We start from the raw sequence: 68,982 nt of genomic DNA on the forward strand, positions 1-68,982 counted from the left end.
GAGATGTGAGTCACGAGACTTAGCTAGACTATATGCAAATTCTGGCTCAGCAACACCACTGCTGTATATAGAAACATTTTAAAACAATTCAAACAATACGAGGCAGACAATACACCAGACGACAGTCACTCTTTATAGTTTCTAAAACAGAAAGTACACTCTTGCACAGCATTTTTGATACGGTACAGTCATAGCACATCACAATGTCACTTAACAATTTAGTTTAACAGATAAAATGAATGAATGAGTAACAACATTACATTAATACAAATAACAATCTAATCACGCAGTGCTGCTATAGAAATATCCCTTATAAAAGTTGACCAAAATATTTTTGTATTTTAAAACTCATATCACTCCATTAAATCACACTGCGTTTATAATCCTACCATTAGAACCAATGAATCTTCTAAATGTCTCAAGTGAAGCTGGACACTAATGTTCTTCAGGAGCATCTGAAAGAGAATCATAATCTAGAGCTGGTAATAACACCTGTAATAACATGTTTATAGACTGTATATAACTAACTAACTAGTGTAACATCCTTATCATGTTTTAAAGTAGTTGCAAGGTTTCTTATTAGTGCCTTAGTTACATGTGTAATAGCCTTATTACTAACCGTATAATATTGTTTCTGGCACCTTTTGTAATTCACTTATAAATGCATTGTTCATTTTTTATGCCAAATCCTGTAACTAACGTGTTGCTGTAAATTTATAGTGCAACAAGAAAATCTTCACTTCTTTCAGATGAAATCTCTCCATTCTTCACATGCCCTGTACATTAAACAGACACAGCCATAGAGACATTGAAGCTAAAACATGCAAATACAATGCCTGCCATGCATTGAGAGAGCACAAGGCAAGACTTCAGCTCAGTCCGCTAAAACCTGCATTCTCCTTTTACCAGCAGACCACTGAGCTGAATTATAAAGACGATGGCTGGATGGGAACTGCTAACCATACGGTTCGAAGTCTTACCACTCAACTGAAGAGCAAGCTCTATAGTTAAGAGGTAAGTACTGGTCTTATGCTGATGTCAGTATTATTACCTGATCAGCTGTTATTCATTACACAATAAAAGCAGCACTTTCGACAAGCTGTAAATGAATCTGCTGTGCAAAAAACAAAACAACAACAAAAACGAACTCTGCAAAACCCACAGAGACGACGTAATCTCTTCTCTATTTGAACCTCTTCTCAGTCAAAGCAATCGAGTACGAGGCATTCTGATGAAACAGAAACTCCTTTCTTATACCTCTGGGTTACTGATCTTTAAAAGAGCCAAACCTGACACCTGCCTGTTTAGAAGGAGCTTAGAATGAATTATCAATGCTGCCTGGATGAAATACTAATTAAATTGACCCCAGCAAGAATGCCTGTTCTACCTAAGATGCATTTATTCAAAGTAATTGTCTCTCACAATGAATTGACATCCATATATGCTGGTCTGTGCATAAAGATTCAAGAAATCTACAGCCTGACGTTTGATGTTAGAGTAGCTTTGTTCACTGAAATGATAATCTTGCTGCTCATACTTATTATTCCAATTAATCACTTCTGGATTCCTAGTATGAAGCACGTTTAGGAGCGTATTTGGACACCTGTCTGTCATTCCTGATTCCAAAAAATCATGTCGCTCTGTGACCTTTGAACTGCATCAGCTCCACCTGATTCTGTTTTTTGTTAGCTAAAAAAATTATTATATGGATTTGAAACTGCCATTTGCCCAATCTGATAACAGAAAGCTTTAATTAAAGGTCTACAGGCACATATTGATTTAAAAATGTATACAGCAGCTGCCTTGATGTATTTGTTATGTATCACCATAAAGATTCACTGGTACTTGAAAATCAATGTGGGCTATTCCAAGCTGCATATTCTCTTTACATGGTGCACCTCACAATAACTCACTGAATTTGATCCCAAATGGCTAATACAGAGCTATACTTGTACAAAGTGGGCTGTACAGAGAGTGGCACATTTGCAGGCAGTTTCAGTGAATTCTTCCCAGGAGACACACTGATTCATTCCTTCCCTGGAGCTCGCAATCTTTCACAGCACTTGGATTGTCTGACCTCCAAGGAATAGGATTCACTTGCCCTCTCAAAGGAGAATGTATTTCAGATCTGGGCAGGGTCTGGATCTCCCTTGGGCTTCCAATGGAGCGAAAGTTAGTCACCTGGGACACAGTTTTGTTTTTGGTTTGTGATGACTGACGGATGATAAAGACCCCCTTAGACTAGTGATAAACGCATGCCTTAGCTTACAGAGGTTTTGACATTCCACTTCACAGTAAGGCTGTAAAGCTGGATCAGCCTGTGCCATCGCTGAACTAATGCTATCCATTCACCTCCAATGACGTGGCAGCGCACGCTTCAGTTTAGTCATGATTAATGGCCACTATGTGTGCAGTGAATGTAAGAAATCTACAACATTGACGGTCTGTCTGTAAGTGAAGGTGCTTTGTACTGAGATGAGTATTGAGGAGAATGGGGGCTTCGAGGCTATACTGCCTCACCAGCATAAACTGTCGGGCTCAAAAACTAACCCTAAGGGATTGCTGCGTGTCCACTGTCGTGCTTTCTCTATTTGCCCGTCCGCTTCAGTGGGACGCTACAGTCATGGGGAGAGCGTTTTGTGAGTACTCTCTGGAAAAATTAGACTGCTGAGTAGACTCTGGGGCCAGCCTGAGACTCACGCTACCATCAGTCATGCTGTTATTAACCCGAAACTGCTCCTGGGCTGGCTGGATGGCCACCATGAACTGTCTCTTGAAGGTCTGGCTCAGCACGATGTACAGGAAGGGGTTGATGCAGCTGTTGGCATAGCCCATGCTGATGGCGATGTTGTAGGCATAGATGAAGGCCATGGTGGGCCTCTGCACACCTAGATGGACCAGCTGCAAGATGTAGTAGGGCGCCCAGCAGATGAAGAATGCCAGGCAGATAGCAACAGCCGTGCGGGTGACCTTTTTGGTGCGCACCCGAAGGCTTCTTTGGGGGAGAGGGGCAACCGTGGTGGACATGTGCTGGAGGATCTTGAAGTACACCACACAGATGATTATGAGCGGGAAGGTGAAGGCCAGCAGGAACTGGTAGAGGGTGTACCAGTAGGTGTCGATGGCAGGATTGGGCAGGAGGAGGGCACATCCAACAGACCCATCTTTGAGGGACATCAAACCTGCATACATCCAGACAGGGATGATGGTCAGCAAGGACAGGAGCCACACCAGGCAGATGACCATGGTTGCAATGCAAGGCGTCCGAATGTAGGTGGATTTGATGGGGTGGACCGTGGCTAAGTAGCGGTCCATGGTCATGGCGGTGAGGATGTAGGTGCTGACAATCTGGCTGTTGGTGTCCAGTGCTGTGATGATGGTGCACATGATGGAGCCGAAGCACCAGGAGCCATTGCCCAGGAGCTGGTGGATCAGGAAGGGCATGCCCAAGAGGAACAGGAGGTCCACGATGGAGAGGTTTAAGATGAAAATGTCTGGCACCGTTTGCTTCGCTCGGAACTTGGTCTTCTTGAAAATGATGTAGATGATGATGCAGTTCCCAATGATACCCAGAAAGCAGATGATTCCGAAGATGCTCGGCATGATCACGTTGGTGTAGTGCAGAGGCCTCTCTGCAGCAGCTGAAAACATAATAATAATACAAATAATGACACAGAAGAATGTGGCTGTGAGTGAGTACCACATCAAAGCACTGGCTCTGCTTTTAAAATGAATTACTGTTTCTTCCTTCATGCATGTCTCTCATGCAATATAATGAAGCTTCACAGCCACTGAAGTTCTACCAAACAGCAAAACAGGTATATAACCTGGCTATATATTATGTTTATTAGTTCCTTTATTAGGTAGTTGTTTTTTCTGATTGTATCAAATCTGAAAACCTCTCAAACCATGAAGATGACTCACACAGCAATTAAACTGAGGGAACACAAAGCCACTTTGTGGCTTGGAATTTGGTTTCAGGAGATTAGGTTTCAGGGCACTGCATGGCACACCAGGGGAGAGACTTGGGGTTTGATACAGCAAAGTTGTCTCAGACTAGGTCTCCTGGTCTCCTGGAACCAAGTTTTAAGTCACTGTTCCTGAAAAAGTGGCTTCATGTTCCCTTAGCTTTAGTCTCAGGTTATGATTGGCCAGCCAAATACAGCACATAATATGAAGTTTAAAGATCTCACTCACAAACCGATTATAGAGCTGCTTATAATTCTGATGAATCTTCTGATATTGGATAGATTTTGATAGCTCATTGAGAACATGGTGTATTTAATTTATCTTGTATTTGCTCGTGTGCTGTGCCTGGTTACATTTGAAAGAACAGAATCCATGAATAAATTACTGGGAAAATGGATGTATACTTATTAGTGTCTGTGAATTTGACTATAAGATGTCTTATAATCTAACAATGTTTTAATTTGAGCAAGCGACTATGCCTCGTGTGTAGCTATGGGCGACAATTACTCAAATCAACGCTGTCCTGTCATGTCACCGTGCCATGTTTACAACGCAGCGCATTGAAGCTTGTCGTGGTTTCAACATGTGTCCAGACCATTGAATTGCTTTAAAAATGTATTTACATTAATCATTGATTACTGGACACAAATAGTTTAAAACAGTTGTAAAAAGGAAACCTGTTAAAACTATGTTCATTGCATGATATTTCCTGCCGATGCAGTTTTTCAGAACCAATCAATGACAATAAGAAAGCGTTTCTGACAATTTGAAAACTCCTCTGCGCATGATTGAATAGGCTTATGTTTGTATTAAGGATGATTAAATAGTACCTATTTTGGCAAAGAAGAGACAACAGTTCATTTGCTCAGAAAAGGAATACGATTGAATCGTACTACATCTTGATCCGTGTCTCATCCTGTACTGTTGACTCAAAAAAAGTAGCTATCTAATTCAGATTGTCAGAGAAGCTTTCTCGTCATCACTGATTGCACCGGAAAATTGCGTAGATTGAAAATAATGGAATAGATCGGGCATTTCATCATGCAATTAACACGTATTCAACAGATTCCTTTCGGTTTGAAGTGATATCTGTCAGCGTACAACATGTTAAAGAGGACTTTTGGAAATACAACTATACATAAAAACTTAAAAGGGTTTCCCTACCTGGGTTACTATTTACCATACTTAATAACTATTTCAAAAGGAAATGCCTGTTGGTGAAATCAAACAAAACTCAAAAAAGCTGTAAAAGGTGGGGATGCTTCTGGATTATGCGGTGGGCTTCATTTACTGCACACATTCAAGACAGGATATTTAACACAGTTCATCACTTTAATAGTAATGGTAGAAAGTGGCTGGGGAAAAAAATCCTAGTATCTATTAATCACGATACACTAATGATCCAAGCAGAAACTGCCATTGAAAAAATACACAGAACAAATACCATGTCACATTAAGTGGTAAGAAATTAAATATAGCGAATTGCTGCTGTAATGTAATAACTATACTTGTGTAGAAATTAAATTACAAAGACAATAAGATCATTTATTCACAAGAAAAAGGTTTTGAAAGTAAAAGATTCCCCTCCGAATATCACCACGAGTCGCCGCATTCACTTTCAATATGATATTCAAACATTGCCAAAGTGAAAATAAACACGCTAGACAGAGATTCCCCGTAGCTTAGAAGTTGGAAGTTATTCACAATATGTCCATACTGTCCCAGTTTAAGGACTGGTCACATTACTCATACTGCATATTGTGATTTAAAACTCTTTCGCTCCCGGGTGTATGCGTGATAGCGTTTCTGGTTAGTGTGTACCTCTCACATCACTTCACGGCTAAAGGAAGGCGGAGGGCAGTTTATTTTAGGAGCAGTAGGTACGTCTGTCTTTTAAATCAATCCCCCCCTCTCTCTTTAGACACCAAACAAACAGCCGCAGGAGCTGTTCCGAGTGCCGTGGTGCTGAAATAAAATCAGGGTTCTTAGTCCACCCGAGACCTGAAAAAATATGCATTCTTTCCACAGGTGCTTGGCGGCACACGTGCGGTACTGCTATAGCACTAGCATACAGCCTCGCCGGTCCCTCACTTACCCGTGTAGTTTGCAGAAGAATCGTTTCTCGAAGCAGCAACAAGCGATAAGTTGTCGGATGCCATCACGTCTTGGGAGAAATGTTTCTAATGTATGTTATCAATTGCAGAAATAGTTCGTCTTGGTAAAAAACAAAAAATCAAAACAAAACAAAAAAAACACATTGAGTTCTTGCGTAATTAAACTCACATTACGCTTGTTGTGTTTAGTTTTAAAAGGGCTACTATGATAGACGTCTACGCTTCTAACAAAACACTTGTAGCGCAATACGTTATAGACATACCTATTGAGTGAGCCTCGCCGCACAGACAGCTGAAGGTATGGAGAAGCGGGTGTACTCATTCAAATGATTGCATTTTATTCCTCTGTCATAATTCTCTGGCGATGCTGAAGAGCCGCTTTCCTCGAATCGAATTCCACTTCATCTGATACAGCGTGCGCTGCTTGCAGCCCTTCCTCTGTGACACGGTTCATTTGTATTCATTGATGGTTTTGGGAGGAGGGGAGGGGTCGCAGGATGTAAATTTGAAACCTCGTAAATGACTATTAAAGGTTTTTAAGTGGGGTTAAATGAGCCCTCGGCTTGTCTGGTGTTTATCCTGGAAGGTGATGTTTGCATGTAAGAGCGTCAGAGACGATATAATGGGGATTCATTTGAACTGTGTCACTGCTGGTCTAATACACATCTTAAAGAGACGTAGATTCAAAGGGAACTTGAATTGCTTATTTGCATTTCCCTTGACATTATCATGATATTATTAACCTGCGTGGTTCGGAGTTCTGTTGCACCCATAAAGAGAGAGAGAGAGAGCGAGAGAGAGAGAGAGAGAGAGAGAGAGAGAGAGAGAGAGAGAGAGAGAGAGAGAGAGAGAGAGAGAGAGAGAGAGATTGAAAAACAATATCAGATCCGCAAAAACCACTCGACTTAATAGTAAAAAGCAAAACAAAAAAAAAAAAAACAAACATAAAAATACAAAGGAAAAAGTGAACAATGCATATTACATTTGAAGTTACTGACTGTTTACCATTGCTTGTACAGCAGCGGGGTCACGACAATGTCACAGGCAGTGGTGTAGCCGAGGGTACACGCAGGTGAGCGATGTGTACTGAACAAATGTAATGCATAGACTTTTTGTACTGTTGCAAAAGCCGTCCCCCCTCCCCCCTCCCCCTGCAGATATAGCCTTTGCAATGCATCATCAGCCAGGATGGAAAACATGAATTGCATGAATTAAGTGTGGACGAGAGCGCACCGATACCATTGCAACGTGAAAGCTGCTGCTTTGGTGTTGGAATTGCGCACCAATGTCCACTAGATGGCAGTATATACCAGAGCACGCTGAAGAGTTGGAGAGGCGTATACAGTTCTGCCAGCGCACACCACGTGCTGTTTATCGGTAATGCGATATGTTGTATTGTGATATTTTGTAACAACTGTAGGACGTCTACTAAGAATAATAATAATAATAATAATAATAATAATAATAATAATAATAATAATAATAATAACTCTGAGCAACTTCATTGTGAACACAGCTGTATTAAACAGACAGCGCAAGGGTCAGCAATCAGCATCCTTTAAAACAAGGTTTAAGACAACCTGAATTGCTCTGCTTTTAAACCTAGGATCCGTGTCGCTAAAGAATACCGAAGCGGTGTAAAAATATATATCGCTGGAATCAATCTGGTTCTGTACAGCGGCTTTACACACATTCTTGCCTGCAGGTGGCAGCACTCCGTTTTAGAATGTTAAAATCATGAAATACTCCAGAGCAGTGACGTCAGGTGGAATGCAGAATACCTTAGGCCATTAGTATATTACTCTTTTTAGAAGAAAAGAAAAAATTGTATCGAACTGGACTGTATAAAATAAAATAAAAAAATTTAAAAAGCCCTAGTTTTGGTTTACATTATTTTCTCAGACCATGATATTACTGAATTGGCTTGTTTATACTGGCTGTCACTGACCTAGTCCTGAAATTCAAAACTTGATATAGCTGCTCTAAGGATTGTTAGCACGCTGTTTGCCTGTAGATAAATACAGGTTAGCTACATCAACGAGATGCATCTTGTTTTAAAAAAAATAATAAATAAAAAGCGTTAATTAGAAAACGGTCAAATTTCTACCGTGATGATCCGTGGCTTAACCCATTAACAAGCTGTATTTACGTTATTTGATTCATCACATTTAGACTTAACATTTAACACTTAAAAAAAAAAAAATTAATATAAGAGGTAGATGGCGTTAAAAATGCTCCAGAAAATGACAACGTCGCTTAATTACGTCACTACACTTTCACACAATATATCAGGGTGTGGCTTTTTGGGAGGGGGCGTGTTTATAATGCTGTAATGTAATACCGAAACGTTAAAGGAGGCGTGTCCTGTTGGTCGAAAAGTGTAAATAAAGGGCGGGTCACCACAGAAGCGGGCGTGGTTATGTAATAACGGGGCGGGGGCTTTTTTTTATTCCCGCAGATCTGCAGTCAAGTTTCGCGAGATCTTATCCCAGGGAAGAGAGACGCTGTTGTCAGTTTCTGGTGGAAAGCGGAAATAAACATAGAATTTTAGTTTTTTTTTGTTTGTTTTTTTTAAATAAATAAGTAAATACTAATATATCAAATACATTTCTGTTTTTTTTGTTTTTTTTTCCTGGAACAGTAAGTACGTTTGACCACCCACTGAGTTGAGTTCACCCAGAAAGGCCGAGGGTGAGTTTTGATTAAAAAATTTAAAAAATTAAAAAAGTGCTTTCACTATTTTTACCATCAGAGGCCTGGCTGAGATACAGAGCATTGGCTACAGAGCAGTATCGCGATATATATATATATATATATATATATATATATATATATATATATATATATATATATATATATATATATGGTGTGTATTGTGTGTGTGTATATATATATATATATATATATATATATATATATATATATATATATATATATATATATATGATATATATATATATATATGGTGTGTGTGGTGTTATTATATTATATATATATATATATGTATGAGTAAACTGGCAATGCATATGGGAGAAGTAAGAGATTGGTGAAAGGTAAAATAAGGAACTAGCTCGTCTTGTCGTGTAGTGAATTCGCAGCAGAATCGCGTACTGGAAGCGTCGTTCAGACAGTTCATTTTACGCAGCTGGTGTTGAAGAAGTATAATATTTTGGTTGACACATTGGCCATTGACGCACACATTAATGTAACGTACACGTTATCATCCACAGTGGGTCTGTGGTGTTTGTTTAGCTACTCGGTTAGGACAACAAGCTGTCAGTATTGGACCAGTCAAGGCTCTTAAAAAAATAAACAAACAAAACAGCTGCTACTGCTGGTCGAGTCGTGCCATCGTGTGATGGGCTGGCAGTGTAGAAAAACATCACGAAGCGATTGGGAGCCAGCTTTCCTCAGCGCTAGGCATCCGGTCACATTTAAAGCTTTACTATAGATAGCTTTACTATCTGCGATATTATATATATATATATCTATATCATATATATATATATATATATATATATATATATATATATATATATATATACACGGCTAAGACAAACTGACTAGTACCGGCTTTGCTGGGACCTGACATTTTGCCCCACCTGTTATATAAACATGCATTTTGTTGGCAGCGAGGGTTTGGAAAATATATTCTCATGGGACTGTATTGTGAAGGTACTGCTCGTCGAAATACACAAATAAATGTTTAAAAAAAGACTTGCGTTTTCAGATGGTTATTTATTTATTTATTTATTTCAAGTGGTGTTTAGGGTTTATACGTCCAGAAAAGCAAAAAGGCTACTTCAGTTTGAAGTAACTGACGCAAGCTTGATGGTCTTCCGATCACCGAATGGCGGGCTGCGGTAGAACCGATCCAGAATTCCCTCGGGGAGTGTTAAAGGGTACTGTGTATGAAGGTGGTACATGTGCGTTTTGTTTCTCTTTGTGGATTGTGTTTTGAAAGCTGAAGTTACAGAAGCAGCAGGCTCTGATATCTCTGGTTTACAATACAATTATTTGCTTCCACGGCGCAGTATGCCAATAGCCTTCTATGTGTTTTAACCACCTGGTTTCCATTGCCTCTTTGTTTACGCTCCCGAGCACTTGTTTAGCAGTTGTAGGGGACACAGACTTTCTGAAATGCCATAGAGAAAACAAAAGCCGACCACACATGAAACCTGCAGTGTGCCTGTGTAAGTAAGCTGAAGCCTGGATCCAGTCTAAATTGCAGTGCCTAATTAAGTCAAGCCACAATGACACTGCCTTCTTGAAAGAACCGTCCACAAATTATTCCTTGCTATGGTCCAGCCCCTTGAGAACCGCAGGAGACGTTTGCAAGTGACATGTCCAATAAAGCCGTGTCACTTTTATTAAGGGGTTCGGATACAATATATTGAGTCAACAGTAGCCTCGTATCTTTTTTCTATTTTTTATTTTAGTATTTGGGTACTGTTAGATTTTAATTCAAGATATTTTTTTATGAGAAATTGTTATAGCTGCAATGCAATCATCGTGTACTTTGTTGCGCTACTCTGTCTGCCTCAGTATTGCAAGTGCACTTGCGTTATGGACAGAGATGTTTCGTTTTGCCTTTGGTTTGGACACGGTAGCTGTGGACTGGACGGGCAAGAGGGGATCACAAGGTACTCGATAGGGATTGGTTTCCTAAATAATCGCTAGTCTGCTCCTTGTCTTATTGGATGGCTGTGACTGCGCCGTGCCCTAATTGGCTGGATGAGAATTCCCCTGTTACTCATTGGTTGTCTTTCCAGTGCCTGCCCCCGAAGCGGCTGTACGAGACAGAGCCGAGTCGTGATTGGTTCAGTGAGCTGTCACGCGGATCGTTTCCTTCCTCTTTTGGGACGCGACTGTAATTTTCAGTGTTGCTCGGGGCGCGGCTCCACCAAACACTAAAACAAAAACCAGTAGATTGATAGTTAGTTAATTATTAATAACCAGGGCTTATAAAGAGAACTTCTTCTTTTGTTTTCGTTTACAGGGACAGCGATCTGTATGCGAGTGAAGTAAACGCGGAGCTGCGAGTCCCAGCCGGGAGGAGAGACTCGGAGTGATATATCGTTCCCAGGACAGCACAGGCTGGCTGCTTTTTAATTTAACCCATCAGCAGAACCCCGATACCACGCCGACAACAGACAGTATCGGCCCGGCACTGGAAGGACAGCCACTATATAATATAACCAGCATGGAAGCCGTTGCCAAGTACGATTTTAAAGCCACTGCGGACGATGAACTGAGTTTTAAACGTGGGGACGTGCTGAAGGTATTTGGTGTTTTTTTCTGTTTTCATATTTGATGAAATTAACATCCCGTATCTCTTTTTTTAATGAATATCTTTCTTGCAGTTGAATTGTGTACGATTATTATTATTATTATTATTATTATTGTGTGTGTGAAGCATGTTTGTGTTGTGTTACCCTGAATCACACAGATCTGGGGAGAGGGAGTCTCGCTTTACGATTTATATTCAGCTGCCCTTACCCTTTTTTGTACGCTTTGGTGACAGGGGGTAATTGGTGTTCCTGTGAATCCACTTTAAATTGAAGAATGGAGTGTTAAGATATTGTAATTGTATTGATATTGTAAGACTTCTAGTTTTGATGGTCGCTTTTTAAATTTTTCATTTCAGCCTCATCTTTCATTGTGTAGACACGTTCGCACAGCCATGGTGTGCAGTTCCTTCAATATCACAGAAACACCAGCAATATTTAACACCTACACTGTTCTTAATGAGCGGTCGCCAGTACGTTAACACATACAGACCAGTATTTGATTTCAGACAAACCATACTATTCTCCACACCTATTTTAATTCCCCTCTTGTGTATGTGTTGGCTGTTTTATATTGTTGCAACAATTTCAAATTGAAATACTAAAAAGAAGTTGGTGTTTTGAAATTAAGTTTCTTCTAGTATTTTCTAAATTCAGCACTGTGGTGGAACAACGTGTAAAAAGTTAGTTATTTTGTTATACATTTGGCCCCTTCAGTTCAGATTGTGTCATTTGTTTAATAATAATAGTAATAAAAATAATAATAATAATAATAATAATAATAATAATAATAATAAATAATAATAAAATAATAATAAATAAATGCATAAATAAAACTACCTAGAAGCTGTCGATTCTTATTCAGAACACCCCTGAATTCTATCCCAAGTTGAAGTGTTTATGATTCAGTGCTGGTTGGGCGATTACAGCGAGATCAAATTCCACTGGGTGTATTATTCTTATCCATGACTTTATGGACGTTGATTGATAAAGAAAGCTGGGTTGCCTTATGTTTTAGCCAGCTCCAGCAGTCCCGAGAGAGCTTTTCAAACACACCTGGAAAACCAGAGTCCTAGATTGTATTAATATAATCAATATGTAAAGCTTTACTCTCTAAACGTCTGTCAGAATACCACCATTTATACAGTCCTCCCTGTACAACCTTGCCTGCTGTTACACCAGACGAACTGCTTCTTCTAAAAGAGGGGAGCTGGTGATTGAACATTAGACCAAGTTGGGATGTTTTGATAAGGCATGTGCCTGTGTGTAGGGGCACTTAACAGTTAAGAGCAAGTCAGCCTGGTAATTATTAAAAGGTCTTATCTTGATTTTAAATAAACTGGTTGGGAGTTACATCGCACTGGGGCAAAGTCACTTAAAGGGTTCCATCCACATACTGTGAGGCGGACACAAAGAAATGGGGGTTGCTTCAGCAGGGTGTTGTAGCAAGGGAATTTGAACGAGCACAAACTATTGATCTGTATTAGTGTCCACGAGCCACAGTAGAAAAGAGCTACAGTCTGTGATGGGTTTTAACAGCTGTTTTAGAATACAAGACCCTCCCTTCCCCCACTAGGTTTTCCACATTATCTAGGGCTCTTTTGTAATCTGAAACTGATTGGATTGTTATTGACAAGGTTTTATTGAGAGGACCTGTGTCTTATAATATGTGTAACCGATAGAAAATATTGTGCTCACAGAGTTGATTTGATCATTTTATCATTGATTTAAAAAAAATATATATGTATATTGTTATAGCTCTGTTGTGTGTACCATGAGTTATAATGACTTTCTGCACATTGCATTCTATTTGATATACCCATAAAAAACAGACAGGCAACCTGACTTGTCAAATGCAGAATCCCTGGGTACTGGGCACACAGATGTAGGCTTTTGAGCCTAGCGTGACTTCAGAGACACCTTAAAGCTGTAGGGTGTGTCCTGTGTTGAGCTGCTGCCATCAGTGCAGTGTTGTCTGGGAGGTTGTTTAGCTTGTGGTGACTGGAAGTGAGATGGTATTGTTTTTACCCCTGATATTGTTAAAAGTGATACATGCATCCGGGTGTATGACCAAAAGCTGAACAAGAACTTGACAAAGAGAAGTGTTTTTGCTTGTTTGAAATAACAGGTTAAATGTTAGATATTGAAGGCTTGCCTGTAACTGAACATGCCTTGCATGGCTAAGGGCAGTAGTGTGAGTAATGATATTCTTTTAGATTTCAGTATTTCCCCGTTTATTGTAATTGACAAAGTAAGTATTGCAATGACTTCTGGCTCTTGCTCATGTACAATACTGGTGAGTTTGGGTCGATTTCAGCCTTTTAAGCTTGTCTTTTTTAATTTATATAGCCAACTCCATCCACAAACAGCAGCTGTTTTACAGAAGCGTAACAGCAGTTATACAGGACCCATCCTGTAGCCTGCGTTATCTCAGCAAGCCTGACAAAACTGGTTTTGTTCTACAGTACCATCTGCCAGCAAAAGGAGAGTGCAGTCAGTAATTTACTCAGTTGATCTCTTGACAGACCTGCTTAATCAATAAATAATAAAAAAAGTCAATATTCTCTTTTGATTTTAATTTCGTTGTGGAACTCGTATTTTCCTTTCATACAGCAGTTGTGGGATTCTGTCTCCCTCCCACCCATCCTCATAGGTTGCAGTTTCTTAGAAACAGACTGTAATAGGGATATGAGTTCTCTTGCAATCCTGTTATTACACAAGCTTTATCTACATCTTCCTCACAGACAAGGTTAATTACAGCACCTTAGGATACGCCATAAGAAGCTGCAAAACCACACAGCTTGTTTTTAGTTGTTACACTTGTTCTCCTGTGGTGTGTAACTCACTGAGAGTCTAGGTGCAGCAATATAGTATTCTGATGCAGCCGCAGTGCAATGGCTGTTTTTTGCAGAGGGGATTTCCAGTGTAATATAATTCACAATTTTTCTGAATGTTGGTGCTGTTTAGTTTTAATATTCTTTGCTTTTCATACTGCAGTGTTTATATATATATATATATAATATATTTCTTTCTCGTATTTGGAAGGGTCTGTGTAGACAGGGGGCATTCTCAAAAAATCTGTAATGTTTTTTTGTGCCGCACACAAATCATGATTTTCATGAACTTGGTTAAAACAGACCAGATTCCCAGCTCACTTAACATTTGGTTAGCTCTAAAATACAGTTTTTTCACATCACCCACTGAATCCCAAAGGCATTCAGTTTTGCAAAACCATTCCACTCTCTGATCATCTTATTTCAGTCCCTCTGGGGTCTTTGTGGGGGGTGGGGGGGTGCAATCAATTGTTAAACCCCAAAAGACGAGGATGACAGATTCTTGCTGGAGCCAGCTACATCTTTAACAAAAGGCTTTCGGATGTGGGTGGGTGTTCGTGAATATTGAGAGGAGAGCCAGTTACTGACCTCAAGGGCACGTGCCTTTTAGCTTTTATCCTGGGTCACACCCTGCTGTTCAGCTGGACTCAAGCAGGACCCCATTACTAAACAGAGTGTCTTCTTTGTCAAAAAGAATTTAATAAAGATACTTCCCAGAATAAAAGAACATTCCACTGTCTGACACTCTAAAGGAAAAAAATGGAAACTGTGTTACTTTTAAATTCTGCTGAATGCAGTTATTACGCAGGCATGTACCCAGTGAGAAACCCTTTCAGTGATTTAATCATTTTATGTGTTACAATTATATAATGAGTTTTTTTTGTTTTTTGGGTTTTTTTTTTCCAATTTGCTGGCTGGCTTGTAGGATCCGTAGTTTTAAATGATCAGGAGCCTTTCAGTTCCGGTGCGGTATGAGGGAGGGTTCCAGACATAATCAAGGAAAATATGTTCATTTTGTAAAAGCAGCTGCAGCATCATGTCAAACACGCCCATGCACCCACTGTGACTGGAGTGTTTGAATAGGCATTCGAGTGTGTAGAACTGAAACGTGACCAGGATACAACATGCTGTGATCTCATCATCCAGTAGCTACACCCTTTGGGTACCATGCAGCAGTGGAGAAATTCAAGCTGTGATACAGTAGATCAGGCTTCGGTCTTGCTAGCCACATTTGAAGACTTTCTGCAGTGGTTATCAGAAGTGGGAGAATCTCTCAGTGCTCAGATTTGGCTGTTTGATTGTGGACTGAGAGAGCCATTATGCATGCATTTATATTTTGAAGTCTACACATTTTAAAATGTGTATAACTACTGTTCACATAGTTAAAAACAATGAGTACTTTACAGCCCTTCAACAGCGAATTGCAGTGGCAGATCACTGTTCTAATTACCAAGTAATATCATGTATCTCTGGAAACCCATAAATGATCATGATAGAGCAGACCTAGCTACAGTAGTAATGCTCAGAACAGCAATTGGCATTAAAAGTTACATTTAGTCATGCAGAACTGAAAATTAAAAATACAGGAATGCTTTGTAAAAATGCCCACTAATTTCCTCCATTTTTATCTTCAACATGCCAAAGCCTTTGCCACTACTGTTTGTGGGTACTATTCAAAGACTAGCCCAACAATCTGTATTTCATGTAGTCGTCTAAGATCCCTTTACATTTCAATTGATAAAATAAATGACCGCATTGAGATGTACAGTAACATGTTTGAAATATCTGACTGGGAAGATAATATTTGGATAATATTTAGGGGGGGGGGGTGCCTCGAACCTATATTTTATATGCTGTCTTTTTAGGTTGCCCAGGTCAAAGAAAGGGCCTATTGAAAAGCATTGTCATTGATGGGGAAAGGTTGCTAAACTTGCCCTTTTTAAGTCCCAGATTTTTCAGGTTTTAAATTGAGAAGGGGTTTTATACCTAGACCACGACATTGAAGTAGTCTAAGGACATCATCTAGCTGTACCCTTGAAACATCTGGCTTCCCGGACCCCTATTGGCAACTAGTCTTCCACCATGTTAGCAAGTTACTTTAGGCAAAATAGTCGCATTACTGCTAAAATTATTATGTGAAGCCAGTGTTAAGAGTGCAGTATAGCTGCTATGCAGTAAAAGGGGTGGACCTTCTAGGGGAGTCAAACTGAATCACAGGTTTCTCCCACATACTGATTCGTACTCATTTTTGAAGCATCTGTTCAACTGTGTTTAAACATCTTTGCTTTAGAATAGTCTCTGTGGTTTTTACCCAAGTGTGTTTCCTCTCGGTTGAGCTTTTACATCGTACTGCTTGTGTTATAACACACGATTGCACTGTGTTAAATCCAGTGCTGTTTAATTATCTGTTCCATCAAGCAGCAGCGTTTAGTTCAGTGGTAATGTTTCAATGTGACCCTATCCCCCTAAAACATGTCATTGATTGCTGTCCATTTCATTTGTTTTTGACAGGGCTGTTGCATGCCTTACTGAGCTTTACCTCCTACCTTCCTGTTTGCTCTGCACTTAAATCTTTGCAACACAATCAGAATTGGTGCAGACGACTCAGGAAGCAAAAGGGACATTTCACAGCTTGGGTTGCAGGCCTAGTTCTTTGTTCAATATTGCTGCACACTGATTTTTTTTTTTTTTTGCATCTGTTGATAAAAATAAATAAATGAGCAAGATCGTATGTGAAAGTTCCTCATGAGAGGAGCATCATTGGGAAAGTGGATAGGGTGTCAGCAGGGTTCTCTGGAAATTAATTAAAAAAAACTGGGTATGACAAGTGGGGCTGTCTGACATTTACAAAAAGTCACATCCCTAATTTTATAGGGAAGAAAAAGGTTTGTAATAATTGAGGACGAAGCACAAAATAATATATTAAAATACCCATCTAGTTTTGCAACATAACCAGCATAGCAACAAGATAAAACAGGAAGAGAAACTGTTTGTGCAACTTGGGAATGTAGGAGCTCTTCTGGGTTGTGACAGCAGTTGTAAACACAACCTAAAACAATAGGCCAAGACCTGCTTTAGACCTTCTGCTAGATGTCTGCCTCAAGTGGCTCTCCAAAATGCACAACAGTTCAAGAATCGCAAGACCTTACATGCTTTTCCTTGGGGGCCCCATCTACTGTATACATCATTAACTAATTGATTAATTCTGGAGTAGTCTCAAATAGTAACGGAAAACAATTGTTTTGGGCTTCGGCCCTTCTGTTGATGCAAATATTTATCTGAACTGTCATCAGCAATACTAAAAGCACATGATGTCCATAGTGTACCCCACGTTTTGTTATCATTATTTGAAATGTATATGTATTGACTTTTTAGTTTGTGTAGTATTTAAAAGAATCCATAATTACGAGTTTGAGGTAGAAGACGTGTCAACGGGGCTCCCGAGTGGTGCATCTGGTAAAGGCGCTCCACGTGGAGTGCAGGATGCACCCTATAGCCTGGACGTCACCGGTTCAAATCCAGGCTATTCCATTGTCTCAATTTCACCTTGCACCAGCAACCCCTGTTGTCTGGCTGGGCGCCTGCGGGCTTGCCTGTAAGCTGCCCAGAGCTTTGTTGTCCTCCAGCGCTGTAGCTCTGAGGTGGCTGCATGGTGAGTCTGCAGTGTGTAAAGAAGCAGGCAGCTGACTGCACACGCTTCGGAGGACAGCATGTGTTCATCTTCGCCCCTCCCAAGTCAGTGTAGGGGTGGCAGTGGTGAGCTGAGCCTAAAAATATGTGGACGTTCTAAATTGGTAACATGTCTAACCCTGGACTTTGGTTAACTGCAAACTTTTAAATACCATCACCTTCTACTTAAATACATGAAACCTGGCTTAATGTAGGATTTAATAACGCTCGTCAAGCCTCTCGGGCAGTTGCAGCTTGTGATTACCTGTCTGGCTGTCTTGTGCAAAGTCAGAACGTGCAGTCTTTGTCTAGTCACCATGGAGCAAGACAACTGGAATGGTAGTTATTTAAAAACCAGGGCAGCTCCAGTGGAAATTATTTCATTTATGTGGGGTGAAGAGGAGGCCTCTTGATTGGAAATAAATCCATTTGAAAGACAAAAGTCTTAATTTCTAAATCTCAGAAAGAGTTATTACTTATTTATTTTCAGTGCTTTTCTACGTAGGATTTTTTCACAGCACCCCCCACGAAATGTAAGAAATTAAAATACAGATCCTAGCCATGATAAAATAACAGGTTAGTTAATAACTACTGTTAGTATTTAGTTTTTTTTTGTTTTGCAGTAATGTTCCTTCAGCTTTGAAATAGTCATGCTGTACTTGGTGTGATTTAGAATTGTCTGCACAATGCACTTCTTGCCCCCAGTGCATTGCAGTGAGTTGATTTGCCCAAGCAGTTACTATACTGTGGGCACATGCTCTATGGCAGGGTTTGCAACTGGCACTAACTCTGCACCCAGTCATGTGCTTCAGGTGCCAGCACAACATGAATAAGTCACACCTGAGTCTACAGGTTTCCTAACAGTTGTTCCTACAGCTATAAAGGAGGGGGAAATATACTTAAAGCAAACTCCTGGCTCCTGATCATTTCAATAATGTACTGATTTGAGGTTAGTTTTGAAACCCAGCACTGAATGCATGGCTAGTGTTAGTTTCAAGCCAAGCTGTGGATTCACAGCATTTTTGGTTTTGTTTTAACTAGCGTGCATAACGTTGTATCGGTGCATTAACACTACTCAGGAGCCCTGCTGCACAATGATGATGGGATGGAATGACCTCTACAAAGCATGTTGTTTCCCTCTATATCAGATGCTGTCATGGAAAATCGCAGGTCCTGTGTGTTTTTTTTTTTTTTTTTTTTTTTTTTTTTTTTTTTTGTGGTGTCATGAGTGACACAACTGCACTATGTGCAAGTCTTTTGCTAAGGAAATGTGTCATGAAGACTTTTAAAATTTATTCCAGATCAACCTATTGTGTTTTAAAAGCAAGTTTTTATTATAGTTTTAAAATGAAACTTAAGAACAGCTTGCAGAAACAAAAGCTTCTGAATGAAACCCATTGTTCTGTTCAGAGCGCTACTGTGATAAATTAAACTCATTGTTGTTGGTTACCTAACGCCATGCTTTGAAGGTAGATATGTTTAGCAAATAGAGTAAATTGGGACACAAGCTTTCAGATAGTCCAAGCCTTTTCCGTTGTGGATTTTGAGCAGCTATTTCAATTGTGTTCCTGAGCCTTTCATGTATAGGCTGTCTATCTACCACCTCGTGCATGGCTCTGCAGTGCAATAACAAAGAGATTCATGCAGCCATCCTGTTAGGTGTATCATCCTAACTCAAGTCATTTCCTGTCACCTCAATACACTGTGTGCTGACAGATTAAGAATAAATTTAATAGAGGATATGTGATGGTTCATTGTGTGTCACACGAAAAAAAATCCATGAGTGATGACAGACCTACACATTGAGGGATGAACAATGTGATGTAAAAAGTACACAGAGAAAGGGTAAAATGCAATCAGCTGAGATCGGTGTTCTGTTTAAATGTAGCACAAATTGTGTTAAATAGTGTTCAAGTGAAGTGGGTTTAATTAGTTAGCATTCAGTTATTGGGTTGAGACAGTTTTTGCCTACAGAGTTCTACAATTATGGGTTGTGCAGGAACATAACAAAGGTGGAACATAATTTAATTTCTAGTCATTTCTTTAGCTCATTTCTTTCCTCCGGAGACCCCTCTACTTTATTCACCTCATCAGCCTATGCAGCAATTAGAAGTAATTTCAGTGTCTGAAACATGGGGTAACAGCAGTGAAAGTGAAAATAGAAATTAAATTAACAGTACAGGCTTAAACATGCCATTTTAATAATGTTTAAGCACTCTTACAGCAAAGTGGTTTGTAATACCTAAATCAGTAGTACAAAGTGTATAATTCGCTCTCATTATTAGAGTTCATGATGAGAACAACGTGACGCTCTCTAATTAGAGACCTCAGTTGATGAGCTGTTTTTAGTGTTGGTGACCCTTTATTGCGCTTGCAGCCTAGAAAGCCACAGAGACACAACCGTTTAAGAATACTTGATTCTAGCTCGTTTCTATATAGAAGGTTCTGACATGGTTGCAGTCATCTTTTTATTATTTTTTTAAACCCCAATTCCCCCTTGCTCTTTGAAATACCACATTGTGCTGTCAGCGCGATAGCAGTCAGCAGAAATGCAGAGTTGGTAATGGGAGTTTTTGGACCACTTGCTCTGGAAAAATTATACCTGTGGGATAATTCACTTTACAAACAGAACCATCTCAGGTACTGGATGAATGTAAAGTTTTTTTCACTGTCTTTTCGAAGGGAATGCTATATTGGTGAATTTCCTTTTGAAGTACAGACTGGCACTGTGACGGTACAGCAATACGGTATTTAGATTAATGCGACTGCTGCTTTGAATGCAGTTATCTGCAGTGTCTGCTGGCTGCTCTGCACTGCAGGCTGCTATAACTCAATTTTAATGGTGAGCTCAATCCGGTCTGATCTCATCTTGAACTCCATTACATCCTGGCATGCAGTCTAGACTGGCGCTGGATTTCAATTCCAGAATCTGCTGAGGGAGGAGAAACGGACACTAAAGGTGCACAGTAATGCCAGGCAGGCCAGTTGTGGGCTCGTTAAAGAGGTCCACTAAAGCCGGGAATAAGGCTTGCGCTAGAGATCTTTTCCAATCTTCACTTTCTTTGTTTCCTGGTGCAATGCCTTTCCCCTCTGGAGGCCTGGAATAGAATCAGTTCACACATGAAACAAGTTTGCTGGTCAAATCCTAGCACCGCTTGCATATTACTCCACAATTAAACCACCACCAAATAGGCACTTTTTTTTTCTTCATGTAAAGTAATATAATTTCTCAATCTTTGTGTGTGCTAACAGATGAGTATGCAGTTCAAGCAGTTGTTCAAAGTTGTAAAGGTGTGCTGTACACCAAACACAGTTTAAAAGGTTGTTTCAGTACTTTACTGCGCATTACTGTAGCTGGAGGGCAGGAGCATGCAGGAAACCATCACTTGCTTTTCTGTTGCTCTCATCTTACTTAATTGGGACATCGGTTAGAATGATTGGTACAGAAATCATCAGTACAGAATGGGGCTGGGGGTCTAGTTTAAAAAAAAAAAAACAAGGTAATGAAACAGTTTAAGCCATGTACTGCACTACTTCAGAATATAAATCTAGTATAAAAGCATTGGTATTATACCTGGTAATATGCATTTGACTTGAGTTCCTGAGCTCTCTTCATTTCTTTCCTATGCATGCATAATGCATTACTAGTGCATTATCTTGAATTATTAATGTTCTTAAGAGAATGGGTGAGTTTTTTTGGTTTTCTTGAATTCAAAGAAATTAGTCTGCAGTATCACAGCCTTTTACTTTAGACGGGAAGACTTTCAGTATTCATAGAAATAGAACATGTTAAAATCCTGCAGGTTTTTACCCTGATCTGATTGAAGTTTTTTTTTTTTTTTCTCTTGCACTGTGGTTATTGATTACTTGCCTTCTCCTTCTAAGTGCAGTATGTTTATTTCACTATTATTGTATATGTTCATGTGCTGTTAGAGCAGAAGAGGTGCTATTAAAATGTCTTGATGTCAAAGCTGTGGGTGAAGGCATGATTATTTTAATTGCAGCCCTTTCAGAATCTACCGAGTGCAAAATGGGACCCCCAGCACATCAGCAGGAATACTGTAAACAGCGATAACATGATAGCAGAGGCATTGTAGTGACTTCATAACTGTCCTATATTACTGCAGTAATAGTTTTAATCATTAAAAAAAAATCTTAAATCTAATAGTGTCAAGCTACAGAAGCCTCGTAATGTATCAAACAAACTTGGGTCTGTAAGCAGTAGGCTAGTCTGTTACTGCAGGGTATATTCGACTGGGGCTGTGCCTGAGTAATTTACATACGTTAGTAACAGTAATTACAGTACACTCCCTCCAGTCTGTCTGTTTCCTTTATCTACTGTGTGTGTGTGTGTGTTGGTTTGTGTGTTGGTTTTCGTGCTGCAGATGCTGTCTCTCAGTTTTGCCGCTTGTGGCTGACCTGTCACATTCACTGTGGTGGCTTATCAACTCTCCTGTCCTGCAATAGCCAGTATCGGGTAGCTTTTATAAACCACATGGGGGTCACGTTTCACAACTTTGTGTGTTGTCTTAGCAGTTAGTGGTGACATACTGTAGCGTAACATCTACATTATTTATGTATGTATTTGTTTATTTATTTATTCATTAATTAATTAGCAGACGCCCTTAACCAGGGTGACATACAATTTGCTACAAAGTATCACAGTGCAAAGTATTGCATTATGAAATATCACCTTACAGAATATCACAATACAGATAAGAGCAGTTATTAGAATACAATAAGATCAATCAAGCAAGAGCAAAATAAAGAATACAATAAGAGTAAGGAAAGAGAAAGCTTGACTAAGAACAGTTATAATTTACAGTAAATATTTGCTTATGGGTAAAGTATAGTAAGAACACATAGTAAATGTGATAAATGGATGAGAATGATTTCCCAGTAAGAGCAAATATAAAAAACATGACTACAGTTACCTATGAGTAAATTCCAATACAAGGTACAGTTGCTGTATATAAAGAGCTGTATGAAAATGAAAGTAATAATTCTCGGTGCAAGTCAGCACGAGCACTATGATTAATTGGACATACCCTAAAACGAAGTTCTTGTATCGAATACAGTAGTTTTGGGGGATATTTCACAATAAGGGAAATATTACTCTTCCAAACCCTTATTGACTACTTTGTGATTGGGTGGCTCCGTATTGATCAATCAGCAGGCTAATTGTGTTCCATGGATTGGATTTTTGGCACAGGGAGTACTGCCAGCTGAGACTCCCAAGCACCCAGGATTGCTGTGCAGCAGAGGGCTGGTGCTGCAGGTGATGTACAGCAGCAGATGAATCCATTCTTTCTGGGTCATCTTCATGAGCAACATTTGTGACAGCAGCATGTCTCCTGGTGGAGTCTGATCACTATTACGGAATTGCTTGTCAGCACATAGGCACAGTTACATTCGGCTGGCTGCGGTTTTGCTGCAAAGTTCCCTGCTCTTGTACGAAATGCAAATATGTCTAAACTACAGCGTCCCCCCCCAGTTTACTTTCATGATCTGTTTTTAGAGATTTGGAGTGAGCCTGAGTTCAGTTTAAAAAGAAGCTGGGTTTCTCTTTTCTGTAAATGTATTAACAGTAACTTCCTGTTTTTAAATTTGTTGTCCTAATTTTAAAACAGAAATTATATTGATGGTATAAACTTCTCCAGTAAGAAGCTGTATTTTTGTGTACAGTAATTGTATCCAGGTCCGTGAAGAACAAAAAAACATTCTGTGTCCTATCTTGCTTTTCCTCAAATGCTTTTAAATGTAAACTTGGCTAACTGCATCATCTCTCCATCCCTTGCATGACTTGCCACATTGTACTTTCTTCTTTGTGACCCGGGCACTGAAAATATCTTCCTCCAGTTTGTTTTGTGCTTGTACGACGACTTCTAATCCCCGTGCATGGACTTGAATGAACCCAGAGTACTGACGTGGACATTTTGTGGCCATGTCCTTAGAAAAGTACTTCTGGGTAAAGATGATGAATGCAACTCTGACAGATTGTTGTTACTGCCGGTAAAATAATTTCTTTTCGCTGCGCTTTTGTCATGCAGATCAGCATTTTAATAGTGCATTTTGTGTTTCTGTACTGCTGTGTGGTTTGTTTAAATTTAAGTGAAACTATTTCTGGTGATGCAATGCACGTTCGAGTGTGGGTATATTGATGTCGTAGACCCCAATTAAGCACTTATCTTGGGCAGTGCCCAAACTAACAGGTAGTCCAAGATTAATTCTATCGTGGGATTGTAAAACTTAATACTTTTATTAAGCTGCCCTAAAATGCTCTTTTGCTTCCAGTCCTGAAGTACCTGTACATTTTATAATCCCATCTATCGAAACCAATGTTGGGATTGAACTAACTGTGTAATTCTCAGTGAAATATTAACCTGTCATCCCTAGAATTATATGATTTCAACATACTCAATTTAAAGGAGCTTTCTTATTCTTAACAAATATTACATTGTGAGGGACTCCCGAGTTGCAAAAGCTTCCTTCATTTCTTGAAAACCCCTGTCACTATTGCAATCTTTTTTTTTTTTAAAGGAATATTGTTGGGCAACCACAACTGTTTTTAAACATTGATTATCTATAGGTTTCTTCTCAGAAATATGACCTAATGTTGATGCACTTGAGATTCAGTGTATCATTTATCGGGCTTCAAACAGCTTCACTATATGCTACTGTACTTTTGTGTAAATGTCAACATAAAAGGATACAGCTGGTTGCTGTGCTTGGCACTGGATATTTTGTGACTAATTAGATTGACAGATGCATAATAATGAGAGATCAGAACGACTAGGCTATTTACTGGACTGCATGATAATGAATGAATTGTGCAGTATGCAAGACTTTGTATTTGTAATTCATGATTCTGAAAGTGTACAAAATAGTGCAGGGAAAAATAGTATCACTGCCTAAAATGTAATCCGCTCAGAATGTATGCATGTCTTCGATTAGTGATGCATTATCATGCAATGTAAACCATACATAAATTTTGTACGAGATAAATAACACACACTACTTTACAGAAGAGTTTCTGTCCTTTCCTTGATAGGTAATATGATGGGGTACCATGTTCATCCCAGCGCTAGTATAACATTACTTATTTATATTTGTTGTGCTTGTTTGTACTGCAGCTGGCACAGCACAATGTAACTTGCACACCATCTTACACTTACTTGCGCACTTTTTTTTTTTTTTTACTCCCGTCTTAGAGTGCCTCGGTGATGAGGATTTAGCTCGGGACTGTTTCATGTGTCTTCTGTTGTGCAGAAGGCTGGTGGCAGTTGTTGGAGAGATTAGCCATGGACCTTACTCTTGTAAATAGCAACAACACTGACTGACTGTTGTACTTGTCAGATAGAACAAACACTCATGTGGGTTTATCAACTCGCAAAATGCAAAAAAAGCTGCAGTCTCGTGAAGTTAATCTCTAAGGAGTCTGAATTAGAGTGAGATTGATAAGCAAATCCAGTAATTGCGCTGACATTAAAGTGCAAGTGAAGGGTTCCCTCATTTTCAATTTCTTTTTGTTTTTCCTTGCACGGGGGGTTGCTGTAGGAAATATTGACATTTGGGGATCTGTCTGTGCTGTAGTTATTTCATAGAACAGTAAGGAGACACAACCTGGACATGCTTCTCCTTTTAGTATTTATCTCATGAGGCCAGCTGTCCGAAATATAATATCATGATGATATGTATTGCATTATTTTCCAGGAAATGGTATATTTTGTCAAGCTCAGAGAAAGGAAGAACATGGGTAGTTAATTAGACTAACCAGGAAATTGGTGATTAAACTATGCCCTTTTTCAGAGACAGGAACACCTGTTTGTAAACTGTGGTATCATGCCTTAGGGAAGGTTGGGGTAATTAACCATGAGGCTACACTACCTCATTTCCCTCCGTTTGCTTCCTTACCCCGGCAAATTCCGTGATGTAACATTTGGACAAATGAAACATGCAAAAAGCCATGTGCATATGCATTTCTTTGGACTTGTCATAAAAAAACAATGACAAGCAATCCCATTGAGGGGGGATTGCCAGCAGTATGGGAGTAATGCTTTTGTCTCCTAGAAAATGAATTTGAAAGTAAGCAGTGGAATTGAAATGGTGTCCTTACAGTTTACCGCTACATTCAGCATGAAAGCTAGACTGCAGTGCAGCCTGCCAGGGCTAGACATGTGGGTAACCTCCAAAATACATTATTAAACCCTTTCTAACCATGGTAGATAGTTTATTGTTTTAAAAAAAAAAAAAAAAAAAATCCCCCCCTTGAGACTTTCTTTTTCACCTGACAACCCGGGCGAGCGGTTTTGACAGTGCAGGCACAGATTTTTATTTGATATTTATTCCAGTGCTTATGCCCGAGCAGGCTGCGCTGTTGAGAGTGACAGCTGGTCTGCGGCACGCTTGGCTGAGTAGACGTTTCGAGAATGGAAAGTGATGTTCCAGCGTGCAGCTGTGAACCTGCTCAGTTCTCAGAGAAAGCAGGCAAGCTTCATGAGCTTAGAGCCGTCGTCCTAAAGGGGAGAGTCTTGGTTCAATCCTAGACCTCTGTTTCCTACTGGTATTGCAGCGAGTTACAGTAAACACTGGTACAGCAGCTGGCTCTCAGACAAAAGGACTGGATTTTAATCTGTCTGCTGCACAGTGTTTGTAGACTCCCAAGCAAATCTCCAGCATTGAAGAAGAAACAACTGAAACCTGTTGAGGGATCGAAGTCTCGACCCAGCTGGTATCTGAATGGTCGTTACCCAGTCGACTTCCATCCAGCAGAGTTGAGTTTATTTTGCTGCTGCTAAACGTTTGGCCGTGCACTGCACAACATCCTGTGTTCATACAAATGATCACAGCTTAGTGCCTCATTAATCAATACTATAATCTGCCATGGTATGCTGTCTATTCTTTACTGTCACTTGAGTGCAAAAAGCAGTTGATTTCAAATGCTGTACCGCCCACACAACGCACATGCTGTAACGTACAAACCATTAGAGAATCATTAAAGCTTAAGATAGAAAAAACAAGACTTAGTACTCTGATGTCAAACCACACCCTTTGTGTTTGACACGGCAGAGCATGCTTTCAGACACCTACAGTACTAGAAAAATCTACAAATCTGAATATCATACTTCTAAAATAAACTCTAAACAAATCTTGTGCTGTACACCCAAGTTTTCCTATCTATTTCTTTCTGTAACCTCAATTCATCTTGGATTGTTTTACTGACCCAGTCTATCAAGTCATGAGTCGAAGTGCTAAAACTGTTGCTGTCTGACCAGAGACCCTGATAGAGCAGATAGGATCTACTCTTGATTTCCAATGTTGAGAAGCCTTATCTTGTAGTTACATCTAACTGTAGAAGCGTTTGACCTGTGGCATGACTTTTTTTAAAGTTGAAAGGTGAAATGTCTTTGTCAGTTTAAATAATCTGGAAGTGAGGGTAATCAGGCCTTTATTCAGTGAAGCTTACATCTCTGTCTTGCATTTAAAAATGTACAAAGAATAGGGTGCAAGGTGTGATCTCATTGATTTGTGAGGAGGGATTCAAATGAAAATAATTGGGCAATAATGGCCGTTACTCATTAACACTAAAGCTTTGAATATCAGCATATACACAGTTTATATAGGGGAGGTAATCTGTTTCAACATTGCAGACCTGAATATGGGCCTATAAAAGAAAACTCCATTTGAAATTAGAGCAGCAGTCCCCTCCAGCAGCATGGGAAAGATGGGTGTCAAATTCTGCGGGGCACCTGAGAAGAAACTGCTGTATGATAATGGATTTGACATTGCGACAGCTGGAGAATGTGTAGTGGAGAGACTCCAGCGCATTCTCTGTGAAGGGCTCCTTCCCATTGAGGAAGGATATTGCGATGCTTCAGTTTCCTCTGAAAGACCCCAAGTGGTTTTATTCTGTGTGGGGGTTTAGTGGTTCTGTAGGTACTGTAACATGCTGGCCTCTGGCTCAAAGGTCAAAGGCTCACTACTGCCGTGTGAGCTATAGCTGTAAAAATGCTGGACCAGCATTAGCTCTTTACATACCCAAAACTAGTAGAAATAAAGGTAGTAATCCTGCATTGTGAAACCTGTATTTGCTGCCTCCACTATTATATGAATTTTGAGTATCTTGTGCATATACTATTTTTGTTAATACACTTATGAACTTCAACTGTTCCATTTTTGAAAATTCCCTGTACTTGTACATTTCCTGAAATCTGTGCATAGGTGTGCCTCTGGAGTCTGTTACCCCGTAAGCCTCCTGCACCCCCATACACACACACACAGTTAATGTTAACTTTGTCTTAACTCATGGGTGCAGAGGGGGAGTGTGGGGGAATCTTTGCTATTTAAAAGAACACTGCTTGAAAAACACTGGACATTAAGTGGTGACATTTTGATATTGGATTTAAAAATATTTATATATGAAATACAATCTGCATTTGGCTGTCCATTCGTTATTGTGTTGGTAAACTCTCTTCTTGTCCCTGGCTGCCTGTGAAGACCATGTTATGCCCAGATGAGTCTGAGTGGTGGTGTCTTGCTCTTGAGGTTCAGTGCACAGTGCTGTTACAGCTGCTGGCTAACACATTGCTTTATCTTCTCTTGCCAGGTTTTAAATGAGGAGTGTGACCAGAACTGGTACAAGGCAGAACTCAACGGGAAAGACGGCTTCATTCCCAAGAACTACATCGAAATGAAAGCTCACCCGTAAGTGTACCAATCAGACACAGCTCTCTCACAGCCATTTCTTACTGGAGACCATACTTGACTTGGTTTCTGAAAGTTTTTATCTTAATTCTGATTGAGTGTGTCCACTTCAATTCTCCTGTCTTTCTATAATGCAAAATGCTTTTTTGTAACTTTTTACAGCCAGCTTTCTTTTTAGTACTGCTTCCGAGTGGTATTAAAGTTCTGTCTCTTGCTCAGAGACAATCCTAACTTGAACACTTTAGGCATTACCAAGCTGACATTACTTTTGTAATCCTCACGTTGTCTCCTTGGGGTCTGGGCAGTTCCCTTCCTGTGTAACTGAGTACATACCTAGCAGAGCGCCACTAGTTGTGAGATGCGAGTACAGCTTCTCTTCCCTTGGGTTGTTTCTGTCTTTGAAGAGAGCACAGACGGTCATTGCCTCCAGCAGCGTTAAGCTTAATTTTAATATCCCTTGGAACATTTTTGGACATATTCACAGCTCACTTACCCCAATGCTGAGCTTACCACAACGTTATTGTGAGAGTAGAAAGCAAACAGCAGGTTTTACAGAACAAGCTGGAAAGCGATGGTGCATCTACAGTGAGCTTTTTTAAATGAACTTTAAGGTTTTCTTTATAATTTATTTATTTTTTTTAGTGGTGTAAACATAGCGTAGTGGTAAATGCTTTGTGAATGTTGCCCTTTGTTTTAATTTACAGATGTAAATCTTTCTGTACTGTCCCTGTAGTCCATTATTAAACATTCCACTATAGAGAGCAGTGTTTTGTTTTTTGTTTGTTTTGACATGGTTTGAGGTTTTTACAAGCTCTCTGCTGTATTGCTATTCTTCAGATGGTGTTCTCCTTATTCACTGTAATCTGGTCTCTCAGACTCCCTCCATAGCATTGGTTCCATTTCTGCATTTCACACCCTGGGCTGTGCAGAAGCGTGTTCTGTCTCCTACTTGCAGCACGTGTGGTGACACTGCTGGGGGTTCACTAGGCACATCTGGCAAGACTTTGCTGTGGGTCCTTCTGTTGTAGATTAGTGTTGAACCACTTCTGAACAAGCACAAAGCAAATAGACATTTCAGATAACCCCAGAAAATGTATCCCCTTCAGTACTTGTATTACATGGGTTTTCATTTCGTAGATCTTGCAGAAAAGGTTCTCAAACTTCTGTTCTCCAAAACCAGTTTTTCAGAGCTGAAGAATGAAAAGCTGAAGAAAAGGCAAATCTCAAATAGCAAAGAAACTGTGCTGCAGTGAAAGTGGATGTTTTATGTACATTCTCTGTTAGGAAGCATCACTTTAAGACCTGTCTTTGGGGACCACATTTTGTGAAACACCATTTTACAGGGAAGTGTTTTGTCACTGTTGCTACCCCTGGGGAAAAAATGTATGTAGGCTTGTTTTGTTTTACATTTTTTTGTCGTCTTTATTCACAGTCTGCGAGCAGTACTTGGGGGTGGCTGCAGTAGATTGGATGATAAGTGTCCCAGCATGATAAATATTTAACAGGAGAGGGGGTGGACCGTTGTTAATACAAGTGTCCTAGCAAAAGTAATCTGCAACAATAATTATTTTAATGTGTACAGCAGCCCAAACTACAAAGCAGCATATGCAGATTGTTTGTTTTATTTAACTGTAACTAGTAAATTTGCAATTGATGTGTGTATTTTGCCCAAAATGCTGAATAAAAAGCATATTAAGTGATTGAGCCAGGTTTATTTGGGGGGATTCTCCAAAGCAGTTAACATGGTCAGTTTGTGTCATAACAGTAATTTTTGGTATCGGTTGTCAGTTTGGTTATATCCAGTACGCTGTTTCCCCTGCAGAGTTTTCTGGCAAGAGTGCGTGTAAGATCACTTGGAAAAGTGTCCTAGGAACCCTTAAGGGATACGCCTGTTGGAGAGAGTACAATGCGCCAGTATAGGGCTTGGTTATTAATGTGACTGAGGCTTTTAGCAAGAATTAAATTTGACCCCATTACATCAGCGCTGGAGCTAATGGTAGGATCCTGTCCTCAGGAGTGAAGATATGTGGACGTAGTTTGTCACTGTCAGCGGAACGCAGTGATCATGGTGCGTGCATATCCAGCTGATCAGATATGAACCAGCGCCACTAATCAGGGCCCCCAGTCTGGAATAACGAAACACAATAAAGATTCAGGCACCTTTTTTAAAGGTCATTGTCATTCAGGGAAGGGGGTATTTTTAGCAGCATTGAGAGTGGTGCTTATCTTCAAAGAGAATTTAAATTGACTCATTTATGTCTCAGCCTGATACTGACAATGATCATGCATGCTGTTGTGAAAGATACAGTACTGTGCTTGAATTTGCCAAAAACCTAAAACTGTGACTGATTTTTATGATCCTCACAGGAGAGGCTAAAAAATGATTTGCCATCTCTCCAAGGCATTAGACAAAAGTGCTGGGGGATAATAGCAGTGGGGTTTAACCTTAAGTACACTTGACTGACCTGGTCTCCTTATGATACACGCGTGAGATGAGGTATGTGCACCTTGGCTTATTATAGAGAATCTCCTGTGAGAAGACCTGGACATTTTTATTTTGGCAGCAGTTTCATTTAGGGTAAAAAAAATAAATAAAATAAAATAAATGCTACCCGTGACCACTCCTTTACCCATATTTGCTAGTTGTGTAAATTAAGGACCTGTACTTTTTCTTTGACAAGTTATGTCGTCATTAGTGTTCCCGCATTTGTTTACAGTAGAAGTCTTGTGTGTATCCACCACGGCACAATGACTCTGAATTCCATCTGTAAATAAAAGAAGTAAGCACATGACAGATCTTGGGACATTCTGCCTTTAGCCTCTGTTTGGTTTACGTGTGTGTGTAGTTCAGTCCTTCATCCATAACTTCAAAAACAATCAAAGACTAGAAGACTATTCTGGTAGCGCTTTCATCAGTGCAGTTCTTGTTTGATCTGTGCAGATACATTTTGAATAAAGTGGATCATTTGAATATATTTCCTTTTAACAGTATAAATATATTCTCTAACTGGACTCCGGTTTTGATATTGCATGTATGGAATGGGTGGAACAACATTTCTGTGTTTGAAGTACAACCATTTTTTTTTTCCTTCTATTTTTATAATAGCTTTGCCAGAGCTTTATCAAACCAGGAAGTTTACCCAGCAGAGAGTGATGGAACACAAATGCAAAAAAGACAGTTATCATTCTCTTTTACAGTTTCACTTCTATGCAAAGTAGCAAAGCTGTCATTTTTGCATATTTATTAAATATCTTTACTAGCAAGAGTTCTTTCAAGGTCTGCTGAACAGCTGAGCCCAGCTGTAACGGCTCTCTCTCTCTCTCTCTCTCTCTCTCTCTCTCTCTCTCTCTCTCTCTCTCTCTCTCTCTCTCTCTCTCTCTCTCTGTCTCTGTGCAGGTGGTTCTTTGGTAAAATCCCCAGAGCGAGGGCAGAGGAGATGTTGAACAAACAGAGGCACGACGGGGCATTCCTTATCCGAGAGAGCGAGAGTGCACCAGGGGACTTCTCCCTCTCAGTAAAGTACGGAAGGAAACCTTTTACCCTCTATCCCCATCCCCAACTCTCACCCAACCTCAGAACAAGCAAAGAGCTGACACAAAAACTCACACAGTACATGATGCTGAGCACTCCCTTTGTAACGGTGTAGAGGGAGCTGCAGTGCTGTTTTTTTTTTTTGTTTTTGCCTTGTAGCCAGAATGCAAGGAATAGCATTTTGGGGCAAATGGGAGCCAGAGCTTTATGGTACTCCACTAAACATCACACTACCAGAGGCCATCTAAATGAGATAGGATTCCCTGTTTTCCAGATAAGTGTTTTTAAATAGCTGCCTGTCCTAAAATAAACATTATTACAACTGAAGAAAAGCTCAGTTTTTGCCGGCTGTGATGTCTGTCTGCTATCTAGTAATGGAAAAACACATTGAATCTAGGGCTGGGGAGTAGCAAAAGCAGGAGGGATTCAGGAAGTTGCGCAACAGTGCAGATAGCGGGCAGATGGCTGTCAGATTGCTCAAGGAAGCACATTGAGTTATTGGAAAGGACTGTAAAGTCTCTGATTACTTAGTGGTGAGCCGTGAGTGGGATTCCATTACATCTACAAGAAGTGTCTTGAGTTTGGTACGTAATAGCTGCAAAATGAGTTTTGAAGCTATCAGATGACAGGAAGGAAGCAGCAGGGACTTTTATTGGTCTTTCAGATATTTGCATATTCCAAAGTATCAGATACATTCAAGTCACAGCTAGTCATGTGCTAGCCAGGCAGCCTGAATGTCAATGAATTGTGCTCTGACCATGAAACAACTTGCTTGACCTTTTGGGTCTGCAGTGGTCTGAACATTTTGGCACTAAAAATAATCCTTAAGAACAGTGTCTTCTGACCTTTGAAAAAGTGAATTTCACAATGAAAGGGGACATCATACATGTTTGTCACTTACTGCCATCTACTGGCAATTGTGTGGAATGGTCCTGATATTTTAGCCAGCTGCTTCCAATTGAAATCTTGCTGTAAAATAATCCCTCCCCTTATAATTCAGCAATATAGTGTTTGTTAGAGCTAATTGAAGATCAGGCTTCACAATTTCTAATCACAAACACAATCTTAAAAGGGGCACACAATTTACAAAATGGCATGGCAGATCATTTTCTAAAGACATTGTGCTACACTGATGTTTGATTTTGTTTTGTTGCTGTTCCCACCCCACCCCCCACCCGCATCTGATGCAATTCCTTTTCATTCTGCTCCAGGTTCGGGAATGATGTCCAGCATTTCAAAGTGCTCCGTGACGGGGCTGGGAAGTATTTCCTGTGGGTGGTGAAGTTCAATTCCCTCAACGAGCTGGTCGACTATCACAGGTCCACCTCAGTGTCTCGAAACCAGCAGATATTCCTCCGTGACATTGAACAGGTCCCCCAGGTAAGGGACACCTGCCCCAGCTCCCTTTCTGAATGTGTACCACAGGCAGGCAACCAGGTGGGGAATCCGCATCTCATATATGATTTTACTCTGCGGTGGTGGGGGTCTGTTTGAATGATGTGAACAGTGGCGGAGATTCAAATATCAGCTGCACCTTCTTAAACCTTTTAATTAATTTTTTTTTCTATTTAGTGATATTAAAGGAGGTTGTAAATAGCCCCAGAATGGATAACACCAGCAGGTTTAATGGCAATAATAGGCATTATTATTTAGATCCGCTGTTAAGATCATTAAAATAGACACCGTGTCTCTGTTCAAAAGTATATTTTGGCAGAAGACGTGGAGGTGGTGGTGGTAACGGAATGAAATGCATGCTGGGGTTGATTTGAAAATAAGAAACGCCTGCCATAAGTGTCAGTGATTAACACTTCTAATTTCTTCAGAGCTGTTGAGGTGGAAATCTGTATGCTGCTCTCCAGAATTGCGCACAGGGTCATCTCTTTGGAGACTCCAATAGAATGCCTACTTTTCAAATCAGATCCGACTATAGGATCAGCTGGAACGTACACCTTTTTATGTATTGCAGAATATAGGTCAGGGATTTTGTAACAGATCTTGGGTCATGTGAGCAATCGTCAGTATGCACAAGTATGTGCGCATGTGGCAGGTGCTTCTTTTTTCCCCACTAAGTGTTATGCATGCGTGCATGTTTGTCTTTTTTTTTTTTTATTAAGAATTTGAATTCATAAACCAGGCTGAGATTTGCTATGTTTGCTTTACTACGTGATATTTTTTGTAATCGTAAAAACCCTTGCTGCAATTATTTGTTTTTTATATAACCCATTTGCGCAATAATGCCATTCCATTGGGACATTTGTTCTCATTTTTACAAGGCGTAACACATGTAGCCCAGTCTTGTAACTGTGGCTCCTGACTGTACAGAGGGAGCACTTCAATTGTAATTTACAACCAGTTAAAACTGTCTTCCCTGCTCTTGACGTTTCTTTCTCTTCCTGCAGCATCCTACGTACGTGCAGGCACTGTTTGACTTTGACCCGCAGGAGGATGGAGAGCTGGGCTTTCGTCGGGGGGATTTTATCCAGGTCCTGGATAACTCTGACCCCAACTGGTGGAAAGGTGCTTGCCACAGCCAGACAGGAATGTTCCCCCGCAACTATGTCACCCCAGTAAACCGGAACATGTGAACGAAAGAAAAGGAACAGAACCCAGATACCACTGTAGAGTGGCAGCGGAATTAACATATACTGAGAATGTTCTGCGGAACAGCGGCGAACACACTGCAGTCAGAATGGGACTGGCGTTGAAGGAAAAAAAAAAAAAAAAAAAAAAAATAAAAGCTGAATTTTATCTCCTAGATTCCCACAGCTACCCCTGCCGCCATCTATTGCCCCCCCCCCCCCCCCCCCTCCTGTGAGTCCAAGCATGTTTTATGCTCCTTTTTAAATAGTTTCTGATCCTAACACTGTTTAAAAATCCTTGCTGTAGACTGCACCAAGTTTACATGCCAGAGACAAAAAAAATGCCTGTCATTTGAGCTTTCCATCTTGCCACGGACTCTTTATAAAGCATAAATTTAAAATTAACAAATATATAGATGTATGTATGTTTTTGTCTCTCTTGCCTTTCTCCACAAATTGCTTGTGTAAACGATGTTCAGCTGCTTTTGAATGTCTTGTGGAACGCGAGCAGCTCTGGAATCAATTAAATCATGTGTAATTGTTTTGACTATCTGACTGCTTTTGAATGCTTGTTTTTTTAAGGTATAAAATCCTCTATTAAACTGTTCCATTTTAGGCTTGTATTCTGTAAAGAAATCTTGCCCAGTCTGCCTTTCTCTGATTTTTTTTATTTTATTTATTTATTTTTTTAAAACGGTGGGAAAACAGACAAGGGTGCTGTCACACAACGTTTGAATTATTTATCCTGTTTTGTAAAGTTATGGTTTTGCTGTTGTACTGCAGCAGGTGGCATAGTTGTGTGTGTGTGTGTATATAATGAATGTGAAGAAAGAACCAACATCTGGACACTGTCTTTTATTGCAGTCCTTAGTTATCACAGCCATGCCCACCATCAGAATTGCAACTAGACTTCAGAAATGGCAGGAGGGCTACAACGTAACCTCTGAAAAAGCAAGAGGAGCACGCAAACCAAAAGGAGAGCAGGGTTCATAAACCCAGGTCTCAGCACAGATACCTGGAACAGTTTAAAAGAAGATCCTGTCCTTTTTTTTATGTATTTCAAGTTGGTCAGTTTTATTCATTTCTGTACGGTCTTAAAAGGTGTATGGTTGAGCACTTTTTTCTGATGTATTTTTGTTTTCTTAATAGTGCCTTTTTTCCATATTTTCATTTTGTTTTTGGGAAAAAAATAATAATAAATCTCCAGGGAACTGTGTGAAACGTGTACCAGGACATACTTTTGTCTGCATTTTGGTTGTGTAGTGCAAAAAAAAAAAAAAAAAAAAAAAAAACCCTTGTAAATAACCCAGCCTCAGATTTGTGGGGTTTTTGTTTTTTTGGCTTTTGTTTTCTTTTTTTTTTTTTTTTTTTTTTTTTTTTTTTTTTTTTTTGCATTTTGTTGGATGTTATTACCAGAAAACGATTTTCCAAAACGTTTACCTTTTTATTTAAATGTTTGATTTCTCATACCTAAAACGCTTAGTGAAACATCAAATAATAAGAAAGCAAGCAAGCAAGCCAGCAAGGTTTTTTTGTTTCGTTTTATTTTGTGCAAGGATACCCACTACTACTTTTTGGGAACATTTATAATGCAGTATCCCGTCCTATCCTATCCTTTTCATTTTTGTATGCAGTCATTTGTATAAATGTTTAATAATAATAATTGAATGTACAGAGGGCTCAAGTAATTGTAACCTAGATGATGGAATGGGATTTTGATACTGCTTTTTAAATGTGAATTGCATTGCAGGCATCCTTTTAATACTGTTTTGTACATTGCTACAGGGAGCAAGGTGTTTTTTTTTTTGTTTTTTTTCATTCCAAGCAAACATGTATTTTTTGAGTGGCCAAATGCTTTGTTAACCAGGCATCATCACACTGACTCAGAATATGGCTGGCAGTGACAGATTTTATTTTATGTTTTATTTTATTGAAATCTCCTGTGTTGGCAAAGCATCTGAATAAAGACATGTAAAAATTGGGTATGTTTTCAGTCTACATGATTTTCTAGGAAGTGGTTTGGTTTGTTCTGATCGTATCCCTAAAAGCTACATGTACAGTGTTCTCCCTCGGACTCTAGTTCACAGCAGTCCAATTTTTTACCCCCTTCCCCTCCATTGTAAATAGTTGTAAGGGATACAATATTTTTGTAGTATGTGCCCAACTTCCTCATGCTAAATTAGCACAGCTTGCTGTGTTGGTTTTTTTCCTGTATTTCTTTTTAAAAGCTCACAGCATTTGTTTCTAGGGAAGGAACATTTTTTTTGCACAATAATAAAAAATCTCGGATAATGTTTTTGATTTAAGAGCTCCACCTCAACCCAAAAGTTAAACACCTCCTTGTTTTGAGCCATATACATGTACATTAATGGATTTAGAGAAAGAAGAAAAAACACATGCAAACCAATATTTAGATACATCTGTTGAACCAATCTCTGTTCATTTTTGCTACTCTAAAAAGTGGATTGTATAGCTGCTGGATTTCCACCGAGATGCTATGGTACATTTAAAGGTCTTGCCGTAAGAAATGCATTTAGTTTTTTGTATTTTACTTGCATGAGGGTTTCCTATTTTCTCTTTGCATTTTCTTTTGGGCTCAGCCTTGCTAATATTTTGACTGTCTTAATTGAAAATAGACATGTATCCTTTTCTGTCTCCTCAAAATGTATTAACTGAAGTGATATTTAACACCCAGACCATTTGATTTGATGTATTTCAGAGTCAGATTGCGTGTATATAAATACATAGTAAAAAAAAAAAAAAAAAAAAAGATGCACTCATCCCTTTAATTCCTAATGCAGCATTTTATTAAGTAAGTAGAGGATAACTGAATAAAAAAAACAAATACAACACCTTGTGTGTTCTTCACTGCCTGTTTGTTTGCATTTTCAAGCTGTCCTGTGCAAAGTTCATCAGGTATAAATCTCCTGTGCACAGTAGCCTTTGCAGACTGTTTGCTACGACTTTAAATCCACACAGTAGTGCGCTTAGAAGAGTTGAAGGTGGATCAGAGGTGAAGGAGCCAGTGGGGGTGCGGTGGCAATTAGCCCTGGGTTAAGATGCTAGCACTGACTTGTTCACACAATGCAATCCCTCTGATCCCTCCAGTGATGTTTTAAAAAAAATATAAACCCATAGATGTCAAACCCATTTGCAGTGTAACACCCTTCTATAAATCCCTTTGGCTGTAGGTTATTTTCACTTTTGAACCCTGTCTATCCTGCCACCATGCTATAAGTACACTTCCTGTGCAGCTGGTGTTTGGATCCCCCTGGAACCGCACACTCAGTCTTGGACTATGTGGGACTCTAAAACCTGTTGCGCAGGAAGTGAGTATGTAGTGGTGTGGCAGGAAATCAAGGTGAAAATAAAATATGGTAAACTCAGCAATTAAAGTGCCAAATGAAAAATAAATAAACTTTAAAGTAGTCCCCAACGTGTCCCATAGCTTAGCTGGATAAAATAAAATTTAATGAAGCCCAAATCTATGGGGGACGGGAAATCATTGAGAACGTAGCTTTGTATAGTTAGATTAGTGTAAAAACTACATATACCAGAATCCCTAAAGGAAGGGTCCCGCATGCGTGCTTCGTGATTAAAACGACCTTGCACACAAGATCCGCCCTTGGTGGAGCGAGCCCTTCTGCTTTGCCTTGTGATTGGACAGTGGAACGGCGATGCCAATCAGCTGGGAGGCGGGATTTGGGCGTGACAGCTACTTGAGGAAGCGGACGGAGTTTTTTTTAAAAGGCATTTTTCTGTTTAATAAATAAATAATGCAGCATTAATTTCAACGCTGAGAGATTTTAATTCATGCCTTTATCTACGGTTTTAATTTTCCTTTTTTTCTTTTAACGCTCTTATGTAATACAGTCAAGGTGTATCGGTGAGTTAACAATCTACATGAACACGTTTTGTAATTATATTACAGTAAGGGCCATGACTGCTGCTGTCCCTTCAGTGTAAGCCTGTGTTGTTTGCATGACCGCTGCTGTCCCTTCAGTGTAAGCCTGTGTTGTTTGCATGACCGCTGCTGTCCCTTCAGTGTAAGCCTGTGTTGTTTGCATGACCGCTGCTGTCCCTTCAGTGTAAGCCTGTGTTGTTTGCATGACCGCTGCTGTCCCTTCAGTGTAAGCCTGTGTTGTTTGCATGACCGCTGCTGTCCCTTCAGTGTAAGCCTGTGTTGTTTGCATGACCGCTGCTGTCCCTTCAGTGTAAGCCTGTGTTGTTTGCATGACCGCTGCTGTCCCTTCAGTGTAAGCCTGTGTTGTTTGCTGTCCCCTTGCAGGAACGCGCAGGGCTGCTGCAGAATGGTTGGTTTTGACCCCAGAAGAGAGGGCCCTGTTCTCTCCTCCACGGAGATCGCAGCAGCGGGGTCTGTGGCGGGAATGGTCACAAGAGCCATAATTAGTCCCCTCGATTTAATTAAAATCAGATTCCAGGTATTTAATCCACAGTATTCTGCTTTAGGGATGCAAAATAGTACTCATGTTGCATAGCGGTTTCACCTATTCCAGCGAGTTTGATTTCCCTGTGCGTTATACAATTTATATGTTTTTGAGCTTGCTGACTTCGTTGTAAATGAGTAAGTAGGGATATTCTAGATGATCATCGTGAGTGTTTAGACCAGAGCAGCCTTTGCTTTTTACAGACTGGTTCTTCTCCAATGCAAAGGTTTTGTACAGAACATGAGATAAAGCATTTGAACTAGTACAGCCACGCAATATGCTGTACAGTGGTCTTGCCAGCTTCTTAGTTTCTCCACCCCACTGAATATTCTGAATCCATTTTCATTAAGACATGATGTTATCATTGCAGTCGGCATGGCTTCCTGAATGCCAGGCTGGTGAGTCAGTTTGGCACACCCAGTCTCAGATGGGCAACATATAAAAAAGAAAAACCATTTTCGTCCTTCTAAATTTGCAGCAGGATGTCATTCTTCAAATATGTATACTGTCCAGTAAACATATTAATTAATGCATTGCCTTTTCCTATCCCCAGCTTCAGATTGAGCAGCTTTCTGTTAAAAACCCGCGGGCCAAGTATCATGGTATCTGGCAGGGCTGTCGATGCATCCTTGCTGAGGAGGGACTGCCGGCTTTCTGGAAGGGACACCTCCCGGCCCAGCTGCTGTATATCGCATTCGGAGCTGTGCAGGTACATTCTCCCATTCCCTCCCCCACACTGCCCTCCAGCTGCTACCTGTCACCTTCAGAGTTGCACAGGTACATTCTCCCATTCCCAAACCCACACTGCCCTCCAGCTGCTGTATATCGCATTCAGAGCTGTGCAGGTACATTATCCCATTCCCTCCCCCACACTGCCCTCCTGCTGCTGCCTGTCACCTTCAGAGCTGCGCAGGTAGGTTCTCCCATTGCTGCTGCCTGCACTGCTTTTAGGTCACTTAGCACTTTTCTTATGTGAAAAGACTCTTATGTGAAAGACTGGTAAACGCAGCAAAACAAGCAGCCAGCAGCTGAGAAGGGTTCACTTCCAGTAAGTCTCAACAGTCAGAGTTGTTGCAACTAGTTTTTTTTTTTTTTACATTAACACTTTGATTTTTTTTTTCCTTTTAACCCTCCAAGGTACAAGGGGCATATGTGTCCCCCCCACAAATAAAAATGGTGCTGCCGTTCTTACTTTTGCAATGAGGTGCACGAGTCAGGGTTTCAGATTTACTGAAAGTTTGGATCTGGTCGTCCAAATTGTCAGTTTCCTCCTTGTGATACTTCGGTCACCCTTTAAATGTATTTCAAACAGCCGCTCAATTCCTTGTGTGCCTTAAGGGATTAACAAAAAATGTGCAAACACATTGTGAGACTTTCCTGAATCTGACCTCATGTCTCTGTTCCCAGAATGGCTAGCCAGGGGAAGTGTGTAACAGGCGTGGTTAGGCTTGTGTGAGTTGCTGAGTGCTGCTGTTCATTCTCTTGCTCTTCCAGTTCGTCAGTTTTGAGATGCTGACTAAGTTTGTCCACACCAGCACCCCCTATGACAGCAGGAATGCCGCGGTGCACTTCGTGTGCGGGGGCATCGCTGCCTGCAACGCCAGCATGGCCTGCCAGCCGCTGGACACCCTACGCACCCGCTTCGCTGCCCAGGGGGAGCCCAAGGTAAGGCTGGCTGCTCTCAGGGAGACGAGAGACGCAATTGATGTAATGCATTGTTATCGATTGCCATGGGTTTTCGTTTGAGAGCCTCAATTAAACATTCACCTTGTGTAGCTCTCTATCCTGTAATGTGTTGTTGAGAAGTGTCACAATGTCTAGTGCAAAATGCCTTCAAATGCATGAAGGATCTTGTTAAGAGTCTTCATATCTATAGATCTATTTTTTTTTTGTTTTATTTTTTCATTTTAGTAATCAAATGCTCTCAGTGCATCGATTTATTACTTGTGATATTCAGTTACAAAACGTGTTTCTGATTGCAGCTCTAACAGTTTGAATAACTTTCTTTTGTTTTAGGTATACCGGAATCTAAGGCATGCAGTGGCCACCATGTACCGGACGGAAGGCCCCCTGGCGTTTTACCGTGGCTTGACCCCCACCACGATCGCTGTCTTCCCCTACGCTGGACTGCAGTTCTACTTCTACAACATATTCAAGAAGGTTTACCTGTGGGCCATTCCTGCAGACCCAGACACAAAAGGTGGGGAGATGTGTTGCAGAAACCTGAAGTCAAAACCACCCTCTGCTTTGTTGTGAAATAAATACATAATAATTATCATGAGCACCCAAGTAAGTGAACTGAGCATCATTTCAAGAAGTGTACCATGGTACAAGCATTGCAAAGTGTGTTCAAGCATGGGGAAGCACAGAGATATGTGAATGCATGGTAACAAATTAAAAAAAAAAAAAAACAATCATAGGAAAGCTGTGAAACTGGTATTTAAGCAGTTGTTACGCGTTGTTGTGCTGCTTTGCTGGGTCGTCAAGCCCGGCGTTTCTATGCCAGGTGTAAACCTCTCTGCGGTTTCGTTGCTTTCCTGTATCCAGGTAATGTTAGAAACCTGGTGAGTGGGAGCTGTGCCGGGGTTCTCAGCAAGACCATCACCTACCCCTTCGACCTGTTCAAGAAGAGGCTGCAAGTGGGGGGCTTCGAACAGGCGCGGACCCCCTTCGGACAGGTAAGAATCGGACTGACTGCCATCAGCCCTTCAGACACAGAACACGCTGGGTTTAATTCACAAATGTCTTTCGTGCATTTATTCTCAATGAACATTGTGTAAAGTTAAGAAATACACAACTCAGACTTTTCATTTAGGGGACTGTAAGCTGTCTTAAGTTGTTTTTGTTTATGTGAAAAATTGGAGTAAATAGCTTAGAGAATCTAGCCCACATTGTTTGTTTGTTTTTTAGAAACTAGTATGCTGCTTTAACAGACTTCATTCAGGCAAATTCGAACAGAAGCAATACACTTTGTGCCATTGTGTAACCTCGCCATACCGGGCGTGTGATAAACGTCCTGTACAGTAGTGGCATTTCCTCAACACAGTAAGCGCCTTTGTGTGTGTGTACAGGTGCGCTCTTACCAGGGGTTTCTAGACTGCATTGTGAAGATCGGCCAGGACGAAGGGGCGAGAGGATATTTTAAGGGTCTGTCGCCCAGCTTGCTCAAGGCGGCTGTCTCCACGGGATTCATCTTCTTCTGCTACGATTTCTTCTGCAACACCCTGCTGAGCCTGAAGTAAAGCACAGAGATGCACGATTAGCTGCAAGACGGAGAGAGACGCACTGAGCCGCACTGCACACCACTGACATCTGCCTGGCGAAAGTGCCTCATTCATATTCTGCACTAGAGCGCTGGAGTATTCAGACTCTTTCGTGGTTCTTGGTTAAGCTCCTGGTGAGAGGGAGACTCTCTGGGACATGGGACCTCAACCACAGGCATGGCAGGAGCCTGCTGTCAGGGACATGACTTGAACCTGTCCTGTCTCTCTCAACAGCACTAATACTCTTCCATCAGTCACCTAGGTGGACCTGCCCTGTCTCGTTTAAATGGTATTGCCAGTTCTTGTGATGCAAGGGCCAGGTTTGCTCAGTATTTACTGCAGTGCCAAGATAAACATGCCTCAGAACTAGCGACAGAAAACTTCTGTACTCCTCGGGAGCTTCTAAGTTAACATAAATGATGTATTAATTTAAACATTTTTAGAACATTTTTATATTTTCTGTCTGGATCGCAGTCCCCAGTACAGTGGAATGACCAGAAGTAAGTTCAATACAATAGGTGGCAGTGTGGTCTGGTGGTTAAAGTCCAGGGCTTGTAACCAGAAGGTCACTGGTTCAAATCCCACCTCTAACTGACTCACTGTGTGCAACCCTGAGCAAGTCACTTCACCTCCTTGTGCTCCGTCCTGCAGATGAGATGTTAAATCATTGTCCTATTGTAAGTGACTCTGCATATAATGCACAGTTCACAGCCTACCTCTGTAACGCGCTTTGTGATAGTGGACCACTGAAAGGTGCTATATAAATATATTATATTATTATGACTGTTGATGTTTGCTGGGAGAAAAGAATGTAGTGAGGGGAAACTGAATCACGCACACATACCTCTGCTGACCCCTCCTGGGTACTACTATCTTATCATAGGAGAAGATAACAGCGCTAAAACTGGCAGTGAAATATAGCAGGATAAAACACAACTACAGAATATAATATTATATAGGACAGACATTAAGATGATCCTTACTCTGTGTACCTGATGAGTTGGGGGCCACTGTTTAGATTTGTTTCCACTAAAGGATGCAACCTTTTGCAGAACGTTGCTGTGTTACAATGTCTCAATGTACTGCATTACTGCTCTGTGTAACTGTAACCGGCTGTATTTTGAAAAGGATGAAAAACATTAAATATTTTACTTCTGACTTCTCTATGTCGATGACTTTCTGTCAGAAAGAGGGAGGGGAGGGGAGCACAGCACTTTACACTGCAGGATGACTTGCCTGTTACCCACCAGAGTCACCTGCAGCTCTTGCGGTCTCCTGGGTATTTACAGTTCACCCAGTTAACCCAGTAATAGCATGTGTGTGTAGAGGTAATGTAGCTGCATCTCTAGGCTTTGCGTGAAGATGAACATGTGCACAGAACGTGAATTGGGCTGTTTTTATTTGGGGATGGCACGATGAACACACACACGGGTTGTTAAGCTGTTTGTTTAATAATTAGTGACTAAAAAAAAATATCATTTTTTCTATGATTTTTTATTTCTTTTTTTTAATTTTAAATAGCTAAAAAAATTGGGTCGATCATAAATTTGTTTCCATTGCTTTTATGGGAGGGGGGTCATCCTCATATGAGGTCGTCATGAATTTGAGTCTTCCATGTCCCAATATAAAGACGAGAAGAGAGTTTTTTTTGCCCCCTAAATTCGTCGTCCATGAAGGAGTTAATGAACGGACCTTGCAAACAGCGATGCTCAGAAGCTGCAGTGCGCGATTCGAACAGTAGGAGGCGATGCTGTGCAGCTGACGGACCCCGGACATTTAAACGAGAACACGAGGAAGTGACCCAGCAAAGCGAGGAGGAAGAGTCTCGTATGTAAACAGTTTCTTCACCTTGAGCTGAGATTATAAAGTAAGCGACACGCCTTTTTTTTTATTTTCTTTATTTTAAAGGTTTTGGGTTTCATTGTTATTTTTTTTTATGGGCTGGCGTGGTTGTTTGTTTTCTAAATAATTCAGTTTAGTTTACAGTTTGTGTGCATCGTGTCATTGTGTGTTAGTTTTTAATGGATTTCTAAATGCTAGGTTCGGTTTTACTCCGGTTGCATTTGCAAAAACACAAATGCGCGGGAATGCTAATCGATTGCTCACTGGCACTGGATCGGCTGAGTCTGCTTCTGTAGTTTGAGAGGGAGGTGAAATACTCCGCTACCCCATTCAATAATAATGCGATTACTGTAAATACTGCACAAACCTTTTTTACTTTTCTCAAATAAAACGTGAAAATCAAATCAAAGGCGTAAGGCTTAGTTGAATTAACCACATTATGAATTGCTACAGCAAAGTTGCGGGCAGTAGGGCACTCTGCAGACATTGTAAAATAATAATAATAATAATAATAATAATAATAATAATAACATAAATCAGAACGTGCTATATTGTTTGTGTAGCTAAATATTATTAACGCAGGTTAGGTGTTCTTGTCATTCTGCAAATGTGCAGACCTAAAAGCATTACTACACGAATTATTAAAATTAAAAGATAACTAAAAAAAACAAAAAACTGCTTTTTAGAATAAAAAACTAAATGCAAATTGGAACGCATGCGCAGACAGGCTGTTAGTTATATGTACGGCAGTTTTGTCAAGCCAACGCCTGGATCAGTGCAGGCTACCTCTGGAGCTGAAGAAAACTTTTAGGAACACTATAATTATGATATAATAAACTTTTTTGTATCGCATTATACATATATGGGGAAAAAATGTTTCTTTTTCAAAGCACATTCACCATCTCACTGCAATGCACACCAGGGGGGAGTCAAAGCCACAACCTTTTGATTTTTTTAAAAAATCAAGATTTATTACTGTAAATTATTTTTAATGGCATGCATTCATGCTTTTGAATGAAAACATGTGAACGCTGCATTGAATGTTGGATTTGTATACCCAGCATTGGTGATAATGTAATCTCATCGTGATATCCTGGTAATCCTCTGTAATACCCCTATGAAAGGCTTCCTGTTTGACCTGGGGAGTGACAGGGTTGGTGCAGTTGATGACAGTGCAGTTCCCAGACCTGTTTCCCAGCAGAGTGAAATATTTTTGCCATGATGTGAATGCCACCCTTAGTGTGTGTGTGTGTGTGTGTGTGTGTGTGTGTGTGTGTGTGCGCGCGCACACAGGTTTTTGCAAAGAAAGCTGCACTTGCACAAGCAAATAAATGCATAACTAAACAAACAAATCTTTTATAATTTTTGTTCTTTTGTTTTTCAGGTGGTTCCAGTTTACGGTGCTATTACCCTCCCTGCAGGAGGAGAGTGCGTGTGTGTGTAAACCATGGAGAATTCAAACAAGGAGGAGTACAAGATCCAGTCCTTTGATGCGGAAACACAGCAGCTGCTAAAAACGGCGCTGAAAGGTCAGCTTGGTCAGACTGCTTTTCAGTTCAGTGTTGCCGTATGTGTGTACCTGCATTCTCTCATATTCGAAACCTGTGTGTCTAGACCAGGAGTCTCCCAGCCCAGTCCTGGAGAGCTGCAGGGGCTTCTGGTTTTCTTATCGTTGGCTGATCCCTGTGTGTTTTGGTACTGATCGCTGGCTGATCGCTGGCTGATCCCGGTGTGCTTTGGTGCTGATCGCTGGCTGATCCCGGTGTGTTTTGGTGCTGATCGCTGGCTGATCCCGGTGTGTTTTGGTACTGATCACTGGCTGATCCCGGTGTGTTTTGGTACTGATCGATGGCTGATCCCGGTGTGTTTTGGTACCGATCCCTCCTCTGTAGAGCCAGGTGCGGTGGACCTGGAGAAGGTGGCCACAGTGATTGTGGATCAGTCGCTGAAGGACCAGGTGTTCAGTAAAGAAGCCGGTCGGATCTGCTTCACCATCGTTCAGGTAATGCCTCCAGACCCTCTCCTTGCCGTCTCTGTTCCTGGGAGCCGAGGCACAGAGCTGTAACGCTTGTTGTTTCCCGGCTCCCCTCGCAGGCAGAGACCAAGCAGAGCGGCTCCAACATGTTCCGGAGGAGCCTCCTGAACCGGCTGCAGCAGGAGTTCAAGAACCGGGAGGAGACTCGGAGCAGGTCCTTGCAGGAGTGGGTCTGCTACGTCACCTTCATCTGCAATGTCTTCGACTACCTCAAGGTGTCGCTGCCGTTACCCCACTTCAGACAGCTTATTTCAGCTTCTCTGCTTATTTTGCACATAAAAAATGTTTTCCCGAAATTTCAAGCAGCCTAACTGAACTTGCTAAACAAGACAGCTGGGTTTGTGAGACCTTAACAGCTATGCATTCGCTGCACACATCCTTGCAAGTACAGTACTCAAATTACTAACAAGAGGATCCATTTAAGTGTGCTTTTATTTTTGTAACTTAAATTTTACTTTTACAATTTGTATATGTAAAACCTGTACCGTTGTAATGTAAAATGAAATGATTCCATTTGAAAAGGTAGCCTGCAGTGTGACAGCACAGAACAGAACCCCAGAGGGGGTGACAGCCGTGTTGTTATTGGGTTCCAGGTGAACAACATGCCCATGGTGGCGCTGGTCCACCCTGTGTATGATTGTCTCTTCAGACTGGGCCAGGCGGACTCGCTGCAGAACGAGGAGGAGGTGAGGAGGAGGAGGAGGAGGAGGGTCTCAGTTTTGCTTTGAACAATTCAAAATGCTTAATGCTTTGAAAATGTTTCACCCTTATGACATATGTAAGATGCAAATGCACGATGACCTTATATGGGGATGTCATTTTTTTCCCCCATTAATAAAGCAATAGAAAAAACATATATTTATATGTAATTGTGTCCAAAACTACTTCAAATGTTTGCTTTTTTCCAGCTTTTTTCAATGTTTCATGCATGGTTGTGTTGCAGGTGGACTGCCTGGTGCTACAGCTGCACCGGATCGGGGACCAGCTGGAGAAGATGGACGTGCAGCGTATGGACGACCTGTTCTTCTTGCTGCGGGATGGCTTCCTGCTGCAGGAGGGGCTCAGCTCGCTGGCACGCCTCCTGCTGCTGGAGATCCTGGAGTTCAGGGCGGGGGGCTGGCGGCTCAGTGACACGGGACAGAAATACTACTACAGTGAGCTCGTGGACTGAGGAGGGACAGGAGCAGGGCAGGGGTTAGAGATGGCAGATATCACAGTGGGGCAAGGGTCGGGGAAAGAGATCTTAGCAGAGAGCAGACCAGCTAGATACAACTACAATCCACTACAGTGAAGCACGCACACATTTTGGCGAATGCCTATTGGCTTCTAGTTGCACCTAAGTGCAGTATCAGGTGTGTAAAGGAGTTGGTTTTTGGCCACTAAATGAAGTTCCAAGATGTTAAAATACTGCTCAGTAATGTAATCATTCAGCAAGATTCAGTGGCTCTCATCCTTAAACTTAGTTCACAGCTGCAGGTATACTGTCAGCTTGAACAGATACAACATGAAGTGTATGCTTTTCAGATATGTAAAGTGTGCACACTTCTCTAGATTACACAGTCTTAGATTTTTCAAACCAGCCCCAACAGGATTGACTCCTGACGCCTCTAACCCTACAGAAAACCCCAGAGTGCATCACTGTGACTGCTGAGCACCAGCTGAGTCAAACCAAACAGATCACTTTAGTTGTGCTGCAGGCTTCACTGTGCGTGCATGGGTCCAGCAGATCTTTAATCACAGGTTTGCCTTCCTTTTTTGATGGGTGGGGGGTTGTTTAGTTTCGTAACAGCCCCGGTTGCAGTTTGACAGGTCTGTCCATGCCCCGTGCAGTGATGGTCTCACGTCATGGTTGCTTTACACATGCTGACAGAAGGGGGTGCTGTTTCCACATCACATTCTCTGTTCATGTACCTGTTTTGGGATGTGATTGGTTGCAATACACAGATCTAGGAGTAGGCTAATCTGGATTTTTTTTTTTTCTTTTTATAACTTTTCTACACTGTTTTTGATACAGAAGTTGATTCATTAAGCCAGGGCTGAACCACTTTCTGGTGCTGAAAAAAAAAAAAAAAACATAATGTAATGTAAAGAATTCTTGTTGATTGGAGTTGGAAGAAATGTTGTTACCATGTTGTTTCCATTATCAACTTCACACCCAGGTCGTGCTAATCCAGGATCAGGGCGAGGGTCAGTTCCTGCTTTTCAGTTCCATTTTAAAATCAATTTCCAGTTCCTTTTAAATCATTCCTAGAACATTACTGAGCAAAACTGCACGAAATGAAAGCTGGTTTTACTACCATTGCTCTCTCTTTCTATTTCTTGCCTTTAAAAGACATTGCCTCAGCAAAGGCCATTGCCCAGGATGAAAACTGTAAACGGTAAACTGTAGCTGCCAATCGCTTGATTGTGTGCATCGCCTTTAAGAACGCAGTGTTCAGGGTTTGGGAAAACAGAGGGGCAAAATTCACCTTTCTTTTTGTCATTAAGGATTTTGAGATGTTTTCTCATGCATGAGATTAAATAGGTCACAAGGTATGAAATACATATATATATATATATATGTGTGTGTGTATATATAAATACATTTTTTATATATATACAATTTATTTATATATACTATACACACACACACACACACTGAGCATCAAAATAAACTAATCCCTTATATTTGAGCATCAAAAGAAACTTATCACTTATATTTATATAAAATTCACTAAATGGGATCGAAAAATGACAAACTCTGTTTTAGAGCAGGTGCAGTGACTTTTTATTGTGCTGATGAAGTTATGGAGCGACCGGGGGATACTGTGAAAGTCACAGGCTAGTAGCGTGTGGCCAGTGTTGGAAGCAATACAAGCAGTACATCTGCGACACTTTCTGTGCACCAGGTTTCATTCAACAGCTGAACTCACTCCATATCCAGTGTCCAATCAACTGTCTCACTAATCAGGTGATTAAGTGCATGTGCTTCAGTCACAGTCACTCAAGCGTGTCATGATCAAGGATGAATGATCGAGTGATTAAAAAGAACATTTCAAAAATAAATGTGTTGTAAGTGATGTTTCTTTTGATGCTCAGTATATATTAGCCTAACCGTGCTGCCTGGTCATTGAACTAAATACTGAATTGTGTGTGTTTAGGACTCCCGAAGCTGGCAGACACAGTTTTTTTTTGTCTTGCAGTGTGGTGTGCATTTGAGGGATAACCAAAGCTTTGAAAGCAATTATCTTACCTTTTTCAATAGTATGAACATTATCTGGGGCCCATCCCCTTCCTGAAAAACATTCTCCGTTGTTTTTTTACTTTAATTTGAACTCTGCTCTGGGTTGGACTGTAGCTCAACCATCCAAGTGAGTTTGAACTAAAGCAAAGAAATGTATCAGGTGCCAGCAAGCTGTAGCAATGTTGATCTCTAGTGCTGTGGTTAAACTACCTGCTTGTTCTCAGTTCATTCAATACAGGAACACCAACCAATGAGAGTGATGCTTCTGCTAATAAAAGGGAAGCCGTGGGTTTCAGAACTTTGGTTATCACTCCTGTAGCATCCTAATGTCTTCTGTGCTAATGCAAGTTAAAGAGCATCTGGTATGCTGTGTCCAGTATGAGGGGTCAATCTGCATAGGCTAATAGGTTCCAGGGTTCATAGTTCATATTGAATAAAGGGGAAGCAATAAGATTGCTAATATTAATAATTGATTTGCTTTCATAAGAACATAAACAGTAAATGTTTTTTTTTTTTTTTTTCTGTTCCAAGACTGAATTTAGGCTGTAGAAATGGGGTGGAGGATTTGATGCATTGAGGATTTTTTATTTGATGCATATGAAAATAAAATGGTTCAAATTTGGTGCTTCTGTTGGTTTGAACTTACTTGAAAAGACTCTTTCATAAGTGCAGTATGTTTGTTAACATGCATCACAAATAAGAACAAAACAACATGTTGTGTAGAACTTAATCTTTAATAATTAAGGTATATATAATTAAAAAAAAACACTTTTACAGCATGTGAAATTGCTACCTTATGTTTGCATTGCTGTCTGCATTCCCCACTGGTGCAGTGCAGGACTGTATAAACTGACCCACATTCACTTAAGGAAACAAAAGTCCCTTTGAGAATCTGAGCATTCCCCAAGCCAAGAACATGCTTCTTTCTGCCCTGGGAGGGAATTATGAAGGGGCTGTTCAATCCAGGACTGGAAATTAATTGAATAGATTCCAACTACTGAATGATTATTTTTGTGAGACAACAAAGTAGTTTTAATAGAGAGAGTTGCCAAGTGGTGGAACTAAAGTGGGCATTATATTCTTACCCACTTAGAAAAGAGGCTCAGCAAACCTACTATCTGGAGCGCTTTGTTTTGGTTCAGTTCTTTTCACTCAAATTGACTGCAATTAAACCCCTGGTCCAGATCAGGTAATTAACAAGAACAAAACACACTATATGCTTCATGCATGGTAAAGACAGCAGTAAACTTTGTTTTCTTCAAAGAAATATTCCAATCTGAATTGCACTGTAACCTCTGCACTTCAGCCATACACTTCACTGTAACCTCTGCAGGTGTGCAATAACACAGCTCCACCACAGGGCGCTTACTTGTTTGCACTTGGAAGACACAGTGCAAACAGAAATAAACACCTGCTAACTGCTCCAGACAGAAAAGGCGCTAGGGCTGACCTACAGAACCAGCAGCCGCCAAACAGACAAAGAGCAGTAAAAATCAAAAAAGGTTGCGTTGGTGACATCTCTCTAAGACACAATGGAAACATCCACCTGATCCGCTGCGGGAAGTCAAAAGTCAAACTGACGGCAGATTCCAGATCTGATGAAGGCGTGACAGTTTGTTACAGTTCCTCTCCTTTAAGGTAAGCACTGTTCCCGTCTGATTGTTCTGGAGGCTCTACCACCAGCGGTAGTGTGCGAAGGCCCTGTTGGCCTCTGCCATCTTGTGCAAGTCGTGCTTCCTCTTGATCACGTTGCCCTCGTTGATGAAGGCTGCCAGCAGCTCCTGGGACAGCTTCTCGTACATGTGGGTGCGGCGATGCTTATTGTCCCGGCACTCCGTGATCAACCATTTCATTGCCAGGAAGCGTCGCCTGCTGTCAGTCAGCGGTGTGGGAACCTGTAACCGAACAGAACTCTGCATCAAAACCAGCTCCTGCAGCGTGCAGATTCACTCCGCTACAGTACGAATATGGCTTTGAAATAACTTGGTATTACAGACACTGCAAATTAGAGCTGTCCTGGAAATACTTGACAACCCTCAATTTCAGACTCAAGCATATCTAATATTAGCAATGTATTTTGGAACATGTATAACACATGGTGCATAAACTTTAATCCACAAACATTTCAGTTTTCCCAAAAATATTATTTGGTTGTTAACCCTTTAAGGTACAAGGCACATATGTCTCCCACAAATAGAAATGACCCCAACTTTCTTATTTTTGCAATGAGATGCACTAAACAGGGTTTAAAATGTCCTGACAGGCTGGATCTGGATCCACATGGTCAGTTTCCTCCTTGTGATACGAGTCGCTCTCAAATGTACTTTATGAAGAAACAGTCTGAATAACGAGCGCTCAATTCCTTATTACCTTAAGGAGGTTAAAATGAAGCAAGTAAAGGTTATCTAAAGAACACTTAAATGTGGATTATCAAGCTTTCCCAGGACACCCCTCAAATATACTATGCAGGTCAGTGCTGCTGCAGCAGGCTTTAGTCAAATGGACAGAAATGAAAACTCCTTCAAGACTGAATTTCCGTTAAGGAAAGGTTAAGCAAGCCACTGGACAGACAGGCATCCTCTAATTGCAACTTCAGGATCCGCCTACCTGGTAGTATTTGCCTCCTTTCTGAATGCTGATCAGACCGATTACAGGCTTGCAGTTCTGCAGAGCCTGGTGGAAGATAGTGTATGGGTTACACTCAATCGCCTCCTTCTCTGTTGCTGGGGCTTTGTGATACTTCTCCACCTGCTTCCTCTTCATGCTTTCAAATGTCTAGGTGAATAAAAAAACAACATTTGGAAAGTGAATGATGTCAATGACTGTGGCAGTTGATGAAGATAACATAAGAAAGTTTAAAAACGAGGAGGCCATTCAGACCATCTTACTCATTTGGTTGTTAGTAGCTTATTGATCCCAAAATCTCATCAAGCAGCTTCTTGAAGGATCCCAGGGTGTCCGCTTCAACAACATTACTGGGGAGTTGATTTCAGTGCCTCCTATTTTCTGTTCTGAATGCCCCTTTGTTTAATCTCCATTTGTGACCCCTGGTCCTTGTTTCTTTTTTCAGGTCAGAAAAGCCAGCTGGGTCAACATTGTCAATACCATTTAGGATTTTAAATGCTTGAATCAGATCACTGCTTAGTCTTCTTTGTTCAAGACTGAACAGATTAAATTCTTTAAGCCTGTCTGCATATGACATGCCTTTTAAACCCGGAATAATTCTGGTCGCTCTACTTTGCACTCTTTCTAGAGCAGCGGTATCCATTTTGTAGCAAGGTGACCAGAACTGAACACAATATTCTAGATGAGGTCTTACTAATGCTGACTGTACAGTTTTAACATTACTTCCCTTGGTCTGAATTCAACATTTTTCACCAAGTATCCAAGCATTTTGTTGGTCTTTTTATAGCTTCCCTACATTGTCTAGATAAAGACAAACGCCTACGTCTTTTTCATAGATTCCTTCTTCAATTACTGTATCTTCCATATGTTTATAATGCACATTTGTATAGCCTGCGTGCAGTACCTTACACTTTTCTCTATTAAATGTCATTTGCCATGTGCCTGCCCAGTTCTGAATGCTGTCTAGATCATTTTGAATGACCTTTACTGCTGCAAGTGCTTGCCACTCCTTTTTTTGTGTCATCTGTAAATTTAACAAGTTTGCTTAGTATACCAGAATCTAAATCATTAATGTAGATTAGGAATAGCAGAGGACCCAATACTGATCCCTGTGGTACTCCACTGGTCACCTCGCTCCATTTTGAGGTTTCTCCTCTGATCAGTACTTTCTACATGTTAACCACTCTAATCCAAGTGCATGCATTTCCTTGAATCCCTACTGCGTTCAGTTTGAGAATTAATCGTTTATGCGGGACTCTGTCAAAAGCTTTCTGGAAATCTAAATAAACCATGTTTAGTTGTACATGTAGCAGTCATACTGGGATATGCAAGAGAGTGCAACAGCAGGTGACAACAGTAGACTGCAGTTCTATACGTGTGTGAACCTCAAAGTACTGTGCATCCCAGTGGAGTAATGATGTTTCAGATCAAACAGTCCCATCAAGGTTAAAGGAATGCACTGTCCTGCAGTGGCTATCACTAAGTAACTGCCTGCCCTCCTCCCCCAGTGGGAAGAACAGGTTTACCTGTGTGATAATGGATTTGGCCAGCACTTTATCCCCATCTTGCATCATCATATTAACGAATTTACTGTGGGCAGAAAAGAAATTGTGACTTGGAAACAAAACATATAAAACACACATCGACCCCAAGGGGTGCACTGCTATGAATGGGTTCCTCCGTAATAATGAACCCAGTCAGTTCTCAAGCCACAGTAACTGGTTACAAAGCAGGGAGCACTGGAATCAAACCCACTAAATACATTTTTTTAAAAAAACCCTACATTAATTAATATATTTAAGGTATAGGGGTGAATGTTCCGCACCTGACTGTGGGGTCGCTGAATATCGAGCTGGTGAGACCCGGCGGGGCCGCCTTAATGGGTCGCACGGCTTTCAGCTCCTGTGCCGCCTTCTGCTCGTCCGTGAGCTCCGCGACGGGGATGCGATACACCTCCTTAGCGGGCTCGGGTTCCAGGTAATAGGGGTTGTACCTGGTCCACCTCACCGGCAGAACCCTAGAACACAATCACTCGCACAGTCCGGTAACGAGATCTCCTAAATCCACTGCATTGCACACTCGATCACAAAGCCCACATACACAGCAGGGTGGTGATAAGACTCCCGTTGCGTAGCAGTTTGCTCCACTGCCGGTTTTACCTCGAGTAGACATCCCCGAGCTTGTTACCTATATATCAAGCTCGTAGTAAAACCTGGAGTAGGTAATACCGCTATGCAACAGGAGTCGTATTCCCATCCCTGATATATTACTTAACTCAATACATCTCCACTGTTGATAACTAAAGTGTTGTTTTTAAGCGTCTTTGTTTTTTAATACATGACCTTACCGTGTATGTGGGTGCGTAGAGTCAACACACAACACATTTTAAAAGCAACAGTGCCACCCAATAAACATCATCCCAGTCGCTTTTAATACGGCTACTTATTAGGCAGATATTATATATATATATATTATATCTATTATATATATATTATATATATAGGACTATAATTTATTATATATATATATAAGTCACAGAATAATATTGATCTTCGTTACCCAGGACTCCAGGGTCTCAAGAACTTCACCATGGAGACAGCCATGTTGCATTCGCTCTGAGGACCCAAGCGGGTTGCCACACTACTGCCTGAAATCCTCCACTTGCGCCCCTTCTGTTCGGAGCGAAACGCAGCTCTGCAGCACTCGCCGGTGCAAAAACATTTAAAAACATTTCACTGTCAGAACCCTTCTCTCTAACTGCTGCTTCTGTCTCTGACATACAAACATACATTTGTGTCTAAAAAAATAACTCATATTTGTGTATACTGGGACTGACATTTACGCTATATATATATATATAGAGAGAGAGAGAGAGAGAGAGAGGAGAGAGAGAGAGAGAGAGAGAGAGAGATTTTTAAAATGCAGCAAGTTCCTGTACACAACTAAGCTTGATACGATTACAAGAATGTGGGTGTGGGGGTGTGTGGGTGTGGGTGTGTGGGTGTGGAGTGTGTGGTGTGTGTGTGGGAGTGTGTGTGTGTGGGTGTGGGTGGTGGGTGTGGGTGTGTGGGTGTGGGTGGGGGGGAGTGTGGGTGGGTGTTGTGGTGTGGGGGTGTGGGGGGAGTTGGGTGGAGTTGTGGGAGTGGTCTGAGTGGTGGGTGGGTTGGTGGGTGTGTGGGTGTGTGTGTGTGTGTGTGTGTGGGTGGGTGTGTGTGTGTGTGTGGGTGTGGGTTGTGTGTGTGTGGGGGTGTGTGTGGGAGTGTGTGGTGGGTGTGTGTGGGTGTGTGGGTGGGTGTGGGTGTTTGTGTGTGTGTGGGGGTGTGGGTGTGTGTGTGTGTGTGGGTGTGTGGGTGTGTGTGGGTGTGGGGTGGGTGTGGGTGTGGGTGTGGGGGTGGGGGTGTGTGGGGGTGTGGTGTGGGGGTGGGAGTGTGGGGGGGGGGTGTGGGATGTGGGGGGGTGGGGGTGTGTGGGTGTGTGTGTGTGGTGTGTGGTGTGTGTGGGTGTGCCCACACCTGGGTGGGAGTGTGGGTGGGTGGGGGGCCACCCTCACACCCACCCACAAACCCACACCCACCCCTCACCCCACCACCCCTTGTGGGTGGGTGTGTGGGGTGTGGGTGGGTGGGAGTGTGGGTGGGTGTGGGAGTGTGGGTGGGTGTGTGGGTGGGTGTGTTATCCATTGTCTCCCGTCTAAACCGCAGCATTGCCGCTGGCTCAGGAGCGTCACCTGCTGGAAATGAGGACTGTCTAGGGTGAGCTGTGTAATCCAATGGTACGGCTTGGCAATAATTCTTCATACATGGTCCCTGTTATTTAAACAGCAAGAAATAAAACTACCTCTCTGTTAACCTGTTTTGCTACTTATCTTTACTTTTTGTACAATAAAAAAATAACGAGAAGAAGAAGAACGAAGCATCCAAACTGAGCCAATAGCCTCCAGCAGGCGAGGGGTTAATCGAGGCGTGGCGACAAAATGAAAGTCGCGTTTGGATTTGGTTCTCGCGAGGTTTCCTGGGCTGTGGCTATGGCGAATGCGGAAGGAGAGACTCTGGAGTCCTGGCTTAGTGAGTATCAGGAAAGCAGGAAAGCAGGAAAACAGGAAAACAGGAAAACAGTGAAAGTGACAGCGCCGGTCTCTTTAAGCATTTACAGGCGGTGCGCACGGTGTCAGGGTGCCCCCGTCCAGAGAGGTGCTGCTAGAAGTAATTCATTTGCACATAGGTGTCGTATGGATTCGATAGAGCCGTCACTGTGTTACCATGTCGCTGAGAGATTATTACATTATTTATAACGAACTGTACTTGTCTCTGGTATAACAGACATGAAACGAAATTGTATTCCTAGTAGTCTTGGACTGAAACAATGCACTACTGTGTGTGTCCAAGGTTTTTGATGAAGTCTGCTCAATTATAAACTTATGAAGTGTATCACACAAACTGTACAACATGTCCCATTCATAGACGTGCACGTCAGATGTTTTTTTTTTTTTTTTAAATCACGATATGAATGTGAAATTCTGTTGCCACAGAGAATCCTTTAAGAATAGATCAGTAAGGTTTACCAGTGTTGTCAGTACTGCGGTACAGGCGTCATTATTCGGCTGTTGAATCAGTGATACAGTAATCTATGTATACGAGCCTTCAGGAGAGACTACGTGCAAGACAGGTGTTGTTAATATTAAAGAGTCAGTGATAACTCATTTCTAAACGCGAGTCATGCTCAACTGACCATCTTACCCGGGACTAAAGCTGAAACAAAACAGATCTTATTTTACTCGTTATCAGAGAAGAGCGGTTGGATGTTGTTGTTGAGCTGTGTTTGAATGTTTTTCCAGCTGATTTTCCTTATTCCATCACTGCTCTGAGCACTTTGAACACATGGAGGAGTAACGAGGAAAAATCATAAGCTTGCATTGTGCGCAGTAGAGCTTGCTTTTCAGATAGAAGCCCATGCAGTAAACTCACCAGTTTGGCTTTTACTTTGATTTGATGAAACCAGTGATGATTAACAATAGAAGTGCTTCCCTGTGAGGTGGATTTAGCTAAAAACTAATGGAATTGGTCACTCCTACCTATTTTTTTTTTTTGGCAATACAGTATTTCTAAATAAATCTGTGGCTAAATGATTGTGGCTTTCCTAATGGGTAAACCTTTCTTTTGTTTTCTGTACCCCCTAGATAAAGCCACTAACCCCTCCAACAGACAGGACGACTGGGAGTACATTATAGGATTCTGTGATCAAATCAATAAAGAATTAGAAGGGTATGTATGCTGGAACTGTTGTGGATGTGCTGGGTTTAGTGTAGGCACAAAGCGATTGTTGTTTCTGAGTGGAGATCTGCATGTTCCACTTTTTATTTTTAACTTGATGGTAAAGCTTGAAATCAGCATTTTTTTTTTTTTTTTTTTTTTTACAGTAAAAACTCACGGAAATCCAATATATATAGTAGATAACCAAGGCCATGCTTGATCAACAAAGAGAAACCTTATCCCTTTCTTGCACAGAGCTCCAATGTAGAATAAGCATAACATGGCTTTTTGCTTCGAAGCAAAACTGAGTCTGCAAGGAAGATGGTGTGGCTCACGGCATGCAAAACGTGTCACTTTTATAGATTGATTTATTTCTTTTTATTTTTTGTTTTTTTGCAGTCCACAGATAGCGGTGAGGTTGCTTGCTCATAAAATCCAGTCCCCTCAAGAATGGGAGGCAGTGCAGGCATTGACAGTAAGTAAGCCGCGTCCGATACAAATATATATAATTACACACACCCAGAGCAATGGATATTTACTGTGATTCTCAATGAAACAGCCTCGTCTGTCTGATCAGCCTCCAGTTACCCCCTTCTTTCAAATCCTATCACATTTGTGAAATCTGATTGCGTACATAACCAGTAAGACACAATGTGGATCCCTGTTGGGAGCGGACAATGGGAACTGTGTTGGCTCTCTGAAGATGATCCACAATGATGAAGTGACTCTGCCTGCAGAGGGGCTCTGAATATTTATTCCAGGGGGTAGAACACCAGTCACGTACTGTTTATGAATTCATATCTATTATCGCTTTAACTTTATTAAAATATTTAATGCAGTGTTTGTTGTTAATGATCTTTTCTCAGGTTAATAGAAAATGCATACATTGAAAAAAAAGGGTCTTGTTAAAATCGTCTGGGTCATTATTACAATAAATCACTTTAGCAAACAAATATCAAATGTCAGGTGGTTGAGATTTGGTGTGCTGCTCCAGAGTATCATAAGAAGCCAATACACAGAGTTACCACAGGGGGGTGCTGGGGGACGGCACCGATATTTACTTGGGTATGCGCTGTTTTCTGTATAGTTTCATATAATGGTGTATACTAGGGATGGGTCAGTGTGTTCGATTACACGAAAATAAAAAATAAAAAACCTGTTCAAATAGCATGTTAAACCCTGCGCATTCATGTAAATGAGATTGGCATATTAAACGTAAGGACCCTAATTATTCATGCAGTGCTTGTAACAGCAAAGTTCTACAGTAAACGTATTCTTTGAAATTGTCAAACGCTGTTCAAATCGCATGTAACCCCTGGCATTACAATGAGCACATTAATCCGGTTTTGTTGCCATGTTTTCAGCTAATGTTAACAGATCCCCCATAACCCCCCCCCCCCCCCCCCCCCCCCCCCCCCCCCCCCACCCCCCCCCCCCACAACCCCCCCCCCCCCACCCCCCCCCCCCCCCCCCCCCCCCCCCCCACCCCCCCCCCCCCCCCACCCCAACCCCCCCCCCCCCCCCCCACTGTAATGACGGCACCCAGTCGTGAAACAGCTTCCGGGAGCACAGCTAACTTTAACTTTGCAAACAAAGCGATATAGCAAGTGCTGAAAAGGAAGCCTAACTTTAGTAACGTTGCAATTAGAAAGCTAATGTAGCTACTTACTCAATGCTAAGCAGAACACCGCAATGACGTGGAAGTAGTTTTTTAACTCTGTGGACAGCAGTACAATGTAAAACATCTACTGTTGACTTTCTGTGAATGGATGGAGTAACGTCAGCATTTGCACTGACCATTACAAGTACAACCAGGTGTCCTTGTTTTGAATTATTTACAGGTTACTGAATAAATCAAGTAACTTGCACAAAGAAACCTCGTTTTGGACATTGTTTATACCTTGGTGAAGCCGGCCGGCTCCTCCGAAGAGTAAAGTTAAACTTTAGCAGCTTGCACTTTTGATGCTGTCTGCTGTAGTGCACATGCGTATTTGCCTTTTATTCTTTGTTTTGGGTATTCGAATACATGAAAATGTTGGTCCCCATGTATTGGAATAGAAAAACATTTGAAATTCCCATCCGTAGAGTATACATCTGCATCCGTATTTCCTATAAAAAATATAATTGCAGTGCTAATATTGCTTTTGTTTTGTGTTTTAATAATCGTGAAAGTGTTGCATTTCAGGTATTGGAAGCTTGCATGAAGAACTGCGGAAGAAGATTCCATAACGAAGTTGGAAAATTTCGATTTTTAAATGAATTAATCAAAGTAGTCTCGCCCAAGGTAAGTCTGGAGGCAGTTGTGTTTTAGTTGCTGTTACACTGTTGGAGGAATAAAAGACAGAAGGAAAAAAAAAAACAGTACAATACAACCAAGAACTATCAGATTACTGTGCTCCTAAACTGAGTAATCAATTCTTTCTCTTGACTGTATGCAGATAAAGCACTAAAGCAAACTAGGAAATGATCTTTCCGCTGAAAACTGTTGTCACAGCAGCCCTGTGCCGAGGGTGACCATGTGACTCCAGATTCACTTACACAGTTTGGCATGTGTTAGTACTGCATCTCTTAAACGATAGAAATGAGTAACAGCTACCTGAATGCATTGGATTGTGAGGTTAAAAAGCACTGTCCTGGTGAAACCGGAGCCCCTTAGCCACCCTGCCCATGCATTGTCCTTTCTGCTCTCGTTTCAGTACCTTGGCGACAGGGTGTCGGAGAAGGTGAAGAGGAAAGTCATTGAAATGCTGTACAGCTGGGCAGTGGCCCTGCCGGACGAAGCCAAAATTAACGAGGCCTATCAGATGCTGAAGAGGCAAGGTATGAGCGTCTCGTTCACTCCTTCGTTCCTGTCCCTCAGCAAGCGCAGGGATGGGAGTAAGACTCCTGTTGCATAGCAGCTACACCCATTCCAGGTTTTAATACATGCTTGATTAGCCACAGTGTGTAGGTAACACGCTCAGGCGTGTCTTATTAAATCCACAGTGAAACCAGGAATGGATCAAACCGCTTTGCAATGGAAGTCTTATTAACGTCCCTATAGTGGTCTCTGGATGCCTGTACCAATCCCAAGCTTGCAGCTCGTTGACCAGCACACATGCTACTGACCATGTATAAAATAATACGTTCGAAAGTTTATTTTACAGCCTGGCTGTCTTCATTTTATTATGTGTCGTTATAGGTTTTAATATTGGTAGTAAATGTTTAGACGCTGATTGCATGTCTGTCCTTGCAGGTATTGTATCCTGTGATCCAGAGATCCCTGTAGATAATACTCTCATTCCATCACCCCCGACACGCCCCAAAAACCCAGTGTTCGAGGATGAAGAAAAGAGTAAGGTGGGGTCTGCCAGGACTGCTGTTTCACACGGGTTCATTCTTCCACTATGCAACAAGGAGACCTCGAAGACGTTCAGTCATTGCCCTACATATTTTTTCTAGAGCACAATAACTTACACAAAATAAGAGGGTGTTTATTCTGATTAATATTATGGTGCAATATCCAAAACGGAATATTTATTTATATAAAATCAGTCAGTATCCTTTACATTCCGGGTAGAGGCATACATTTCTGATTATCTATTTCTGCAGTGCTGTGTTATCAGAGGAAGGAGGTGGTGATGTTGCTTCTGTAAAGCTTTAAACATTCTGATTCCTGAGTCCTCCAGGTGTTTAGTTGCTGTTTTGAGTGAAGTGTCTGCTGCCTGCTGTCATTGCAGCTACTGGCTGAGCTGCTGAAAAGCAAAAACCCAGAGGATCTGCAGGAGGCTAACAGGCTCATTAAGAACATGGTGAAAGAGGTAAGAGAGTGCCATGGGGTGGACTGTAGCACTGCGCAAGAACACAGCAACATGGAGCAAAATCTACTGGTGCAGGAGCTGGAGCTACGCTGTAAACATCTGCTGCATTTCTTTAAATACGTGTACCTGGAGCAAAATTATGTTAATGCATGGAGCTCCAGCTCCACAATCACAGCGCTGCGTGCATGTTACAGTAAGCATTATTAAATGGTGATTTGGAGACAGCGGAGGTTCTGCAGGCGCTCTCACTGCTGCATGTGCTTCTCTGTCCTCTCTGCAGGATGAAGCCCGGATGCAGAAGGTAACGAAACGCGTGAACGCACTGGAGGAGGTCAATAACAACGTGAAACTCCTCAATGAAATGCTGACCCACTTCAACAGAGAGGAGTCTTCGGAAGCAGACCGGGAGCTTATAAAGGCAGGTGTCATTCTGAAGGCTGCAAGGCTATGAAGGGGCACAAATCTACCGGCATAGAAGTGTTTCATTTTCTAAGTTTAATTGAGCTTCTGCTGTTGGTCTCCTACCAAGCAAGGTCTTTGGGGACCATGCAACATTATCAACCCTGATTTTGATGTTGAAGATTGATACATTTAACTAACCACGCATAACACGAACCTGCTTATAACAATCTATATATTTAGTAGGTTTTACTTTATATATGTGCATGATGTATTCCAGGAGCTGTACGAACGCTGTGATAAGATGAGATGTAATGTATTCAAATTAGCCACGGAGACGGAGGACAACGACAACAGTTTAGGTAAAGCTGCGGCTGTCTTGCAATTGCCAACCACATCGCCGCCGCGCTTCGCCTGCACGTTATTGAACGCTGGGTTTCTGCTTTGTTTTGTAGGTGACATCCTCCAAGCAAGCGATGATCTGTCACGTGGAATAAATTCCTACAAGAAGATTGTTGAAGGACAGACTGTCAATGGAGAGACTGACCTTCCTGGATCAGCAAATACGGACAATAAAATTGGTTTGTCCCAGTTATTTGCAGTACAAAATGTGAATTATATTTTTATAAACACAAAACATGTGGTTTTGTGTTTATTTGTTTTGGCCGTCCGATCAGTTTTATTAAGTCTTTGCTGTGCAGAAAATATTTCCCAATTTCAATAATTATCAAATTTGTTTAATTCATGTGCACTATAATTTAGAAGGGTCCTTCCCTAATATTTGAAAGTAATTATTATTATTTTTTTTTTTGATGTGCAAGTCAGATAATAATGAAGCCACGCAGTGTTTATTGAATTGCTGTACAGGTGTAGCACACCTTGTTTTTGAACTGTAAGTCTTGTTTGTTTTATATATAAAAATGTCAGACGAGTCAATGGAAGGTTTTGTGTTGTCCTCTGTTCTCCAGGCAGTAAGGGTAGCAGAAACACAGAGACCTTGATTGACCTGGATGAGCTCGACATTCCCAGCCCGTCCTTTTCAGAGCCAGCTCCGCCTCCTGCACCTGCTCCAGCCTATCCGCTGCTGGCCCCAGCGATCCCAGTTCTGCCCCCTCCCCCTCACCTGCAGACTTCCACTCGGAGCCGATCCTCCGGCCACACCGAGAAAACAGCCCCCCAGGCCAGTGGCGCCCTCTCCCTGCTGGATGAGGAACTGCTGTCTCTGGGTAACTGCCTGCACTCCAGTACTGCGCTGTAAACCTTTAAGTGCTTCATTGTGTTGCACATACAGAGTATTTTAATGCTTGCCTGCTTCCCTTTGCAGGGTTAAATGATCCAGTACCCACTTTGAACAATGGAAAGGAGGGTACACTTAAACAGTCGACCACATTACAGGTAACACTGCGAGCATCCACAGACTTTTATTCAAGTGTCTTATTTGTTTGACTTATTTAACATTTTAAAAAGCCCCTGGTAGAGTATTGGAACCCCCAAAACAAATGTAATTATTATTATTCAAATAAATTAAAAATAAAAAACACCCAAGTGGGTGTCAGGGATTGTAATGTAGAAGACTTGACTTTTTGATTTTTCTCTTTCCATCTCCCAGGCCTCCGACAGCGGGTTAGACTTCTTCAACAGCAAGCCTCTGTCTGGGGCAGCTGCTCTGTATGCTGGGCCGATGTTCCCTGCAGCCCCTGTGTCCCGCATTGCTCCTTGTAGTTACCCGGCCGCTCCCTCCTTGCCCAGGTCCGGCCCGGCCCCGTTCCTGTTCCCGGGGGCTGGGCTGCAGGCAGCGCCTCACCCCGAGAGTCAAGCCTTGCAGGATCTCAGCATGCTGGACCTGGGGGAACCAGTGGGGTAAATCACTCCTTCCCAGTCCAATCAGTTTGTAGGGTGAACTGTCGATTTGAAGTGTTGAGTAGTTTGATTGTGTGTTCTTAACACAGGGATGTACATACTGGAGGAGGTGGAGGGGGAGACCGCACAGGTTAATGTTACAAAATGATTAAAAGTGAAGTTGCTTGTTGCATATATTATAATTGATTAATGGTTTTCTGATGCAAGTGTCTCTCTTCATAAAAAAAAAAACCTCCCTATGTTTTTATGTATTCAACCAGAATGATGGAATGGGAAATGGCTTCCCAGTTGTTTGTCTGTTCAGCTGACAGCAAGACTTCATGATTTATGTTTTATTTTGTATCTTCTCATTAAGGCTGCCTGCCCAGTTAAAGCCAGAGCCCATGGTCTGTCTGGGAGCTTCCTCCAGTGCTGATTCCTCTTCTATCTTGGGGTTTCCTGGTCCCCCCGCCACCACGGCCCCTATTCCTGCTGCATGCATGGACACCCCCGTCTCCCACGCCATGGTCCAGGCCATGGCTTCCTCATCGGCCCCCGGCAGCCCCCTCTTCTGCTCCCTTTCCCCCCTCCACCCGACGATCCAGGGGAGCCCTGCAAGGGGGCCCGATGCTTCACTCGCCAGCGTTCACGTGCAGCTGGACTCCATCAAACCCAGTGAGTCCCAGAGACCCTCCCTCTGCTTGTACCAAGGCTGGGAAAGCTCTGAAACTTTAAACACTGAACGAAAGTATAAATCCTAAACGGCATAGTATTTTGCTGAACGTTAAACCAAAAATGTCCTGTTTATTTAAGAGGGTCTTGCATTAGTCGTTGCATATTTTTTCCAAAGGTTTAATCATTGTAAAGATGACCTTAAATACTAAATCAAGTCTAGGTTTTCATTGGAAATGTGTATGCTAGTTTAACATTGAACGAATGCAGGTTGTTGTTTTTGCTAACGCTGCTGCTGCTGCTTATCTCTGTCCTTCTCCTCCTATCCCTACCCCAGGCAAGGTCCTGCCTGTTACAGCCTATGATAAGAATGGGGTTCGGGTGCTGATGCACTTCTCTTCGGAGTGCCCCCCAGGTAGACCGGATGTGCTGGTGATTGTGGTGACGATGCTGAACACAGCCCCCCTCCCCGTCCAGAACGTAGTCCTGCAGGCTGCGGTGCCCAAGGTGAGAGTCGGCTTCTTTGTATTATGTGGTGATCGTGTCCCTCGGTCTATCCGTCTGTCACATTCATGGTGAACACGATAACAGCCTCCTTCTGCTTATTGCATCTCCATTCCTCTGATTGCATCTGACTGTAATCCAGTTAAGAGCAATGTGTAGGACAGTTCATCCAGTGAGACGGGTCAGTTTTACACATTTTGAGTGCTCTCTTTATTTCTTTGTCTTCCTGACTCAAGTCGATGAAGGTCAAACTGCAGCCCCCATCGGAAACAGAACTGGCTCCTTTCAACCCCATCCTGCCCCCAGCCACCATCACACAGGTCATGCTGCTAGCAAACCCAATGAAGGTAGGGGGCCAGTACATGGGTGTTCAAAAAGCATCTGGCATCTTGTTATGCTACTACTTGCAGAAACAAAATCAGAGAAACACTAATAAGGTGCAGCATAACTATCAAACAATTAAAAAAGTCAGCAGTGTGCCCCAGTTAAATCTGGGATATTTAATACTTTTGCCCCTTCTTGCTTTCACACAGGAAAAGGTGAGACTGCGGTACAAGCTGACGTTTACACTGGGTGACCAGGTCTGTACAGAGGCCGGAGAAGTGGACCAGTTTCCACCGGCAGAAAAATGGGGTTATCTATAGCACAGGCACTGAAGGACGGGACCCATCCCCCCCCATGACACGGCAATGGATGGGACTTTGTTGACTTCAAATAGCTGAGCCAGAATCGATCCATTAATGAATGTTTTTTCTTAGGAAGCAAGTGCTACTACTGTTACAAAATCCATTGTGTATCTACTTGTCTCTATGTTTTCAATTTAATTTATATACTTTTTTTTTTTAACTCTGTTCCCCTAAACTGTTAGCCCTTGGCTAGACTGTACAAGGCAGGTTCCATTAATGGGAGACCCCACTGAACCATTAACTCCTAGAGTGTGTGTAAGGGTGACGAGAAAATCGTTTTCAAATTCATATCTGCACCTACAAAAGAAATCCCACCGACGACAGCTGAAGAGGAACATAATGCTTAACGTGGTTCTCACGGTGACAGGCTAGCATGTGATATGTTGCACAGGGTGCCAAATATCAATAAACAGTCCCCCCCCCCCCCCCCCCCCCCCCCAAAAAAAAATGCCGGGTAGGGATTGCAGTACAGCAGTTGGTGCTGTACAATAATTGCATTGTCAGTGTTGTGTAGAGATGGCGCTGTGACTGATTGGGACTGCAAATTCAGAGGATCTGTCTGCAACAGCATCTCACGCTAGAGTGGAAGAACAGGTGTTATAAGTAAACTGTATCTGAAGTCAAGGGGGAGATTAAGAAAGCGTTCAAAGCTAGCGTTTGCTATCCTGTTCGGTTTTGCTGGTACTGCAGTACCAAAGCCATCATTCTGCCCCCCTGGTGTTTCTATTTCTTACACTGTGGTAGGAGCCCTTTGCTGTCGGCACTGTGACGTGTTTAATGGAAGAAGCTGAAATGCTGTTCTGTATAATGTTGTATTTATTGTCTTTTAGAGATGCTTAACTTGTGAGGTGCAGCTTGCCATGACAGAAAGCTAACGAAAGTGTACATATTTAAACGTTCTTAGTTGTTCCGCTGCATGAAGAATTAAAGCGTCTTCATTTTAAAAACTACTACGTGATCGTAATGGCTTTTTTCTTCTTCTCTGAACCTGGTCGAGCACCCAGATTAGATAAAACAATGATAGCAGTGCCAGCGACATAATAAAGAACAGCGCTGACTCCACCCTGAACTTTGAATTAATGCAGACTCCACATACATACTGCTGTGGAGAGCAAATTCATCCATGACCACCATCCTTGCCAAGCTGGGGAAAAACAATCTTGAGGCTACAAGGGTACCTGAGCAAGTACCTGAGCTGCCATTGAGTCAAGACTGCCAGTACTGCCAAACGGGTACACACACACACACACACACACTCCCAGACCTGTGCCAGTCATGTATTTCTGCGAGAGAAAACAAGGAAATGTTTCTGCAGAACAATAATAACTTTATTACCAAAGACATAAGAAGGCATCCTGCATTTATTTATTTCTGAAAAAAGATGCGGCTGGGCTTTATATACAGGTTTTGTAAAATGTAGAAAAGTTGGTTTGTGTTTATAAGGAGTCCACTGTCCCCTCCTTTACGATGGCTGCAGCCAGGTTCCGTGCCAACGCAAGGCGGAGAAGCTCCACTTTGGTGGTTTCTATATCTTCCTCCTGTGGTGAAACAGATACATTTAATCACAGAAATCTTTTTTTTTTTTAATTATATATATTATTTCCAAATTAAATATGATTAGGATATAAAAAATAACATCCTAGAAGATCCAGTTATTGTAATTGAAGTGGCGCTGGTGTTGCTCCAGACTGCATTAAGCTTTAGTCTAAACCACTTTGTTTTCTAGTTACCTATGGAAAGGTTGTACTGAAGTTAAGTAGTTCTGCTTTATCTTAACGATCTGCTGTGTGTGTGCAGACTGGTGGAAATAAACTTGTACCCACTTCTCCAAACTGCAGCTCTGAAACTAATACACAGGTTCTCTATTTATTATTACTTATTTAGTCTTACCTGAACGGTACATTTGTCACTGGGCTCAGTCTTGCCTGACGTCAGCTCCTCCAGGCAGTGCATCAGCTCGTACGTTTGATCTGCTGAAAATATCACCTTAAAACAAAAAACAAAAATGTTTTAAACACCCTGTTTACATCCTAAAAACATTATGCATGCAAAACCCTTAACGAAAAGCAACAGTGTACACTTTAGCTAATGCATTTAGGCCTAGTTTCATATTTCCAGATTAGCGCTAATCTTGGGCTCCCTAATGTTAATTTAGGTAAAGTAATCCAAGACGAGTGCTAATTGACGTCTGTGAAACCAGCCGTTTGCCTGCAATGCTTTTACACCTTCAGAACATCAAAACTACACAAAGCCTTTACAGATACTCTCAAATAGAGCTGCAAACACACACGCACGTTATGTTTGACACTCATACACTATGATCACAAATTTGATCTCCTAAATTCTCGATCGTGCCGATACGGACCTGTTTCTGCTCCAGCAGGGGCAGTGCATCAGTAAGGAGGGTCATCCAGAAGCTACGGGGGGCAATTCTGGCCGTCATGAGCGACAGCAGCAGCTTGGCAGCCTCAGCGAACCTCTTCTCTCCGTACAGCTTGTGGAACTCGCGGTACTTCCCTGGAAACGAGCAACAAGGGAATTCATCAAGAACGCAACAACAAAGGTAACAAGGTAACTGTAGCCTGAACCCTCTCTGTTTAGAAGATTTGTTAGTAGAGGGGAATATCAAAAGAAGCACAAGAGATTGGCGCTCCTGTTGAAGTACGTACCTAAGAAGGTGAGCCGGTCGCTGAGCAGCATGGCAGACCCCAGATTGTCGATGAGGTCCAGGTCAGAGAAGGTGCCCCGAGCACAATAATCCTGCAGAAACCTGGAGAGGCAGGACGGGGAGCAATTAATGAAAGCAGGCAAGGACAAAATGAATGGAGAAAAAGAGCCTGCACTTTGGTAGGGGAATGGTTGTCATGATGAAGTTCTGACTAAACTTCCATGTGCAGAGGGAGGGGAGGGTGATGAACCTGTCGGAGATGAGGGTGGCGAAGGCAGCGTCTTTAGCTCGGATGCTCCAGGACAGCGCCGAGCCCAGCCGGTTGTTTCGCACGGCTTTCTTCGCCATGATCTTGCAGATGCTGCGCACTGCAGAAACAGAACCGGGTTAGGGAATTACCCTCAGGGTCGAGGGGCGTTTTACAACTAAAATACCCCACCCACCCTTTGAAGTTTTCTAGATATATATATTTCCATCAATATAGTTTATCTGACAAAGAGACACAAAAAGGTTCCTGCTTGGACAGTTCCAGTAAAACTAAAGAATCGTGTCTGTCAATAAAAAAATAAATAAAAAATACTGTATAAACCCTGCCTTACCTTGCAATGCTGTATAAACCCTGCCTTACCTTGCAATGCTGTATAAACCCTGCCTTACCTTGCAATGCTGTATAAACCCTGCCTTACCTTGCAATGCTGTATAAACCCTGCCTTACCTTGCAATGCTGTATAAACCCTGCCTTACCTTGCTCTGCCAGCTGCCTCTGCTCACAGATCCGCAGCACCTTGAGGGCCTTGCGTTCTGTGTCCAGGGGAACCCTCTCGATTTGCAGCTCCAGGTATATCCTCCCAAACTCCGGGCAGTGATCGAAGTAATCCACTGCCAGCTGCCACAGGCTGGGACACACACACACACACACGTGTCAGGACAGAGACGCACAGTACACTGTGCTGCCACACGCTTATTGATAATAATTACTGTGTAAATCTGAGCCATTGAGCCATATTCACAAAGCACTTACCACCACCAGAAAATAGGTT

At 41.6% G+C, this 68,982-nt stretch overlaps 7 protein-coding genes across 13 annotated transcripts in view; 4 read left to right on the forward strand and 3 right to left on the reverse strand.

Moving 5' to 3' along the window:
• Positions 1-1,632: 1,632 nt before the first annotated feature.
• Positions 1,633-3,629, reverse strand: LOC121295864 (melanin-concentrating hormone receptor 1-like). The gene has a single exon (XM_041220973.1). The coding sequence runs from the start codon at positions 3,601-3,603 to the stop codon at positions 2,605-2,607; it is 999 nt and encodes a 332-aa protein (XP_041076907.1). The 5' UTR covers positions 3,604-3,629; the 3' UTR covers positions 1,633-2,604.
• A 4,923-nt stretch (positions 3,630-8,552) lies between these two features.
• Positions 8,553-36,670, forward strand: LOC121295867 (growth factor receptor-bound protein 2-like). Of its 3 annotated transcripts, none has more exons than XM_041220980.1 (6): positions 8,553-8,774; positions 11,083-11,364; positions 28,481-28,578; positions 31,976-32,098; positions 33,322-33,547; positions 34,510-36,670. In XM_041220980.1, the coding sequence occupies exons 2-6, from the start codon at positions 11,287-11,289 to the stop codon at positions 34,693-34,695; spliced, it is 711 nt and encodes a 236-aa protein (XP_041076914.1). In that variant the 5' UTR covers positions 8,553-8,774; positions 11,083-11,286; the 3' UTR covers positions 34,696-36,670. The 3 variants fall into 3 exon arrangements, with proteins under 3 accessions (XP_041076914.1, XP_041076917.1, XP_041076916.1); XM_041220983.1 differs by having other exon boundaries at positions 8,554-8,774; positions 33,322-33,490; XM_041220982.1 differs by lacking the exon at positions 8,553-8,774 and having other exon boundaries at positions 10,925-11,364.
• Positions 36,671-38,391: 1,721 nt separating this feature from the next.
• Positions 38,392-42,994, forward strand: LOC121295865 (mitochondrial thiamine pyrophosphate carrier-like). Of its 4 annotated transcripts, XM_041220974.1 has the most exons (7): positions 38,392-38,575; positions 38,978-39,131; positions 39,691-39,846; positions 40,632-40,802; positions 41,154-41,337; positions 41,685-41,815; positions 42,209-42,994. In XM_041220974.1, exons 2-7 carry the CDS (start codon positions 39,000-39,002, stop codon positions 42,377-42,379), a joined length of 945 nt encoding a protein of 314 aa, XP_041076908.1. In that variant the 5' UTR covers positions 38,392-38,575; positions 38,978-38,999; the 3' UTR covers positions 42,380-42,994. The 4 variants fall into 4 exon arrangements, with proteins under 4 accessions (XP_041076908.1, XP_041076911.1, XP_041076909.1 ...); XM_041220977.1 differs by lacking the exon at positions 38,978-39,131 and having other exon boundaries at positions 40,673-40,802; XM_041220975.1 differs by lacking the exon at positions 38,392-38,575 and having other exon boundaries at positions 38,592-39,131.
• Positions 42,995-44,182: 1,188 nt separating this feature from the next.
• Positions 44,183-48,836, forward strand: LOC121295869 (MIF4G domain-containing protein B). Its single transcript, XM_041220985.1, has 6 exons — positions 44,183-44,267; positions 45,627-45,771; positions 46,135-46,244; positions 46,337-46,492; positions 46,871-46,963; positions 47,221-48,836. Exons 2-6 carry the CDS (start codon positions 45,690-45,692, stop codon positions 47,446-47,448), a joined length of 669 nt encoding a protein of 222 aa, XP_041076919.1. The 5' UTR covers positions 44,183-44,267; positions 45,627-45,689; the 3' UTR covers positions 47,449-48,836.
• A 1,385-nt stretch (positions 48,837-50,221) lies between these two features.
• LOC121295868 (28S ribosomal protein S7, mitochondrial-like) lies at positions 50,222-54,758 on the reverse strand. The gene is made up of 5 exons (XM_041220984.1): positions 54,685-54,758; positions 53,951-54,142; positions 53,652-53,715; positions 52,108-52,275; positions 50,222-51,395 (listed from the first exon to the last, which is right to left on the reverse strand). Exons 1-5 carry the CDS (start codon positions 54,726-54,728, stop codon positions 51,174-51,176), a joined length of 690 nt encoding a protein of 229 aa, XP_041076918.1. The 5' UTR covers positions 54,729-54,758; the 3' UTR covers positions 50,222-51,173.
• A 1,384-nt stretch (positions 54,759-56,142) lies between these two features.
• On the forward strand, positions 56,143-65,705 carry LOC121295862 (ADP-ribosylation factor-binding protein GGA3-like). 2 transcript variants are annotated; one of them, XM_041220967.1, is made up of 17 exons: positions 56,143-56,189; positions 57,302-57,386; positions 57,774-57,849; positions 59,560-59,658; positions 60,071-60,194; positions 60,610-60,713; positions 61,094-61,174; positions 61,455-61,592; positions 61,854-61,935; positions 62,029-62,154; positions 62,542-62,799; positions 62,898-62,968; positions 63,183-63,433; positions 63,789-64,087; positions 64,422-64,591; positions 64,825-64,935; positions 65,122-65,705. In XM_041220967.1, exons 1-17 carry the CDS (start codon positions 56,150-56,152, stop codon positions 65,230-65,232), a joined length of 2,226 nt encoding a protein of 741 aa, XP_041076901.1. In that variant the 5' UTR covers positions 56,143-56,149; the 3' UTR covers positions 65,233-65,705. The 2 variants fall into 2 exon arrangements, with proteins under 2 accessions (XP_041076901.1, XP_041076902.1); XM_041220968.1 differs by lacking the exon at positions 56,143-56,189 and adding an exon at positions 56,297-56,315.
• Positions 65,706-66,617: 912 nt separating this feature from the next.
• LOC121295467 (nuclear pore complex protein Nup85-like) overlaps positions 66,618-68,982 on the reverse strand; it is a gene marked incomplete at its 5' end in the record, with an annotated part of 6,443 nt that continues 4,078 nt past the window's right edge. Inside the window, 6 exons of the mRNA XM_041220101.1 lie at positions 66,618-66,812; positions 67,165-67,260; positions 67,640-67,791; positions 67,944-68,044; positions 68,193-68,310; positions 68,687-68,838. Coding sequence (XP_041076035.1) covers positions 66,711-66,812; positions 67,165-67,260; positions 67,640-67,791; positions 67,944-68,044; positions 68,193-68,310; positions 68,687-68,838 — 721 coding nt within the window. The remainder of the gene's footprint in view (positions 66,813-67,164; positions 67,261-67,639; positions 67,792-67,943; positions 68,045-68,192; positions 68,311-68,686; positions 68,839-68,982) is intronic.

Source organism: Polyodon spathula, chromosome 20 (assembly GCF_017654505.1).
Source record: "Polyodon spathula isolate WHYD16114869_AA chromosome 20, ASM1765450v1, whole genome shotgun sequence".
Lineage (NCBI taxonomy): Eukaryota > Metazoa > Chordata > Actinopteri > Acipenseriformes > Polyodontidae > Polyodon > Polyodon spathula.

Bases quoted from the DNA above. Each gene is read 5' to 3' on its own strand.
- LOC121295868 (XM_041220984.1), bottom strand. From the start codon at position 54,728: ATGGCTGTCTCCATGGTGAAGTTCTTGAGACCCTGGAGTCCTGG. The intron at 54,143-54,684 runs GTAACGAAGATC...ATTGTGTTCTAG, and splicing joins TTGAGACCCTGGAGTCCTGG to GGTTCTGCCGGTGAGGTGGA. The intron at 52,276-53,651 runs GTAAACCTGTTC...TTATTCACCTAG, and splicing joins CCAAATCCATTATCACACAG to ACATTTGAAAGCATGAAGAG.
- LOC121295867 (XM_041220980.1), top strand. From the start codon at position 11,287: ATGGAAGCCGTTGCCAAGTACGATTTTAAAGCCACTGCGGACGATGAA. The intron at 32,099-33,321 runs GTACGGAAGGAA...ATTCTGCTCCAG, and splicing joins GACTTCTCCCTCTCAGTAAA to GTTCGGGAATGATGTCCAGC. The intron at 33,548-34,509 runs GTGGGGAATCCG...CTCTTCCTGCAG, and splicing joins TACCACAGGCAGGCAACCAG to CATCCTACGTACGTGCAGGC.
- LOC121295862 (XM_041220967.1), top strand. From the start codon at position 56,150: ATGGCGAATGCGGAAGGAGAGACTCTGGAGTCCTGGCTTA. The intron at 57,850-59,559 runs GTAAGTAAGCCG...GTTGCATTTCAG, and splicing joins AGGCAGTGCAGGCATTGACA to GTATTGGAAGCTTGCATGAA. The intron at 59,659-60,070 runs GTAAGTCTGGAG...CTCTCGTTTCAG, and splicing joins TCAAAGTAGTCTCGCCCAAG to TACCTTGGCGACAGGGTGTC.
- LOC121295864 (XM_041220973.1), bottom strand. From the start codon at position 3,603: ATGCCGAGCATCTTCGGAATCATCTGCTTTCTGGGTATCATTGGGAAC.
- LOC121295869 (XM_041220985.1), top strand. From the start codon at position 45,690: ATGGAGAATTCAAACAAGGAGGAGTACAAGATCCAGTCCTTTGATGCG. The intron at 45,772-46,134 runs GTCAGCTTGGTC...CCTCCTCTGTAG, and splicing joins GCTAAAAACGGCGCTGAAAG to AGCCAGGTGCGGTGGACCTG. The intron at 46,493-46,870 runs GTGTCGCTGCCG...ATTGGGTTCCAG, and splicing joins ATGTCTTCGACTACCTCAAG to GTGAACAACATGCCCATGGT.
- LOC121295865 (XM_041220974.1), top strand. From the start codon at position 39,000: ATGGTTGGTTTTGACCCCAGAAGAGAGGGCCCTGTTCTCTCCTCCACG. The intron at 39,132-39,690 runs GTATTTAATCCA...TCCTATCCCCAG, and splicing joins TAATTAAAATCAGATTCCAG to CTTCAGATTGAGCAGCTTTC. The intron at 41,338-41,684 runs GTGGGGAGATGT...TCCTGTATCCAG, and splicing joins TGCAGACCCAGACACAAAAG to GTAATGTTAGAAACCTGGTG.